Genomic DNA, 72,089 nt, shown 5'->3' on the forward strand with positions numbered 1-72,089 from the left:
GCCACATCATATTATCTCTGCCAAGTGGCACAATATCTGATTGACACATGACAATTTTTATCTTTATTTTTTTTAAATTATAAAAGAAATTAAAAATTTAAAAAAACAAAAAAACCACGTGTTGACACGTTGCACATAGTTAATATCGTTAGTGTACTACTAATAGAAATGACCTAATTGCAACGAATTTTCCAAAATAGGGACTCAATTGAATCAAATAAAAATGAGAAAACTTACTTGAGATTTCGCTACAAAAATGGGGACATATGAAATGATTTAACCTTTTAAATAATTTTTCAATGCATGAAGCATCCCATAAACGTTTAGTTAATTAGACTCACAAATAATTGACATAAACTTGCAATACTTAGAAATGACGAATGATATATAAAGAGTATACTATTCATTATGAAAAAAAGTACATGTAATTATATTTATTTGTATTATTATAATTATTTATATTTGTATTTTCATTATATCTTATAATATTAATAAATTAATAAACGTGTTTTAAAAAAAATTAAAATTCATTTTAAATCATTAACACTAAAACCATAACAAGTATTTGAATGGAAAATATTATTAAAATTTTGACTCAATGTTGCATTAAACTAAACTAAATTTAATCCAAATTTGTATCTATTTAGACAAAAATCATATGCTAAATGGTATTGCTAAATGGTAGACAAAGTGGAGTTGCGTCAAAGTTACATGATAGACAAGCTAAGTCACTATAAGCAATGGCGGAGCTTGGTTGGAGCAGGCGGGGCCACAGCCCTCCCCCAAAATTTTCAAATTTTTTAACTTTTTTATTTTTTTTAAATTATATATATTTATAATTTGTTAAATTATTTATGTTTTTAAATTTATTAAATTATTTATATATTTTTAAATTAGATAATAGTATATTAAAAAATTAATGAAAATAAAATTATGTATTTTTTAATTTTTTATAGGATATAACATTTAATGTTAATAAATAATAAAATATTAAATCAAATATAATAAAGAAAACAAATTATTAAGATAATTTTTATTTTTTATTTTTATTGTCTTTTTAGTTTTTCATATGTTGTATTTATCTCTTACCCTTACCTGATATCTGTTTGTTACGTTACCACACAAGAAAATAAAAAAATTCTCCTATTTCACTTGGTAGTGAATTAATTATCATAATTTTTGTTAGTAATTATGTCTCTCAATTATTAATTATATTATGATAAATTAATTTTTAGTCTTAAACTTATTTTTTAAATAGGTATATTGATGAAAAACAAAAAGAATAAATTCATTTTTTAGAATTGATAAAAGAAGAGTGAAGATCAAAACATGACAATACGGTTGTTAATCGCATAACAATAAAATGAAATGCGACTTTTGAATTGATATGTGCACATTAGGAAAATGGAAATAATATTTTGCAAATAATATGATTATTTATATTGAAAAAAAAAATAGCTGAAAAATTTAGTTATGATTAAATTATTTGATAAGTTTAAGAATATGAAAAAATGATGGACAATCCATTGGATAATGTAGTTTGTTTTATAGTTATACCTATACTAGAATATTATTTACTTTCATTGAATGAGTGACGACAGTAATATTAAATATGTAAATTTTAAGTATATTATTTTGGCTCCCCCAGATATTTTAGTCAAGATCTGCCACTGAGTATAAGTATTCCATTATGAAAGCATCTCGGGACCAAGAAAGTCGATAATGATCCATAATAGACATGCTTGCATCATGAACACTTCATTATTTGAAGCATCATATGATTCAACACCTTTCTCCTATAACTCTTTCAACTCTACTACAAGGGACTACATATAAATGTAAATGTCATTACCTAGCATTCGCTTTCCAAGAATTATGCTTGAAAGAATAAATTTTGTTTGCTTCAACACATCCATGGGTAGGTGTTGTTCTTGGAAGCATTCTAAGAAAAGTCTCTTAAGAAAACTTAAGGTTGGGTTCCTTTTTCAAAGAATGTCCCTCTTCCGAAGAAAGTTCCTTGGAGAATATCTCGAAAGGATAAGAATACTTCCATTTAAGATAACCTTAAAAGATCAAGAAAATTAGAAAAAAAAATATGTATATCAATTTTCATTCAAAGCAAAGGTAAGTTACAAAAGGGGGGCAATAGGTCTTATTTATACATAAATCTTATATTCTTCATATCGTGAGGAATGTGAGACTTAGAAACAACGCAAACATTAGGCTCAACCAAGATAATTTGCAGCCCTTTATCTAAGCCAACACGACCCTTGCTATCTTACACTAAAAATGATATGTTCCATTTTATGTGAAACTTTTGTTCTACATTATCTTTTATCCATGTGTTTGATTGAAAAAAAAAGGTTTTCTTAGGGTCTTGGTTATCCAAAAGAAAGCCTAGTTAAGCTCAAATGTGTCTCTATAAAAACCTACAAAGAATACAAGAGAAATACATTTATACAATTTGTACAAAACTAGGAAGAAAGAAGAAAAATCAATATTCTAGTCTCCAAGAGTAGAGTTTTCCTCTATAAGACTTCATCTTTTTCTATTTTCTTAGTCATTGTGGCTAGAGGATTTCTATTAGTTGTATAGAATGAGAACTAATGGACAAATATTATAAATATTGCTCGAAGAACCAAAGGGAGTAAAACCATCACTTGCTAAGGCCAATTATACATTTCGAGGATATGAAGAAAAACCAAGATGTTTTATATCAAAATTCTTTTGAGTCTTTGAATCCCTAAGGAATATTACTTAAAAATAAATAATAAAAGAAATAATTATATCAAAAGTCGTCTTGATAATAATCCCAACGCGGGAAAAATTTAAATTTATGAAAACATGCGCCAAAACTCATAACTTAACATTGAAGTGTTACAAGTTCTCAAGATTCGTGTTTGTAAATAAAAGCATAATAAAGTACATATGAGAAAAACCCTAGCTCTATTCCCAAAGCTAGCCCTCACTCCATCGCCTGGACATCCTTAGCACCACCTGTATCAACATCTGCTCCCGTGTAACGAATCACACGATCATCGCCATACACACACAGAAAGGGTGAGCTGAGAAAAATAAAATAACAGATATATAACACTTAAGATAAATTATACACCCATCTTATTCATTCTACAAAATTCTTGGCCAAGACCTTAACCCCAAGGCTTTATAGCCTTCAAATCACACAACTGGTTAGCCTTGGACTCGGGAATATGACGCTCACACGAACCTGCCCGCTCGTGGTCCTGCCTCTACGAACCTCCCCCCTTGTAGTCCTGCTCTACGGACCTGCCCGCCTGTAGTCCAACACATGTGATCCACCAGCCCCGTACCTCCCCGCACGTGGCATCTCTCATCGTGAGCACGGAACATACGAACCTACCTCGCTCGTATCCCCACGTGAGAGTAACTGGATATGAACCTCCCCGCTCATATCATCACATGTCAAACACCATCCATGAACCTACCTGCTCATGGCACAACATCTCCCGATCCAAGCAAAGCATCATTGTCAGTTAAAAACCACACACACAACTCGTAACCTGATGCACAGCCGCCTGGCGCATCAGCCAGCACCGCCTGGCGAAACAGGCTCAGACCGCCTGGCGGTATCTGCCTGCTGCTAGGCACCAGCGCTCTTCCAGTGCCACTGTTTTTCCAACACCGCCTAACGGAGCATTCCCTCGCCGCCAGGCACCATGCGATGCAGTGATCCTCCCTGTTGTTCCTATCGCCTGGCGACACCAGCAGGCCGCCAGGCGCCACACCAGAAGTATCTCACTGCTGATTTTGGCACACTCACTGATTTGCTCCAAAACTAGAATACTACCACAGCCATACCCCAATCAATTTAATACGTATTCTCGCCTCCTTGGCACTCCACTAGTGAACCCATTGCCTATAAATCTCCCTTCCCTAACCACTCAACAAGACATATAATTTTCTTTTCCATTTCCTCTATCCATAACCAATGACTCATCCACAATGAGACCACTCGTACAGTATCTTATAGCACATTACGTACTTGATTCACACTACAACAGTAGTACCTCGTCTATCCATTAACATTCAATCCTTTTTACACAAATCTTAACTATTACCTCAATTCATTAAGACATACCATCTCATGTTCCAATTATACACCGTTTAACTAAGCTATACGTTTCAACCCTAAACTACGCTTTAGGATCACTATTCCCTCTATCTTGAATTTAACTTTCCTACAACCACACCACACTATGCTCATACCTTCACACGTATTTGTATTCATACCACTCAGTAACAGACTTATATTTTTATTACAATTTCATCAACAAATCTCTGGTACCACTCACTCACCTAGGTTCTCCTTCCATCCTCCACTTCTCAACTCACAGACTAGACCACTACTCCAGTCATCGCCTGGCGGCAGGTCGTAAATCGCCAGGCGGCGTATCAGCTTCTGGTTCTATCTCCCTGCTGCACTCACGAATTCCCCAACTCTCTATCAATTCAGTCCAGTTTTGGCGCATAAAATTACCCCACGACTCATTACTATTTTTCCTTTCTCTATTTTATCAGCTTCGAATCCCAACTTCCATGAAACCTCCTCTATCGTGAACCCTTGACCAGATTATTAATAGAACTTCTAGGTTTACATGTAATTCACTCTATTATACTCTCACAACATAATTTACAGACAATTCAAAACCCATGAACAACAATTTTCGCAATCACATCAACACAGAATTACCTTGGGACTCTATCCATCCCAATTTTTCCAGAAACGCAATGAAACAGTGCCCTAACAACATATATCGCCTGGCGGTTCAGCTTCACCGCCAGGCAGTTCAAAAGCGAACCCAGCAACATAGTGGCTACTGATGTGTCGCCTGACGGCACCTTCATGCCCGCCAGGCAGTTTCTGGGCGAGAACCCAGAAATGTTAAGCAGATGGCATAATTAGGCACAGAAACTCATCCAATTCGATTCATTCAATCACAGTACAGTTAGCACGAACCAAAACAAATAACAACAACTCCCCTTACTTGGATTCCTTGCTAAATTCGGATTAGTATGCTTATCCCTTCACAAAAACCTTCCTAGCCTTTGCCTTCCACACCAACCTTCGTGATTTCAGCCTCACCACTCCTCTCTATCAGCCCCAATACTCTGAAAAACCCTTGCTTATGATGAACACGAACCCACAATGCTCTTTTTCCCCCCTTATGACCTTCTCTCTCACTTAATTACTCTTTTAGTGCCTTACACAAATTTTTATAAAAATTACACTAAGGCCAGTCCAATGTTTAATTATCCCTTTGTTTTCCAGCCCTTAGGTTACCTCTCCATTGGCTGCTAGGTTTCTAACCCTTTTACATTCATGCCAAAGGAAAATTGGCAAAAAGAAATTAGTTAATTCTCAACAAGGTTTGAACCCACAACCTTCTAATTACAATGCTAGTGTATAACCAAATCAACCAATCATGTTTCGTGATAACTCCTACAATTTTAGGAATTTATCATCACACCACGCATTCCATATATAATCAAACAAAAATACATACTTTAATTAACATTCAAGTGGAACACATAGGACTCAAACCCAAGTCCTCCACACAATAAAGTACTCTCAACCACTTGAGCTAGTACTTTTCCACATCATAGTTCCACACATTAATTACTTTAAATGTTTCTATTACCCGCCATAATTAAATAATTATTTAAATAACTATTTAATTTTCTCGGGTCTTACATATTGGTTATCCAAAAGAAAGCCTAGTTAAGCTCAAATGTGTCTTTATAAAAACCTACAAAGAATACAAGAGAAATACATTTATACAATTTGTACAAAACTAGGAAGAAAGAAGAAAAATCAATATTCTACTCTCCAAGAGTAGAGTTTTCCTCTATAAGACTTCATCTTTTTCTATTTTCTTAGTCATTGTGGCTAGAGGATTTCTATTAGTTGTATAGAATGAGAACTAATGGCCAAATATTATAAATATTGCTCGAAGAACCAAAGGGAGTAAAACCATCACTTGCTAAGGCCAATTATACATTTCGAGGATATGAAGAAAAACCAATATGTTTTATATCAAAATTCTTTTGAGTCTTTGAATCTCCAAGATGCCTCATCAACCCATCATTGTTATTATTCTAAAAATTCTAGACTACACTCTTATATGACTTTGAAGATGTAAACATTCCTTTTAATTAAGATCATCAAAAAGTATCGTAAAAGCTTTACTAACATTTTTTGTTGTTGTTGTTGTTGTTTTTAATTTATCAAATCATGTTCACTATCATTCATGATCCTTTTGCTTCCATCTAGATCCTTTGCATGTCTTGCATTTATCTTTATCTTCATGCTCTCCCCAATATAACATACAATGTTAGGAAAAACATGTATCTTAATATAATGAATGTCAAGCTTGTTAAGGAGCTTCTTTGCATATTCATTAAATGAAGGGATGTTTACATGTTTAAAAGCATGCAACAACTTAATGATCATATTTATTACTTTGTTGCTAATTTGAAAGAAAAACTTTAACACTTGATATAATTTCACCAAAAAAAGACAATTTTGAATACCTAATGCATTCATCATAGAGTAGTTGCTCTCCATCTTTAAACAAATCAAACAATTCTTTAGCCATAATATTTATCCTATGTTGTGATTCTAATACACATTTTTCAACCTCATCTGTATGTTCAAATGATAATATAAATGTTTCTTCGTTGGTGCACATGTCAAACAATCCAAATGCACCATTTATCATTATTTACATTGGATCTTCATTTTCTATATTTGTCACGTCATCTCCTTTTACCAATATAGGCAAGTGTTCATACACTTTTTCTTGAGTTCTTTACTTTCTAAAATCATATTTACTATAGTGACAAATGATCGTGCTCGCATTGGCGTCATGTTAAAAGACAAAATCTAAAAAGTTATTTAGTTCCACCATATATTATGATTTAACAACTTTATCCAAGATTTATCCATTTATAAATATAAACATCTCCAATCAATTAACATAATGTAAGATGGTGAAAAAAAAACTCAAATTAACATATTTACAAAATTAAAATCTAAAATGCAAACTCTAAATTATGTACTAATAAATTATTAAATATATATAATCTATTTAAAATAATACGGTATGTTTTTTACTACATATCCCATAATAGATCTTCCCATATCACAACATGTATTCTTTATTTCTAATTCTATCCTAATTTAATAAATATACGAAAATAGATAATTCTTAAAAAGTTTAACTCGTGTATTAGAAAAAATCATATTATTAATTATTTATGGACAACCTAAATTTTGATGATGGATATTTGTTGTTTATTCTAAACTCACTATATTTTACTAGCAAAAACACATACACATGCACCGTCATACATGTGTGTTCGATTTTTTAATTTTTATAAAAATTTGAGTTAAAATCAATAATATTTACTTTCAAAATATATATTTTAAAATAGTTGTTAAATAGAATAATTGTTAAAAAAGAGTTTTTATCAATAACAGTCAAAATAAAAGAGATTTAAAACAAACGGTTAAAGATAAACGAATTATAAAATAATTAATTTTTAAAATAATAAGTAAGGGTAAAATTGAAAAATAAAAAATAGACACAAAAGAGAAAATTTCTTTATATATTATTATAGGTTTCTTAAATAAAGTATTTCGAAGAATTATTTTAAGATTCAATTGATCAAATTAATTTTTTTAATATCATTTCACCCTCTCTTAATAATTTACATCTCTCTTAATAATATGTTAAATTAACAACTAGCTTTTATGTTTAATTCTAAATAAACATTTTTGGTTTAACTATGTTTTGATCTTATATTTTACACGACCTACAATTTTATCCTTATTTTTTATATTGTTTTAGTCCCTTACTTTTACACAATTTTGACCCTTTATTTTTAATAATCTAGAAACTTATTCAATTTTTAGCTCAATTATTCATTAAAACTCAACAGAAATTTGATCAATTTTACTGATTATTAAAATTTAATGAATCTAAACTACATTAAAAACTCAAAACTTAAAATTCTGGATAATTAGAAGTAAAAACATAAATTTAGAAAAACCAAAAACTTAATGAAATAAAGAAAAAATATACAATTAAACCATATTTTTTCATATACAACACACAAACACAAAATCAACCTGATAACCACGTGTTTAAGAAATAAAGATGATTAAGAGAATCATGTGAAAACATGTTACACTCACATGATAATTTTCTTTTAAATATTTGACAAACAAATTGCAAATTTCCACGTGTCATTATACCATTGTCTCCTTGGATAAGCTTGTTCTTGCTGCAAATCACAAAAGACTCCCACTTTCCCCTACCCAAAGAAGCAAAGCAATGCCTCTCCGTCTCTGAATATTTTCACTGCTATGCCGCGAAACTTCTGATCTCGGCCACCACTCTCTCTCTCTTTTTCTTTCCGATGGCCACTGTTACTTCTTCCTTCCATTTCTCTACTCTCACTCAATCTTCTCAGAGGAACTTCACCCTCTCTTCCAATTCACCAACCTTTCGCTTCCGCGTTCGTTTCTCATGCCACTATCTTGGAGTTCGAGCTTCCAGTTATGCTTCCAAAATGGTTGTTCGCTGCTCCTCTTCCTCTGTCACAGGTTTGTTTGGTTCCCCACTAAGTGAGGAAAAAAGGGTACAACTTTATACGAGTTTTGGGCATCTTTTGGTTCTCTGAGAATTGGGTTGTTTTCAATTTTTGTTCTTTTTTTCTCTAATGTTTGAAGTTGAAAATGTCTTTTAATTGCAGCGTGTGATTGTCAATTTCTTATTCTGTTTTTAAATTTGGTTTTGCAAGCTGATTTTTAAGGGTGGATTTTGTTTTTCTGAGGACAATGTTGCCATTGAAAGTGTGGTTGATGAGGTTTAGACCTAGTTTTATACTTTTTTTTTTGTAATCAGTGGATGTAATTCCTTGTGGATCTTTGTACAATTTTGACTGGGAAATTATCTGGATTGATGCCACCATGTTGTGCTTGTGATGATTTTTGTGTGTGTGTCAAACTGAAATTCTTTGCAGCTCTTTCTTGCAGAGATGAGTGTAGTTTCGATTTTCAATGTTATCATCAGGTGATTTGGTTTTTGATATGAAAATGTTATTACATAGAATTATGTTAGTGAGCATGTGATGTAGTGTCAAATGGTTCAAAAGTAGGTTCCTTTGTTGTTCTAATATTCATAGTGCCAAATGGGCGAAAGGAATAAAAGATGAAATGGAATCTTGTTATCAACAGTTGGTTATGGGTTGTTTACACTCTTGATCTGCAGACCCTCCAACTGTTTCTGAGACAAAGTTAAATTTTCTCAAGGAATATAAGCGACCAATTCCTAGTATCTACAACACGGTGCTGCAAGAGCTCATTGTTCAGCAACATTTAATGAGATACAAGAGATCATATCGCTATGACGCTGTATTTGCCCTTGGCTTTGTCACTGTATATGAGCAACTCATGGAAGGCTATCCAAGTGATGAGGACCGAGATGCCATCTTCCAAGCATACATTAAGGCACTGAAAGAAGATCCTGAACAATACAGGTTGAAATATTGAATAATTTGAACTTTTCCATTTCTGTGATTCCTGTTCCAAACCATCAACTTACTGATAAAGAATTGAGAACTAATAATGGCTATGAGCCACTGGAAACTGTTTCACTTAAACTCACAATAGCCCTAATGCTGTGTGCTAGGGGGACATTTGGGTGCTTCCAAACATGATTTTGAACCCAAAATCATGTTCTTAGCAGTTGCTACAAATTATGGGACATGATTTTGTGATTAGTGAATCATGTTTGGTGTGCTTTACTTCAAGCATGACATTGGTGTTTTTGCACCCAAAATCATGTTTTAGGCTGTTGATGGCCATACTATTGCTTAAATATTATTGAAGAGAAATTTGGCACAATCAGATGACTCTTCTTGAATAATAAATTCTGATGTATTATCTGCTGTTTGCAATTTGACTGCAATTAGAAGGTATAGTACTAACTGACACCCAGGGCACGGATAATTAATATCCTCGATTATTGCTGTGAAATGAAAAATAAAGTTCTGAATTTAATCTGCATGTTTAGAAGTAGAAGAATGAATTACTTTTCCTAAGACCTATTGAAGGAAAAAAGTTAGGTGAAATACAAGGACCATTGTCTCTGCTCTGTAAAAAATTGTTATATCAATTTCGTTGAATTTTTATTGTAAATATTATCTTCTATATTTCCCTCTACAGAGTTGATGCAAAGAAATTGGAAGAATGGGCTAGAGCTCAAAACCCAACCTCACTAGTTGAGTTCTCATCCAGAGAAGGAGAAGTTGAGGGAATATTAAAGGATATTGCAGAAAGAGCAGGAGGAAAGGGGGATTTCAGTTACAGTCGTTTCTTTGCAATAGGCCTATTTCGCCTTCTTGAGTTAGCAAATGCTATGGAACCAACAATTTTGGAAAAGGTTACCCAATTCATTTAAGGCATCATATATTGATTTTAAAAATTCATGTTAGGTATCATTATGCACTTTGACATCTCAGTTATGCTGACATCTTAAATGACATCTATCATTTGCCATCACATGAAAAAGTATTATTAAAAAAAAAAAATATAATGAGTCATGAGGGGATAAGACCAAATCCTTGATAAAAAGATACAAGACAAGCTTCAAAATAAACTAAACACCCTATACATAGGAAGTTGGTACCTATTAAAAAAATCCAAACTAATGCTAGGAAGCATAAAAGAATACCATTTAAATTGTTCCCTATTTAGCAAGTCCAAATTTATCAATTTATCAGCATAATGGTTCGCATCCCTAAAATTATGTGAAGCTTTAAAATTCCATATCACAACAAATCTTCAAACATTTTCTCCATCTACCTTCAAGAATCTAAGGAACAATCCTTTGTGAAGAGAAGGCTTTGCAAACTAAAACAAAATAACACTCTAGCCAAAGACATCTAAATCCAACACTCCAAAGCATACTTTACTACATAAATGGCCCCCCTAAGTTCAACATAGAAAGTGTTTTGAACTCCCTAAAAAGAAGAAAAGTTGTTAATATTCCCCCTGTTGTCTCGAAAAATACCAGCACAAACAGCCAAACTAGGACGACAACCCTTTGCCGCATCATTTGTGTTAACTTTAACCCAAGTAGCCATCGACACTCCCAAATAACTTGGACCAAAGAAGAAACTTTTCTTGACCGTATTGATACCAAAATTTTTTACACAAATCAGCAATGGTCTTATGCATTGATTTAGTAGAAAATATACCAGCTAACCTCACAAAATTAGAAATGATCTGAAGAGCAGAAGTTATATGAATAGGCTTTTGAAGTCTAGCATGGTTTCTCATTCTTCAAATCATCTAGACTCCACCAATAACAACAAGAAGCTTTATTTGAGAAATGAGAAGACTACATTTACCTTTTAGAAAAGAAATAAGTAATCATAGAAGAACCAAAAGTGAGATAAGAAAAAATTTGTTTCAACCCAGACCAAATTTTAACAGAAGTTGAGCATTGAAAGAATAGATGAAAAATAATCATATATTGATTTGATTTACATATATGTTTTTAACAATTTGAAGTTTAGATTGCCAAGTCTATTTCTCATTCATACCAGTCTATAAAACGAAAAATTCAAGACTATCAAACATTTTTAGACATCTCTTTTCAGGGCTGTTTGTGTTAGATGAGATAATAGTCTTGATATGATCTCATTTCTTCCAAGTTCAGGCCTCATTGATGGGTTTACTCCCATATTTTTCTTTAATCTATATAACATACTGATTTCATTATTTTTCTTCTGCTGGAAAAATTGTACGACATGTGAAGAGAAAAACTCCATCTTTTGTAATAAGCATTTAGGACTTTAACATTATTGTTTGCAATAGAAATCGAATTGTATATCAGCAGAATAAATGACTACTCAACGATTTAAGGAGATTTGACAGTGTATCTACGTACTGTGGATCAGAATAGTTGTTTCTATTATTATTATTATTTAATAAGTACAGGTGCATCATATATATATATATATATATGTGTGTGTGTGTGTGTGTGTGTGTGTGTATGTGTGTGTCCGTGTACCTATGTGTGTGTGTGTGTCCGTGTACCTATGTATGTGTGTGCACAGATAAAACTAACAATTTCAGCATAGGAGATGATATGATAATGGAATACTTGAGGATGCATATAATACTATGCTTATGAGTAAAACTATCTACTTTCTACGGCTTAATTACTTTCTATATAGGATTATTTGTGAATCAATCTCTGGTGTTAATCCAACAGCTTTGTGCGGTTTTGAATGTCAACAAAAGAAGTGTGGATCGGGACTTGGATGTGTATGGGAACTTGCTTTCTAAGTTGGTTTTGAATGTCAACAAAAGAAGTGTGGATCGGGACTTGGATGTGTATGTGTGTGTCCGTGTACCTATGTGTGTGTGTGTATGTCCGTGTACCTATGTATGTGTGTGCACAGATAAAACTAACAATTTCAGCATAGGAGATGATATGATAATGGAATACTTGAGGATGCATATAATACTATGCTTATGAGTAAAACTATCTACTTTCTACGGCTTAATTACTTTCTATATAGGATTATTTGTGAATCAATCTCTGGTGTTAATCCAACAGCTTTGTGCGGTTTTGAATGTCAACAAAAGAAGTGTGGATCGGGACTTGGATGTGTATCGGAACTTGCTTTCTAAGTTGGTTCAAGCTAAAGAGTTGCTAAAGGAATATGTTGACAGGTAAAATATTAGATCTCGGCATTTTGCAATGGTATTTAGTGAACTTAGTGAGCTTAGTAAGTTATCATCTTGCAATGCTATTTAGTGAAAACTCCCTTCTCAGGATCTACGAATATCAGTTGTAAATCTACTAATTCTTCGGTAGTTTAGCCCATTAAGCTCATGAACACATTATTCCAAATTTTCAATTTTTCTAGAAAATGACATTACAAACATCAGAGCAACGTACTAAACACTTTGGTATTAACTTTAGTCAAATTTGAGGAGGTTTGCCCCAGCCTATTTATGAAGCTTTTTAGACAAAGATTCAACATTCCATTCCAAATTTCGTATTTAGAAAAGATATGATTACAAACTTTCTAGTTATACACTGAGAACATTCGTATCAAGGTGTCTTTCTAACTTTTGTTGAGTATATGGGTAAAATATGTTTCTGGTTTCTTTATAACTTCCAAAGATCAATTTTAGTTTCTCTAAAAAGTTCTATATTTTTGGTTTCCCTAGTTTTGAAATACACCACTTTTAGTGCTCTTGCTACAATCTGAACCGGTTTTTATCCTATAGCAAGCATTATCTAATCCATTTGAAAGATAAAAATGATACATTTTATAATCAGAGTGATTGAAAACGGAAGACTTTTTGAGAGACAAAAACTGAAATGCAAAAGTTTTAGAAAGTCCAAAAACACATTTGAAGTTGTAGGAAGACCAAGAGCACATTTTACGCTAAATATTTTGTAGAAGTTATTTTACCACTGATAACAATTAGATCCCATTTGCTCCATAATGCTTGCAGTACCCTGTGTTTGATACCCATATCCTTGACCTGAAGTATTGTTCCAGTAGATGTTATATTTACCTTGTTTTGTTTTCCTCAGCAAGATCTTGACTCTTTGACATAATCTTTTGCTTCAGGGAGAAGAAGAAAAGAGAAGAAAGGGCTGAACCACAAAAGACTAATGAGGCCATTACACAACAACAATTTTCTAGCCTTTAGTTATGAGGTTTGCTCTGAAATGTAAGAATTGGTATTCTTGACTTGCTCTTTTTCTTTTGTTGGTCTTGTGCATTGGGTGAATCGGAGTGGGGCAATTCTATCATCATGGTTTTGTATACTATACTTGATCTATCTTCTTCCATGGTGATCCAGCTAAATCCTACTTTCTGCTCAACCACAATTTACCTGTCCAACACAGTCTTGTGTAATCTTTTCTTACATGTATTTTTTTTTTCTACCACACGGTCGCAGATGTATTTTGTAGTTCAAATACACACCCGGGAAAGCATATGATCTGGTAATTGAAATTGAAATTCTTCATATTTCAGAATCTTACCTTGTGTTTGGATGGAGCATTTCAACAATGCTCAGAAATTGAAATGCTTTGCATTTGAATTGCTTGCAATTAAATTTCCTTCATTTTCTAAATAACTTGTTTGGATAAAAAAATTAAAATACCTTAAATTTCAATTTCTTGTTTGGAAAAAACAATTAAATTTGGGAACGGGTTTGACGACTCAGATGGACCGAGCTGACCCACCCAACTACCCAACCAAATTGGTCTGACCCGACGACGCAGACGGGCCAGGCCGGCTGGAAAACCTAGACAGGCTGGGTCGACCCGATGATCTAGACAAGCTTGACGGCCTATACCTGCCGGTCATGCCTGTCAAGTTCATCAACCTGGCCTGACACGACCTAGCCTAACTCGGCCCGTCTGGTCATTGGCCCGGCTTGGCCCCACTAGGTCATCAAATCGACTAAACCCATCTGGGTTGTCGGGCCCGTTTGTGTCATCGGACTCAACCCAACCTGGTTTGTCTGGGTCGTTGGGCCAGCTCGACACATCTTAGTCGTCAGGCTCGCTCGGACGGTGTGGGTTGTCAAGCTTGACCGACCTGTTTGAGTTGTCAAGCTCGCCCGACCCGTATGTGACATCAGGTTACCCGATCCGTCTAGGTCATTGGGCTCGCCCGACCCGTCTGGGTTGTTGGGCCTGCTTGACCCGTTTGTGTCGTCAAGTTGGTATGATTGTATGGCCAGCCCAGCTTGTCATGGTTGTGAGGTTGAGTGAGAAGAATTTCAAATTCCACCTTTTTTTAGGGTATTTGAATTTCTTCTAATTTAGCTAATTGAAATACTTCAAAAAAATGCATGCATTTTAAATGCTTTTTAATTTCTCTATCCAAACAAAGTATTTCATTACAAAGAATTTCAAATTCTTCAAATAAATGAATCACCCTCTTGAATTGCCTCATCCAAACACACCCTTACATTTTTTGGAGTCAATGTCTAGTTCACATCTCGAATATTTCAGACAAACACGCATTTTAGATTCGTCTTTTCCTTGCAATTTATTGGACTCTGTTTACACTTAACCGAAAAGTGTAAAGACCAAAGTATATTGGATAGGAAAATGATATTTTAATCCACTTTTTTTGACTCACTTTTAACCCATCATTCTCATCACCCTTAGATCATTTATTTTAATATTTTGTAGTGATGTGATGTGATGATCTAAGGATAAGAGTGATATGTTAAAAATGAGTAAAAAAAATGGATTAAAGTATCATTATCCTATTAGATAGGCAAATAACATATTTTTCCCTCAACTTTACAAGTGAATATGGATTTAATTGAATTTTGACACCGATATTTGAGCATTTTAATTAGAATTTGCAATGATACTAAGTCATTACTCTAACTCCTCATACTCTTCCGAGTAGCCACCAAAGCTGCGTATAAGTTAACCCCGAAAAGAGAGGGATATTTTTCTTTCACCTCCATACTTTCTTCGTGCCCCTCTGTAAGCAAAGTGAAAGGACAAATGTGTCATCATCTTCTTCCCTGCACCCGTTCCTCCTATACCATCGCACCTCCATATTTTTTTTCCACCTGGTACCCATTTCTCCCACCTCCACCGGCGCTCTTTTCCATCTCCACTGGCAAAACCATCTTCCTCCACCTCCAACCAAGCCCCTTCCTCCATCGGCGCCTATAGTGCAAAGATTGACCAATACTAAGCATGGAAAGCTCTCATCTCTTAAAAAAGCATAGTCTTCTTTTCTTTCCCTGAATCCCGTGTAAGCAAAGCGTTAATATTAGTAATGTATATATTTGGCCATTTCACCTTAAGGTGAGGAGTGATAGGAGTGTGTGCTACCATTTTATCATTTTCAGCAGTACCGGTGCAGGGGAAAATGTGATAATATAGATTTGCATTATGAATTGAATAATTGGTAATGTAAATTTGTATTATGGATTACATAATCTGGAATTTAGAATCCGGATTAACTATTCAAATTTGTACTTATTGTACTATCTTAAATGTAATTTTGTATTATGAATTGCAAAATTCAAAATGTAATTTACATTTCAAATTGTTTTTTAGATTTGCATTACAGATGGTATAATCCAAATTTGCATTTTAAATTGTCTTTCAAATATGTATTATGAATTGTTAAATTCGAAATGTAAATTACATTACAGATTATACAATCATATATATTTATAGATTGCACAATCTAAAACTATAATTAGAGTAGAAGTTAAATAAATACAGGGGTGTATGAAATTTGTTTTAGAAGATATTGATATTTAGGTTAAACATATTTTTAGTTTATAAACTTTGACGCAAAATTAAAATTCGTTTTTTTATGGAACTTTGATACATTTTAATACCTAAATTTAAAAAATGAATGAATATATTTCTTTTAATCAATGATATTAATTTTTTTTATTTCAGTTAAAAAGATTATATCTATTCATTTTTAATATTTGAAGACAAAAATGTATCAAAATTTTATATATGGACGAATTCTAATTTTGGATCAATGTTTAGATACTAAAATTATATTTAACCTTTTATTTCTCTTCTAACAAACAAATTTTTCCCCAATGTGGACATGTCGGTTTACTCCCCTCAACAACTTTAATTCGTTCTTTTATGGAACTTTGATACATTTTAATACCTAAATTTAAAAAATGAATGAATATATTTCTTTTAACCAATGATATTAATTTTTTTTTATTTCAGTTAAAAAGATTATATCTATTCATTTTTAATATTTGAAGACAAAAATGTATCAAAATTTTATATATGAACGAATTCCAATTTTGGATCAATGTTTAGATACTAAAATTATATTTAACCTTTTATTTCTCTTCACAAACAAATTTTTCCCCAATGTGGACATGCCGGTTTACTCCCCTCAACAACTTTTTTCTTCAATCCTTTCATAATCTCACGCCAAAATTAGCCCTTACACATCGAGTCTACATGAAATTATGTATTACAACTGCAATTGCTGTATCCCATCATCCCAATGCATTTATCATGTTTACGGTCATAATAATTCTAGAAATGAGAATAGTGGTTTTCACATTGATAGAAGCCACAAATATTTAGAAGGGGTTAACTACGACTAATTAGTATAGGAAATTTCAGCTGCATAACACTATAATTGTCTTAATAATGAGGGACCTAACTAAGACGAGAAGGGTCAATATCATCTGGGATTTTAAATGTATCAGCTGCACCAAATTTCCGAAATTCCTCTGATGGAGAGGCTTCTTCATCACTGTCATCTTCCTCAACTTCTGGGCGTGGTGATAAAGGATCATACATACTTTTAGACTTGCAATTACCCGTGGATAGCATGTTAACCTGCCCAAGGTGAGAAATCTCAACCACAACTGTATCATCATCCACCGGAAGGGGTTGCTTCCAAGGCTCCCCATCAATCCTCATGAATGTATGATCCGCAGCACCTTTCCGAAACTCAAAACGGATTCTGTGTGCCTAATGAACAAGGAAAATGACAGATAAAAACTGCTATTTAACTTTTATTTCAGCCATCTTATAAATTGTAAATTTGATATAGATAAATTAATGTGACAGTCTCAGTAACAAACTGCAAAAGTATACCCATCATTTTATCATATCAAACATATACCTGAGCAAGACGCGTTCCATGTCCTTTTGGAGCATACAAAACAAGCCCATGCCACGCATTTCTAAAACCCACAATTTCTAGGAGGCCATCATCAACAAATGGTGGTGTCAAATCTCTCTGTATTCAATCAAGAAACCTTAGTTTTCTAAGAGAAAAAAAAAAAAAAAAACTAGCGTGAGATTATACATATTCACCAGTAGTACTTAATCTCAAAACTAGCAGGTAACAAATATTTTGCAAAGTAAATAAAAACTGCAGCATTAGCATATGGGAATTACGTCACTCTGCTTCCTCCTGTTAGGTGTACCCCATGGATTCAGTCCACCAGAAAAGCTGGGCAAGTTAAGACATACAATTGACCGGATACTGTACATTCAATGAAAGGATCGTATTAGGCGTTATTCAGCAAGTAAACATAGGCAGCACCCAACAGACAACAAAAGAGGGTGAAGTAAAAGTAAATTTCTATAATTTATCTTATCTGGTCGTTTATTAAACATCTATATACAATAAGTTTCCAATGTGAGTCAAAAAACTATAGCAACCACCATCAAAGCAATTTTGTTCTGAAAATTATTATGAACTGTAATTGATTGTCTCTTGAAAGTTTGATCTTTGGCTACTTGAAAATGCTATTCTTTAAATAACCTTATTTTTGTGATCTTAGCGTTTAAATGTTTCCCTTAAACATATATGGTTGAATATATAAAATGATTTACCTTGGAGGTATGTTTAGGTCTTGCCATTCACCATGCCTTTTCATGAATTTTACTTTAGCTAGTTGTGCTATGTTCCTGCATTAGAAATCAGATTAGATTAGCTTTATGTGGTAGGTACAGACGCATGCTTATTAAACTAGCATACAAAACACAATGTTTAAATTGCTAGAAATGCTCTGAATTTCCTTTATGAAACACTGTTACAATCCATCCTGTATATGAATTTTACAAATTAAACAAGAAAAGACAATCTAAAAGAACCCTAATATTATGAGTGCTGTGCTGATCACGTTTTGTTTCGACATATATCATTGTCAATGGTACGCTCTGATAAATGGACCGAGTTATAAACAAGACTCAACAGACATAAGCAAACCAAATATAGGATACCATTAAGTTTTGTTTTCTTTTACTTGTTATCTAATTTGCCACAACCAAATAAAGTTGGACTAAAAATAGTAGAGCGCTATTATTCTGATATCTCGCCTATATTTAGTTCAAACGCTTGCTAGTTCCAATCGCTGGTTAGTGACTGCCATGACCAGCATTACCGCCACACCAAATACAAACTTCTAAAAAGTTGGAAGGCTACCTTGTAAATGTGGTCATTTGGGAAAAAAATGTCAACTAGAGAATCTACAATAATACACTTGAACTATGTAAGAAAATAAAACTATTTTATTGCTAACAATCACATACATTACATTATCAGCATCTCTATTCATAACAAGTAAACCCTCTAAAATAAAGAAATAAAAACTTGTTGAAATGAATATGAAGAGGACTCTAGATATATTTTGTTTTAATCAATATAAAGATACTACATACAGATATTTTTATCCTAATAATTAGCTATTTAAAACACTTCTCCAAGTTGGTTAATAATATCGATCCTTCTCAACTTGTCTACAAGATCTTGAAATCTATAATGAGAGAACCCCTTAGTGAAAATGTTTGCTATTAGAAGCCAACATGGGTTGTAACCACAAGGTCTATGTCAAGATTATCTTTGATGCGGTGCATGTTGATTTCAATATGTTTGGTCCTATCATGTCTTATCATATTATAGACTTTACTTATGGCTGACTTGTTATCAAAGTAGAATTGCCTACAGATGTCAATCTCCACTTTAAGGTATATGATTTTCATTTATAGTCCTTCATATATACCTTGAGCAAGGCCTCAAAATAAACTTTTGCACTAGGACGAGATACAACATCCTGTTTTTTGTTCACATAGACCAGCAATATAGCGAGTTTACCTGTAAGAGTGTTTTTATGAATAAAGTATGATTTCCTTGACTTTACTTGTATTTAAGGAAACAATTGCTTTTGTAGATCTCCACAACATGCATTTGGAGATTGCTTAAAACCATACAAGGTTTTCTCAGAGGAATCTCCATATACAATTCTTCTAAAGCTCTACAAAGAAAAATGTTTTTCCATCCAACTACTATAAACCCCAACCAAAATGAGTTGCCAAAGCAAGAACAAAGAACACACTCAAGCAAGAACAAAAGCAGCAAAGACAGAGCAGAACAAAGAGCGAGCGTGAATGATTTGAAGGTAGCAACGGCTATGGTTGTTACTGTTGTGATGCTGACAACAGTGAAGCTAGCACGATGGTAGGGAACCCAATTGATCAAAGTTACAAATGTGTCTATTTTATTGATGAAAAAGCTTGAATAAATCTTATTCCATTTCATTGTCTTAAATGGTCAAAGCAATGCACTTAAATATTACCAAGTACATACTTGGATAAAGATCTTGGAAATCTAGAAATACTCAGCACAATTAAAAGTTAAGACCTATAAAAAAGGATATAAAAAATTGCTATAGAATGAAGATGGCTTAAAAATATATGGTCAAAGCATCAGGGTTCCAAGTTAAGTGGTGATAAGTAGATGCATATTTCACAAATGCATACAATGACAGGTTTTAAGGAACTGACCTATCAGCAGGGTGCATAAGAGGAGTAAGAAACCATCCTTGTGAGCATCCAAGCTTAGCATAAGTAGTCTAACGAGTGCATTCAAATCAACACCAGAATATCAGTTTTTAAAAATTTCTGAACAAGAGTACATATCTCTTCCAAATTTATCTAGGCTTTCCTTTCAAGAGTGAGAAAGTCAAAGAAATACTGTCATTAACCAACTGCGCATTGTTTTAGCATATAATTATAGCACTGAAGGAACAATTGCATACCTGATTAATCAACTGGTTTTTGAATTTTTCAGGATTCTTCTTTCGTTCTGAATGAAATGCATAAGACACTTGAGCATCCATTCCTACAGTCAACAGTGGGTGATAATTTAACAACCACTAAAGTAGGGTGGACAGATAGATAAAACTCCTCCAATATAATCAACCATCTAAACATTCCAAGAAAAGATAAAAGTAATCTGGCTATAAACAAGAAAAATAGCAATGAAGTTGACAATCAATGAATTTAATTTAATAGGCAGATTTGCATAACATAATATATAAGTACATATTAACATTTACCTTGCAGTTCAAGTTTTCTGTGTATATTTATTTATACATTTGCTAAAACCTAATCTATAAGAGATCAATGGATTGGAAAAAAGGCTAAGTTAACGCAACAAAGTGTCAATCAACTAACAATATTCTTCCACAAGTGGAAAATAGATTTTTAAAGTACATACACCACAACGTGAAGTTAAGCAACAGAAGAGCTCAGGAGTAACTAACTATTCTTACTTACCCAGACTGAAGTAATTCCAAAATCCCCCACGAAATGTGTGGCAACCTTCCTGAAAAGCAGTTAGCAACATCCTTTAAAAGGTCAAAATTAAAATTGGGTCACACAAAAATTCTTTGACAAGAACCGTCATTCCTCAGTTTCAATAACTTAACTCAATAGTAAAACAAAATAAGAAACCCAATAAAATCACCAGAAGATTTTATTATACTTGCGTGCAGAGTCCCCCAAATAACATGGTCCTAATCTCTATTTAATTGGACCCAAATGGAATAATGTTGAAAATAATGCGTAAAAAAGGTGTGCTTCTAGCATTTCTCACTAGAAAAAAAAAAAAGCATATAAAACTTTCATTGCAAAACACAAAAAATAAATGAAGGCATTTTTCTCTTTGAACTGACCAAATTGCACCGTGAATCAGATTTCTCAGAAGATTGTGAAATAGTATTTAGTGACTCATGCAATGTCTTACCATATTAAGTTCATCTGCTTCAGACACACGATGGAAGGCATGCAAAGAATGTGGTAGCTCAAGCGGTGGAATTGGATCACAGGAACCTTCTTTAGGAGCTCTCATTCTCATGAGAATGTGCCAGCTGAAGGTTAGGAAAGTGAAGAAAAAGTTATCAGAAAACAGCATTTTGTAGAATGTATGCAGAAACTGAATAAAAAATGTGTTAAACATTCATCTAATTGCTCTGGATTAAGGGGCATGAGGACTGAACTTGTGAGGTATAAAAGAAAATCCAGACATATTACAGAGTACAGCAGCCCAAGAGGAATAACAGCTCAAAGTCTAAGAAAATCACATTGCAGTGTCGTCAACACAGCTAACCCGTGAAATGAATCAATCAAAACAAAAATCACTAGTTTTCAATTAGGATTTATTACAAAATCAACATGTCTACATCTCTATACACAGTTAAGCCATTCGCAACTATACTGTCATTTAGCCCTGCAAACAATCAAACCAGGAATCATAACCTGGTCACATAAATTTATTGATCCAATATCAACTATAAGGACATACGAGTATTGTACTAAGAAAAATGACATTAATCTAAATGTCATCCATCTAGGTATAAGAATAATAAAATAATCTCAAAAATGAAATAATAGACCCAGACAACATTACTTGTCTATCTTTATTTCCTTTGCCTTCATCACTTGATTTAAAAAGGACTCAACTGATGCTTGATCTGTTGTCGGGTTCTTCTTCCCCTGTAAAGCATAAAAAATGTGTTTATTGTCAATGACTGTTAAAAACTTCCTACTTCTAGCATAAATAGAAAAACATTAAAGGAGCCAGAAACCTTTACATATACAGGAAACAAAATGGTTATTATATTAGGAAAAAAAACGTAAGAAGTTCAGGAATAAACCAACATAATAATAATATGCTCCCTATAAAAGTAATCAATCAAAGAATTTACACAATAAAAACTCTCGATATAAAACTGTAGATCTAATACTATGAAGTTCATGACAGAGACAAAACAGGTAAAATATTCTTCATGCACTTTAAAGTTTCACTATATGTTGTTCCTACCCAACCAAACGCAAAAGGCAGATTATTCCCTGTGCCCAATGGCACTGTGGCAATAGGTGGAGGGTGAGATAATTTGAGATCACAAACAACTCCAAGAAGCCAGCCGGCTGTCCCATCACCCCCTGCAACCTATAGCCAAGATACATATCAGAAACTCAAACAAAGATCACACAAGCATTAAATTTCCTCACAAACAAAATAAAAAATCACTACCCATTAAATATTTTTCTCTTCAAAACTCACAATTAACTTCAATTTCTTCATGATCGTTTTAGCAAACTGATCACCCTGTAGATTAAGGCTTTCCAAATTAGCATACACCGTTCTGAGAACCTTATCAGGTGCCTGCTCCCCCAAATCAAAAACCTGAAAAATTACAACTTCATGAATTTAATTACCTGACTTCTCTAAAACGAGCTACTCAATTCAAAAGGTAAAGTAACTTTTATTAGTTGTTGATAAGAATATCAACATCCATAATAAATCATATGTGATAGAACACCAAAGGTTGATTTTGTAGTTTACCACTGAGATAAGATAGATTGTGTCACCCAAAAGTCACTCGAATTAAAACAACTTGATAAACTGGAAGGATCAGACCCTTCTGAAGCGTGTACTTGGATTCACTTTAATTCTTCCATAGTTGATTCCAATTCCAATTCCATGTTGAAAGTCAAAGCAACAAATACTTGCTTCCACTTTTTCAATTTTTGGATGTGATTTTAGATACCAGAATCAATTCTGGTCTCCAGACTAGAATTAAAAGGGTAAATTAAAGCATGTCAACACCAGAAAGTCAATTATTAATATAAGTTGTTTTGACGTGAGAATCAATGGGCAATATTCCACGCACATACGAGAATATTTCACTTGAATTTTCTTCATTGAAAATCTCCATCATCAAAATCCCATACCCATTTAATCTATTATTTAAAATTTCTTTCTTAAGTTCCCAGCCTAAAATCTTACTGGAAAAAAAATGTCACAGAAAGAGATCCAAACTCATGCACATACTCAATAGATCCCAAACACGTCAGAATAGAACATCCACAGTTAATTTTCTGGATACGATATTCAATATGAGGTTAATTATCAACCTGTTTTGGATTAAGTAAATTGCGATAGGTTTGGAGGAGATCTCCTCCGAGTTGACCGCCACTCTTGGAGTTGACAAAAACGAGGACGGGACAATCAGGCTCGTGGCCCTCATTTTGAACGGGAGAGCCCGGTACGAGAATGTGGTCGGGAATTATGAAGTTTCTGATGAAGGAAGAAGAAGCCATTGCCTGGTGTGATGCCATGTCACGTGCAGCAGCACAGAGAGACGAACAAATTGAGGCGAAAGTCACGTGACGTTGCTGCTATGTTCCTCCGATTATCTTCGGATTCAGTTTGGGAATTTGATAGGGCGAATTGTGAGAATTGGAATTGGGAGTGCGAACAGAAGAGAAAAGAGGAATGCAAAGCAAAAAGTTGAGTTGACCTGAACTGTGTGCAAACGCAATGACAGCGTTGGAAAGGAACTACGAGGTTTCTTGTTTACGTGTTTGTTTGGTTGTTTGTGATACCAGTGGGGTACACGGGTAAAAGAGACTGAAGTAGATAGATAGATATATAGAAGTGAAAGCCTTTTCCATTGGATACTCAAAAAGCACAATATTATTTTTCTCATATATTATTTTTTTTTTTTTGTCCTTTTCTTTTGTTATTTTGATATTGTTGCATAAATTTTTAGTTCTTGATCATTGAAAAAGTCTTACTGTTTTATTGTTGTTATCAGAATATAAATAGTCACTTATCATTTTGGCATGACATCTTATATATTGCATCATCATTGAGAATAAGAAGAAGAAAATGACATAAAGACCAAAATAATAAATTGAATATATTATAGAATTGATTTATATATTTAATATAAAACTACTTTTCAAATTAATATTTACTATTTTTATGATGTCATCAACTACTATATATAATATCTCTAATAAGAATATATATATATATATATATATATATATATATATATATATATATATATATATATATATATATATGCCTTTGCTAAAGCCCTATACAATTAATAGCACTATTTCCTGCGAAAGGAAATCAGGATTCTTAAATATTTAAAATGGCAATGCAAGCTTAACAAGATAAATACAAAATAGGTAAAGTGCATTAAACAATTCTATGATTAAACGTAAGCAGAGAAAATCAAATATGGTTGTTGAGGCTCTTTTAAGAAATCACACCTTGCTTACTATGATTGGAACAAAATTTTTTAAGTTTGATGATATAGAGAATTTTATTAAAATGATGACAACTTATCTTAGTTTTTTCAAGGGTTCTTTAAAGTGTCACAAAATTTATTTTCAACAAGATTAAAAGGTAAAATGTTTTATGTACATAAAGGATCTTTAAGGGAGAAACTCATAAAAGTTTGTGAGGGTAGATTAAAGAATATGATAGGGCTTTGAAAACTTTAGAGATTTTGAATGATAATTTCTTTTGGTCACATTTGAGAAGGGGTAATGTTAGTTTGACATAATTTTTTTTATACACATTTAACATTTACTATTTTAATTTTCAATATTTTTTTTATAAGTTGTCATGTGGTTCTTTTTATATAAAAAAAAAATATTTCCCTTTGAGAAAGGAAAAACATGTTCAAATTTTCCTTTTTGTGAAAAGTGGATCACTTGTTTAAATGCCAAATTTAAAGTTCAACTCTATACTTTTAGGTTATTTCTTTCTGCACCCATCGAATTTCTTTCTGCGCCCATCAACCGGATTTTGCTTTCCGGAATACACTAATCAATTCTAAAAATACTTTTTGGAAGACACTCTTCCCACCCCTATTCTAGATGAAACTTTGCGAAAGCACCCATTTTATTCTATACCATTAGGTTGTTGATGTGTATCGTATTATAAAATTTCTTCTTCAAGGAGGTTGGGTAACTCTATTACTTTCAAGGAGTATTATGTATAATAGATATTAAAAATTCTTGAGTCACTTTTAAAATACATTTATGAAAAAATATGAAATTAAAATCTTACTTTGTATTGCTTATCATTTCTAAATTGATAGTCAACATAAAGGTAAATCTAATTTTATCTCAACTATTTAAATGTCCAATTACTAGGAACCTAAAAAATAGTAAAAATGTTTTCATATAATAGACCGGTCAACACCACTAAATACCATTGGCGTAAAAAAATCAGGTATTGGGCAATAAACAACACTCATGTGAAATACACTTATCTCACAAACAACATATAAAGTCAACATTTTTGCAAATATAGGCCCAATGAAAATATGTAGGTCTTCAAGTGCTTGAGGTGGTTTGAATGAAGTGTATTAATTTGGTTTGTAATATTGATAGGATAAGACTCATATGATAATAACATTTACAATCTTCTTTTGTTGTTTGAAATGACTTATTTGTACTATTTCTTCAATACCATTACTTGTATATAGTTTAAGTGTGTAAAAGGGTTGCAACACCCTAAATGCTCACTTTATAATATTTATTATTCATTGCTTATAAAAAAATGTGACATTTGAAAGTATCATGTCAAAAATTAAGTTTGTTATGTGTCAAAATTTGGATCATTTTACCTTAAAAGGTGTATGTGTCAAAATTTGGGTCATCTTCTACTTAAAAGGTGTGTAGTGTCAAAATCAAAAAGATTCTAATGTAAAAGATGACTTTAACTTTGCATGTGTCATATTATTTTTTTTTTTCTCTCAAATCAAACACCTTTATTTCTATTTTATTTCCCAATTATTTTATTTACTTTGTTTATCGATAGAATATTCGAAATATTTCGACTCATACATATTTATTCACTTATATTTATGAGGACAAAGTTTGCATAATAGAGAAAAAATATGCATATTGAACCTTTCCTCATATATTTTATGAATCTCTAAAACTTACTTAGAGTCTCTTAAACTTAAAAATAGGATGCCAAAAAATCCAAAAAAAAAGTTACAACAGCCTCATAAACCTATTTTATAATATTATTGAAATTTTATATTATGCTAATACCACACGCTTATGCAGAAAGAGGTATTGGTGCTTTAAGATCTCAGATAGTTATAGTACATACCTCTTTAATTTAAGTGTGATTTCCTGATTTTTCAGCGTTAGCTTAATTCATTTTTTTTTATACTATTTTTTTCCCTTCAATCGAACTAATCCATAAAAGAAAAGGTTGCTTAATAACTTTAAACTAACTCTAAATATTTGTAATGCATTTTTAAAATCTAGGCATCATTGTAGTAGGTATCTCTTGAAAACATTATTAAAATAATTGCAAGTTACTTCCATTCTCTCACCCCACTTAGGACCTTATTATATGTGCTATCTTTGCTTGAGCCAGAAGCTTAACTACCTCGTCCAGAAGAAACAAATCGTGTTACATATGCGTGCATGAAACATTATGTTTGGAACAAATTAACAAAACAAAAAATGAAAGATTCAAAGTTGGTTGCAGTTTTGGAAAGTATTGGCCAATGATAAAACACCGTATCCATACAATGAACTTAATAAAGTTAACATCAAAGTGATGGTAGGTCAGTGATTCAGGGAAGCAATCGCCATCAACACCTTCATTTTCTGCTATCTGTATGTGATCTTCAATGTCTATGATTAAACCAAATAATTAGGGCAAATTTTATACAAGAAAAAAATATTCCGAATACCATGTTGTTTGTCCAATTCAGCACAACACAACTTAATGCATGTTTTTGTTTAAGTTCACGTTTGAAGCTTTAATCGGTTCCGAATGGGGATTTTTTTTTTATTTCAAATGATTTTAATTTAAACATAGATTATGAATTTATGTTCAATTTGATTTGGTATCAGACGACATGTATTTAGTATCTATGTTTCAAATTCTCATGCCCAAAATATTTTTATATATTTAACAAATAATTTAGGGTGTCAAAATTTTATTTATAAATGTATATAAATTTGAGAATAACATAACAAAATTAAAATTAATATTCTTATTTATATACAAATTTTTATATATATCAAAAGTTTAGGCAGAACAATTCCGTGAATAACAATGAAGATGTGTCGCTAGCTATCTATTTTAATGCATCAAAATTAATATAAATATAGGTATAACATTATTATTATTATTATATAAAGAGAATTCGGATTTTTTTGCAGTATATGATTTATTTTTTCAATTTTATCTTTTTTAAAATTAAAATAATTGTCTTACAAATTTTATTCTTCAAGTGAATTTTTTTTAATTTAACTATTTTTTTATTTGACTTTTTTCCTTAGTATATAGTTTTAAACTAAAATATCTATTATAAAAAATTATTACCTATAAAATAAATAAAAACTATCTATAATAAAATTGTAAAAATAAATTTATATTTAATTTTATAGTTATAATTTTTTATTTTTTATTATCATAAAAAGATAAAAACACTAAGACATGTGTTTTTAATAATGTATTTATTTTATAAATTATCTTTTAACTTAAAAATGTTCATGTTTAATTTTTTATGTGAGTTATTTAATATATGGTTATGTAAGATCATAACAATATTAACATACAACAAGGTTAGCTATTTTTTAAAATATTATTACTGTTATTTTAGAATGTCTAAATTTATTTACATTAATATTTTATTGAGTAATTTTATTTGAATCATATTTAAAGATTTTTTTATCTAAGTTTAAATTTTAAACAATTATTCTCAAATATTTTGTTCAAATTTTTTAAAAATTAAAATACAAAAATATTTCTGAATATTCATAAAAATCCGTAGGTATGAAAAAAAATCTATAAATTTTCAACCGTTAACAAGATTGATTCTTTTAGACGGGACGGATACAATGTAATTAGTTTTAGAGTAACATTACAAATTTGGTTTCCAACAAAAACACTTGGTCCACTGAGAGATTTTTAACCAATATTTTGTGGGTGTTAAAATTTTGGTTGAATTAATTTTTTGCTCATATTTTTTTCTAAAAATGTTAAGTTGGTCTTCTAGTTATTTTAGTCTTAATTTAGTTTCGATTTTTTTAAAATTAGTACAATTTGATCCTTTTCATTAAATTCTTTAAAGCGAATCAAGAATTTTTTATCAAAATTGACACCAAGATTATGTCACCAACAAAGTAAATTATTTTTATTCACAACCTCAATTTTGATGAAAAACTTTGATGTGTTTCAAAAAATTTAACAAAAAAACAAATTGTATCAATTATTCAAAAATCGGGATCAAATTGAAACTAAAAATAACTCGATGACTAACTTGATATTTTTGAACGAAAATAATAATTAAACCCAAAATAACTTTTATATAAAAAAAAATCACTGTATTTAATTTTTTATTATAATAAAAAATAATAAAATTATTATTATTGTCATTCTTATAATTATAAAATTAAATATAAATATTTTTTTTATTTTACTATAATTAATCTTCATTTATTATGATTAAGTTTAAAAAACCAATCAAATTGAAAAAGAGTAATAGTTAAATTAAACAAAGGATCACTTAAGAGATTAATAAAATAATTATTTCAATTTTAAAAAATTATTTAAAAGATAAAAATTAAAAAAAGAAAAGTTTTATTTTATATAAATATAGATATATAAAAATTTGTAAAAATACATTTTTAAAAGAAATGTTTCAAATTATATATTAAATTATATAAATAAAAAAATTTGGAAGGCATGACCTTCTATATATATGAAGGTCCGTCATTGACTTGGTCAAAGATTATTGTAAGTTGTAGGTATCTTTTTTATTTACTTTTATTAATGTAAACTATTCTATTATTTTATCTTTAAATTTTATAACTATTTTTTCCGTTCAATTAACTGTTATTATAATAAAATTATAAAAATAACTTTTTTTAACTATATTTTATGGATATTTTGTGTAATTTAATAATATTTTTTGTTTTAATAATTATGATAATTTCTTTTTATATTTCATTATTGTAATAAAAAAGTGGATGCACATGTTTTCACTAACAAAAAAGAACTTTTATAATGTTACTCAAGACATTAGGAATTTAAAGAAATTGACCTAAAATATGACTGATGACATTATTGTAATTAAAATTACAAAAATGATGTTGGTCCACATTATATTAAATTTGATGTCGAATCGATGTCAATTGACATCAATGTGTCCTAAAATTGACGTCAAAAGGTTTTATGATGTTGACCACACTCTCGTTCGATGTCAAACTCGTTTTAAAAAACATAAAAGAAATAGTGTGAGACCGTTTGGACAAAATCTCTTCGGTTTTCTTTCTTTTTTGCACAAAAGTTTTCCCAACAATCGATTTTCATCTTCAATCCACCTCACTTCATGTTAACGTTGTGGTGGTCGTTTGGGCTCAATCTTTCATTCCTTCCAAATATATTTCACAAAGGTTGGTGTCTTCTCATCTTCTTTCCCACTTTTAGGGTTTTGTAAAATAGGTAGAGTGTTTTAAGATTACAAATTGATCTCATATATTAGAGTTGTGGTGGTGAGAAACTTCAAAAGATCATAACTTTTGCAATGAACTTCAGATGAAGACACTCAAAAAATGAAAGTTGTTGAAAATGGGTGATGAATGTGTTGGCCAATACCCAAAGGAGGTTAAGGTTATGAAATTTTCAAAAATCCATTGTTTGAGGTTTTTTTGTCTTATTTTTCACCATTTTTTCATAATTTACAACTTTATTTGTGATATTCAAAGTATTTAGAAGGTTATGACTTTTTTTTGTATATCTTGTATTGTATATTGATTTCCTATGGGTTTAGTGTAGGAAAATATTGATGAAAAAAACAAAAAAAAAAACTCACAAATTGACTTTTGTTGTCCACTAGTGTAAAACATATACATTAGATCGGTTCTGGAGCACATATTAAATCGATTTTGTAACCGATCTAATATACAACGATGCAATATGTCTAAGAGATATTAGATCGGTTTTAAAACAACCTATCTAATACTTTAAACTGGAAAGGAAAAACAGATGTGTACTCACACTCTTTGTCTCAACTTGAATGCCTGAAATTCAATAGGTATACACAACAATTAAAGATAAATGAGCAATACAAATTACACAAAAAATAGAAAACAACTCCACAAAAATTCAGATTTCCATTCCCAAATCAAAATGAACACCGAAGAGAAAATAATTCCAAAAAATTAAACATTCATCTGAGCATCTCTATATGGTTTCAATAGACCATTAGCCTACCCCTAATCATCCTTGGAATAAACCCAAATCAAGAAAAAACAAAACAGATAAATAGAGGGGAGGAGAGTTAGAGTACAGGAGGCGCGAGCAGTGGCACAGAGAGAAGAGAAGAGAGCTTGGAGCTTGGGCGGCAATGGCAGCATTAGGGCCCGTGGGTGGAGAAAACATTGGTGAGAAAAGGTTATGACCAGTGGTGAGTGGTGGAGGCACGAGAGAGAAGAGAACCGATTAAAATTAGATCAGTTATATGTGAATATTAGATTAACTATATAAAAAATCGATTAAAATTCATATATTATATCGATTAAAAATTCAATCGATTTTATATGCTTTCCAGTATTTACAAATTTATCACTGTGTTTTTTTTAAATCGATTTTCACATAATTGATTTAATATCCTATTTTAGAATGTGGTGCTTGCAACATACGTGAATTAACATCTGCTATAAATTGAATAAATGTTGATTGATTTCTGTTTAGAAACAACAAACAAATTTAATGTCACCCTCTATGATATCAAAACTTCAAAAGACGTGAAAAATCTATACTGCGAGGCGTTAAAACATCTTTTGTATTAGTATTTATATATATATATATATATATATATATATATATATATATATATATAATTATAACCAAGTCAGGTACAAATTTGACTAAACGTTAAAACTAAATTTATCCTAATTCATTCTATAAACAACCCCCAAAGAAAAAGAATGGAGAAGTTTGTACGATGTGAACTAGAATATGATAATATTTAAAGAAAGAAAGGAGAAAAACATTGAACCAAATAACATTTGACTTACATTATAGAGTGTTAGATAGAGGGTTGATGAAAATTTGCACCTGATTTCAAAGCATTTTGAATGCAGAAAAAGCCAGCATTAAGCAACCAACACCTTACTTGCTGGGAACAACAAAATAAATTCGTGGACAAGAAAATGACACCTGTAACTCATGCTATTTGTACATTTACTCCTTTTAAGGTCCCCTACCATGGAAATTTTGGCTACTCATCCAAAAACTTGTGGAGAAGAAGGTGACACATCACAATCCATTTCAGTAACACAAAACAAAACTATAAACTTTTCAGAATTGACGAAAGTACAAAAATCAAATAGTAGCTCATTATAAGTAAGGAATGTTTTATTTAACACAGGGAATTCATTAATTCTCTTCATCATTTACACTTTCTGATATAAAATTTGCTAATTAAGAATAATTAAAACAAATATTTTAATTAAATTATATCCTTAAATTAATTTTAAAATAAATAAATTGGTTGTAATATGTGCTATGCAGAAGAGCGCAACAAAATATATATATATATATATATATATATCATATTTCTAGAGATGGATGTGATAAAATTTATTTAAATTATGATAGATTGAATAATAAAATTTATTAGTCCAAAAATTGATCAAATTCGATCTGATAAAATTCTAATTCAATTAATCTAAAGATATTTTGTAAATACATTTCAAATCTATGTATACAAATAATATTTAAAGAATTTAAGGTAATTTTTAAATCCATTTTGTATTGATAAATACTGATAATTCATTTAATATTATGGATTTAATTTTATTCACTGATAATTTAAAATTTGACATAATTCTTAACATTATATAACATCAGTATCAGTAGTCTGAAAAAGTAGTATTGTAGTTATCTATAACATATATAAAGAGGATTCTTTTTTTGTGTCCATATTTTATAATATCAATTCTACCCTTTATAATATAATTATTTATTAAATTTTTAAAAATTAATGTTTATTTTTACCTATCTTCTATAAAATTGTTTATTGTTTATTGTTTTTTTTTATTCATCAACAATTAATTTCTCTATTCATTTCACTTTATTTTATATATATTAATTTAATAACATTACACTATTATTACATACTAACATATTATCATTTATATTTAAAAAATGCATATACATGGGCACAATAGCGTCTGTGTGTATACTAGTATTAGACAATGATAATTATGTTATATATATATATATATATATATATATATATATATATATATATATATATTTCCCTTTCTTCACGATAATGATAAGGCAAATTATATTGTTCCAAATTGCATTTGAAAAATGTGTAATGTATTGCACAATATAAGGCCAAATTGGACTAATAATGATTTTAAAATTTTTGTTTAGGAAATAAATTATTAGGAGTTGAAAAACAGACGAGTGGGTGTGGGAAGATTTATGACCAAAGAACACCATTTTTCTGACCCAAAACAACTAACGTCACGAATACGTCAGAATCAAAAAGAAAGAAAAATGAAAAGTAATCTTCACCAAACAGTAACTTTTACAGCATATTTATGTTCCTTTTAGTTTCTTTTCCTTCATGTTCATCAAGCCTAAAGCCTGCGGTTCAAGAGACTCAATAAACCCTAAAACTTAGGCAAAAGCATGGTGCAACTAGACATGTCAAAGTGAGCCAATCCGGCTCACACGGATTGGCTCACCACGAGCCGGGTTCAAAATGAGTGAACCCAACCCGGCTCACTTTCTGGTGAGCCAGAAATTTTGTAACCCGGCTCAACCCACCACGGTTTGGTGGGTTAAGTGGGTTGGCTCACCAACTCACCTAAAAAGATTATTTATTTATTTTTTTTATTATTCAAATATTTAAATAAATTTTTAAGTAACCAATGAGATGACAATCATAGTAAAATAAAGAATCAATGTTTTGATCATGCTCACCACCAATATATGAAGAATTATTTCCAAGAAAGTATCCATTAGTCTAAGAAAGCATGACTAATATTACAAATTTTCTGTCATGATATTCAACAAAATATAAATAAAAAAAACTATATATTTTTTTCATGCTAATTTAGAAAAAATTGTTTATAAGACGGTTACTTGAGTAATTTACTATAAAGATTATAGTTAAAGATTAAAGTATCAACATATATATAACTTGATAATCAAATTAATTAAACATTCAAATAATTCAAATATAATTAAACAACATTCTAGCATTCAAAAATATGAAATTGTGAACAAATATAATTGGAGTAGTAAATAATTTAAAAAAAATTAAAAGAAAATTAAAAAAAAATTAAAAAAAAATAAAAAAAAAATTGTAAAAAAATGTTGGTGGGTTAAGTGGGCCAACCCACCTTCAACCCGGCTCGAACCCGTTTAACCCGTGGGTTAAGTGAGCCGGGTTGAGTTCAACCCACTTTTGAAAAAGTTGAATTTTTCTCAACCCAACCCGGCTCGAACCCGTGGTGAGCCAGGTTGACTCACGGGTTGAAACCCATTTTGACATCTCTATGTGCAACCGTGTCTGACACGACTTTAGTATACATTTTTAAGTTGAAATAATATATAGATCACACGACTTTAATTTATTTTCAAGTCGTATTATGATAACACGAATTTTGTTTAATTTTTGTAGAAGTGTGTTAATGTAATATGACTTCGGTTTAACTTGCTTTAAATTAAAATCATCTTACTTTGAATTTTTATAAATATTTTAAATTAAAATCGTGTTAATTTGACTTTTTTATATAATGAAATTGTGTTAATTTATCACAACTTATCTATTTTTGTAATTTTTTCAAATCTATCAATTTCGATAATTTAAAAAAAAAATTGCACTAGAATGGTGCTTTTGCCTAAAACGTGTGAAACAAAGTGGAAAAAAAAAATTACAATTGAACATGATCATTGGACTAAGTTTACCTTTCAGAAATACAATCCTCTGACGTGGAAAATTGTTACTAAGTTAACGATAACAGCACCATAGACACTAAGAAGAAAACGTGATAAATTTGATATTAGTGACTTTTTGAAACCATTCTCTTCCCTTCACACCCTTGTAGAAGTTTGATGCATAAACAACTTTAGTCAAACGAAACCCACAGGGAAGCAGTGTAGTGAAAGACAAAGAGTGGAGCATATTTTCTGCAAATGTTGTTAAGGAGATTTAACAACCGTACCGTCCATCATTCTACACAATACGTAAAACCTATAAGGTCAAGCAAAAAACTTCAAAAATCGTTTTCAACCTGCTTCTCTTCTCTTCACTGCTTTTACGATGGAAAAAGTCAGCTCCCTTTCATGTCCTTTTCAGTTTTGAATTTCGTTAACCCTGTTCTGTCCTACAATGTCACGTGCCTTGCTTCATGTGCCGTGTCACATACGTAGACCGTACATGGATGCAAGTATATTCTACGTATGTCAAGTTGAACTAGTAAAGTGAACTTCTTAACCATTCTTATCATAATTAAATGCTTATGATATATGATAATCTCTTATACTTATCTAAGACATTGTTTTTGTTTAGATATCAAACACATGACGTATATAAATCCTGAATGCAATTTACTGTATGTACAATACACGTATATTATAACACACATAACGCATTGATGAGTATCTTGGCTGAGCCTGAGAGAGACATGTGTCACATGGTCGGCGCCAAATCCTTTTGACTTTGAACATCTAACACTGCTTTCCTCTGCTATAAAAGCATTGTCGTCTCATCCATCACCACAAGCAACAGAACTTCACTTTTGTGTCTTTTTGTGGTAAGAAACCCTTTTGGCTTATTGGAACCTTCTTGCACCGTACTGCACTTTTCATCCATATACTTTGAAAATGGGAAGAGCACCTTGCTGTGACAAGAATGGACTCAAGAAGGGTCCATGGACACCAGAAGAAGACCTTAAACTCATCAACTACATTCAGAATCATGGACCAGGCAATTGGAGATCCCTACCTAAAACTGCTGGTTTGTTATTTCCTTCTCCCTCCCTCTTCATTAGCATTTACTAATAACACATTGTTTTGTTACAGAAAAGATTAGAAGATATCATTTTTGTTTCCAAAAGATGTAAATGTTGTTATATATTTCAAATTGTCCTAACAAAATATTGCTTGGGTTGACCTTGAGTTTGAGACACACCACTTTTGTTTATACCCTAACATGTTTTCGACATATACACGGCTTTCTTGTTCTATCTACTCAGTTATTATTTACCAATCTCAATCATTTAGAAGTCGAAGTTTAAGACAGTTTAAATATTTTTTCCTCTATTATCGTGATTGTAATTCTTATCGTCAGATTTGAGATCGGAACATCAAAACAACTAACGTATACATTTGACCATGTTACCTGATTACAGGTCTACAAAGGTGTGGCAAGAGTTGCCGCCTTCGATGGACAAATTACCTTAGACCTGATATTAAGAGAGGAAGATTCTCCTTAGAGGAAGAAGATACGATTATTCAGTTGCACAGTATCATGGGAAACAAGTAAGAACTCTATCACCATTTTCCTTCATATTTATCATGATCTGTCTAATAAAAAACCTAAGCTTCAATTTTGGATTTTCTTATATGGTATAGTTTCTGATCAATATATAACATGGTTAATTTCTGGTTTATTTAGATGGTCATCTATAGCAGCTAGGTTGCCAGGAAGAACAGACAACGAAATAAAGAACTATTGGAACACACACATAAGAAAGAGGCTTCTTCGTATGGGAATTGATCCAGTTACACATGCCCCACGCCTTGACCTACTTGACATGTCCTCTATTTTAAGGTCAGTGTTGAACCCCTCCCTTAACATGCAAGGCTTCTTAGGAGGAGCTCAAGTTTTGATGAACCAAGGGTTGTTAAACCTTGCTGCTACACTCTCTCTTATAGAGAATCAAAATTTGGCTTCACACAATTATGTACAAAACCAAGTTGCTCAACCACTGGACATAACTCAGCTTCAAAGTGTGGCCATGGAAAACTTTAGCTGCTCAAATTCTCCTTCGGGTGATGAGAACCTTGTTTTGCAACAAAACCAAGTTGATTTGTTAGGTAATTATAACCATGTTTTGGTGCATTCCCTGAAAAATGAAGAGCAGAAGAAGGGGTATGACTCGGCTATGCCTACGCCCGAGTCAAGTTCAAACCAGTTGAATTCATCATCCAACTATTTGAGAAGTGGCACGGAGGAAGAGAAGAACGATTTTTGTAACAGTGACTTGTTCGAATTCGATATTCCAGAGGGTTTAGACATTGCTGATATCTTTTGTACTGTACCACAGTGTTAATCTGTTAGAAGTTATCTGAAGAAGTGGCTTGTGTTGCCCCTTTTGGATGCATTGTTGCATGTATATATACATTCCAGTATTTTGCAGTTGAATTTTGTTGTTCATACATTGGATGTTCATGTTCCTTGGTTTGTATTCATACGTGAAATTTTGACTTTTGAGAATATTGTTGGAGTTTTGTGAGTTTCACCTTCTGTTGAATAGTGTATGTGATTTTGTAAATAATTCAACACTCTCTGATCTTTTTCAGAAAATTTCATGAAGTTATACTTCCTTTGAATTTAAATATACATTTCTTTTTCAGCTTTTCTCTTTTATAAAATTTTTATTTGTGTGGTATTGAATATTTTCATCAGAATGTTTTTAAATGACTTTAATCTGGGAAATTCTGTATGAATTATTTCAATATATTTGGAGAAGAATTTTAGAGTTTAATTTTAAAAATTACTATTGTACAATTTTAAATGGGAAAAGTTATATAGTTTGTCCCAATAATTTTAGGGATAATTTTACAAAATTGCAAGATGCTAAATTTTCAAAGAAAATACTACTTATGAAGTTTTGATTTATTTTGTAGATACCTTTCTATTTAAAAAATAGTTCAGTTTAAGAAATGGTCAATTAAAAAAATAAGTAAATTTAAACATACGGTCACTTAAAAAATAATACTAATAAAATAATTATATTATCTTTAAAAAATAATATTTAAATTGAAAAATCGAAAAGAAATATGAACATAAAAAAGAGAATTCTCAACATGCGTGTTTATTTTTTATAATAATAAAATACAATAAAGCTATTATTGGTGTTATTATTACAATTATAGAATTAAAAATAAATATTTTTTATAATTTAATTATAAATAATTTTTATTTGTTTTGTAGTTAATTTTTTAATTAAAAAAATGTTAAAAGATAAAAAAAATATTCAAATAAAAAAAACTTGTTAAAATTTAAATAAACAATCACTAAAATGATAAAAATTAGTAAAATAATTATTTTAATTTTAAAAAAAAATTATATAAAAAATAAATTTGGAAAACAAATAATTCCATCCATACATGTAAAAACGAGGAATAGCATAATAAAAAGAAAGGAATGACAATTACAAGAAAAAGACCCTACTCTCTAATCTACACCTGTAAACTATTGCCCTTGAGTCATGGAGGCTCCTCTGGTGTTTCACTAGATTCCTCCTCGGGAGCACATGCCTCAGGTTATAAACAAAAGAGTGAGTGTCTAATAGATATAATTTTTACTTAAAATTTGAATTAGTTTTTCTTCAAAATTTTAAAGTCTTTCAATTTCGTAAACGCATAGATTTAGTCCTTTTAATCAAATTTTGTTAAATTTATTTGACATTTTAAACACATTTTATTATAGTATTTTAATTTGTTTACATTGTTTGACCCATATTTGATTCAATGTTGTTTCGGGGTAGGGACCAAGAGCCTACTAAAAGAATCTCTTCACTTCGCGTTATCTTTCTCCTCTCCAGTAACTTCAGCGAAATCCGCTCCTTAGCTCGATCGGTTGGGATGACGATCGGGGTACCTGTCTAAAGTACTCCGATGCTTAAGTCAGGAAGGGCCGGTCGGTATATCAGAATATCAGCTGTAATAAATGCGAAATTAAGATCCTTACCAACCTACCTTTGGGCCCTATTTATAGCCTTCGACATGGGCCTGTAATTAGGGTTTCTTAATCACGGCCCAATGACCCTAATTAAGATTATTGACTCATTTAACCGATAATTATGGGCTTAAGTTATTTAACCGTGCGACCGATGGCCGCTTGGCTGGGTTATTGACGTTATGCTTTCGACAAGCTAACAATGTGTTTTACCGATCAGCCGACGGATGCTCTCATAAGGTCCATTGCTGTTGTTTTGCCGACGAACCGATGGGCCATCGAGGTTAGAGGGTCCATCGCTGTTGTTTTACCGATGAACCGATGGGCCCTCCAGGTTAGGAGGTCCATCGCTGCTTCTTTACCGACGGACCGATGGATACGAAAATGATTAAGTCATGACTTATATGTTCAACCGTTTGACCGATGGTCTTGTATTTTATCCGTTTCACCGATGGTCTTATTCTTTAACGATGCTACGTGGCTGTGTTCGTTTATCCGTAAGACCGGTGGTCCCCTTAAGATTATCTTGGGCAGGTTGACCGACGGGACATTCAGTACAAATGTTAACTAAGAAACGCATTTAAAACGTCAAATAAATTTAACAAAATTTGATTTAAATGACTAAATTTATATATTTCTAGATATAATAAACTAAATTGGTTTAAGATTTATGAGAAAGACTCATATCAATTTTTACTAAAAGTTGAAAGACCGAAAACATATTTAAACTTATATTTAACTATTAGATAGGTTTTGGAAAAATCGATCTTGTACTTTATCTGAAAAGTCCAAAACAGTATTCTTAAAGGCCTACGAAAGGTCTATTAGATCAACAAACAGCATTTGTTGACGAGAAAATGTTTGTTTTAGAAATGCGTGCAGGGCTTGTTTTGTTGCTCCAAAATGACACGGAACGCGTATTGCTCAAGTATATGTTTGATATGATAAAGTGATGAGTATACTTTTGCTTTTGCAGTTTGTTACTGAGACTGCAACAACAATTAAATCCATATTACTTTGTAAAGTTTGTGTGAAAATATGTTACGTCACTATCCAATATACCTTGATCTTACATTTTTCGGTTAAGTGTAAACCCATAGTCCAATAAGTTGCAAGGAAATAAAGAATCTAAAACGCGTGTTTGTCTAAAATACGCGAGATGTTAACTGGGCATTGACTCAAAAAAATGTGAGATTCTGATGTATGAAGAATTTCAATTTAAATTACCAGATAATATGCTTTCCCGGATGTGTATTTGAACTACAATATACATGGTAGAAAAGAAAAAAATACATGTAAGAGTGATGTAGGCAGAACTAGGAATAAAACTATTCAAAGAACTACAAATCTATAGAAATTCCCATGAATGAATAGAATCTGTAAGATATATTAAATTCAGGAAGAATTACAATATATTATTCAAAATTGACGTGCCTCCACTCTATATAAAGTTGGCTTATTTATAGGAATATAGAAATATAATGCCATAAATAAAAATGCTAATGGAATAATCAAAAATTAATTCTAATCATTGATCGCTTGTGATGCAGCTTTTTTATTAATATGCAGTTTCCTTATTAATCTTCCTGTATCAAAGAGAAGATTACACAATACACAAGACTGTGTTAAACAGGTAAATTGTGGTTGAGCAGAAAGTAGGATTTAGCTGGATCACCATGGAAGAAGATAGATCAAGTATAGTATACAAAACCATGATGATAGAATTGCCCCACTCCGATTCACCCAATGCACAAGACCAACAAAAAAAAGAGCAAGTCAAGAATACCATTTCTTACATTTCAGAGGAAACCCCATAACTAAAGGCTAGAAAATTGTTGTTGTGTAATGGCCTAATTAGTCTTTTGTGGTTCAGCCCTTTCTTCTCTTTTCTTCTTCTCCCTGAAGCAAAAGATTATGTCAAAGAGTCAGGATCTTGCTGAGGAAAACAAAACAAGGTAAATATAACATCTACTGGAACAATACTTCAGGTAAAGGATATGGGTATCAAACACAGGGTACTGCAAGCACTATGGAGCAAATGGGATCTAATTGTTATCAGTGGTAAAATAACTTGCTACAAAATATTTAGAGTAAAATGTGCTCTTGGTCTCTTCCTACAACTTCAAATGTGTTTCTGGACTTTCTAAAACTTTTGCAATTCAGTTTTTGTCTCTCAAAAAGTCTTCCGTTTTCAATCACTCTGATTATAAAATGTATCATTTTTTATCTTTCAAATGGATTAGAGAATGCTTGCTATAGGATAAAAACCGGTTCAGATTGTAGCAAGAGCACTAAAAGTAGTGTATTTCAAAATTAGGGAAACAGAAAATCTAGAACTTTTTAGAGAAACTAAAATTGATCTTTGGAAGTTATAAAGAAACTAGAAACATATTTTACCCATATACTCAACAAAAAGTTAGAAAGACACCTTGATACGAATGGTCTCAGTGTATAACTAGAAAGTTTGTAATCATATCTTTTCTAAATACGAAATTTGGAATGGAATGTTGAATCTGTGTCTAAAAAGCTTCATAAATAGGCTGGGGCAAACCTCCTCAAATTTGACTAAAGTTAATACCAAAGTTTTTAGTACGTTGCTCTGATGTTTGTGATGTCATTTTCTAGAAAAATTGAAAATTTGGAATAATGTGTTCATGAGCTTAATGGGCTAAACTGCCAAAGAATTAGTAGATTTACAACTGCAGACTAAAAGGTTTAGAATGGAAAAAAAAAACCACTGATATTCGTAGATCCTGAGAAGGGAGTTTTCACTAAATAGCATTGCAAGATGATAACTCACTAAGTTCACTAAATACCATTGCAAAATGCCGAGATCTAATATTTTACCTGTCAACATATTCCTTTAGCAACTCTTTAGCTTGAACCAACTTAGAAAGCAAGTTACGATACACATCCGAGTCCCGATCCACACTTCTTTTGTTGACATTCAAAACCGCACAAAGCTGTTGGATTAACACCAGAGATTGATTCATAAATAATCCTATATAGAAAGTAATTAAGCCGTAGAAAGTAGATAGTTTTACTCATAAGCATGGTATTATATGCATCTCAACTATTCCATTGTCATATCATCTCCTATACGGAAATTGTTGGTTTTATCTGTGATTTGGTGCCTATAATTTGTGTATGACTCATATTCTACAGTCAGACAAAGACATGGATGGCAATGTGAATCTGTACTATATATATATATATATATATATATATATATACATAGGTACACGGACACACACACACATATATATATATATATGATGCATCGCTACTTAGTAAATAATAACATAAACAACTATTCTGATCCAGAGTATGTAGATACACTTTCAAACCTCCTTAAATCGTTGAGTGTACACACATTTATTCTGCTGATATAGAATTCAATCTCTATTGCACACAATAATGTTAAAGTCCTAAATGCTTATTACAAAAGATGGAGTGTTTCTCTTCACATGTCGTACAATTATTTCAGCAGAAGAAAAATAATGAAATCAATATCACAGGTCGTACATTTTTACCTTGCCCATCACTGATTTGGGCGTTAAAGTCTCTGCAGGTACACACCGCAATGCTAGCAACAACTCCATCTCAGTATGACAGATGCAATCAAATGAGCACACCTACGGTCAACACAACCGAAAAGATATGGACAGCAAAATTCTTACTTCCCTCCTCCCTTCTTTATGTATCCCTTGTTGGCTGATGATTCAGCCATTGGGTTTTACTGTTAGTTTCTTTTTGTTTCTGACTGTTAAGGTTCTTTCTTTAACGAAAAAAGGTAGGATATTTCGATGTTTGAAAGAGAAAACTTTTAGCTAATGTGAGTATAGTGTGTAATATGCACCTCCATAAATTAGATAAAAAAATTGAAAATGAGTAATTAAAAGAATAAAAAGAGGGCACGCACATAATTGGAGAGACTAAAGAGGGCACGAGCTAACATATTTACCTGTTTGATGTTTAAGCCAATGAAAGAAAACACCAACTTCTCTCCTTGTTATAATCAATACCCATCCAACCCACCTTGCCGCAACAGCGGGCGCCTGCATAATGGCCTTCACCAGTGACATGAAAGGTGTAAATCACCAAATACACTATAGCCTAGGAAATAACATATCCTGCAAGAATAGACTCCTCAAGCTCTAATACTACTAATTTCAAGTCCCACCTTCCTAAATCGTGTGACCGAAGTTCTCCGTGAAAATTTTCAAGGGGAATGTCACTCAGACGACATCAGTCTCCAGTTTAATAAGCAACTGATAGTCATAAAAGCGCTGTCATGAGATGTACAATCGATCTTCCAGTAGAATACAAGGTCCCTTTTGTATAAATGATCGAGGTCTCTGCAGAGGTGCTTTGATTTCAACGACCATCATAATGAGATTATTGTTCATTTCCTAGAATGATTTGTGTATCATTCTTGCTCACACTCCTGCTATAACCGGGATCCTTAAGGACCTTTTTATCACTCATCATATCCCTTACAACACGTGCATCATCCCATCTTCCCAAAGAAGAGTACGTGTTGGCAAGAAGCACATATGAAGCAGAATTTTGGGGGTCCAGTCGATAGAGTTCCTCAGCAGCTCTTTTTGCTAAGGTTAAGTTAGCATGAATACGGCATGAACTTAACACAACCTCCCATACAACTGCATCATCTTTACATGGCATGGTATCTAGAAAGACTTCTACTTCATGAAATCTCCCTGCTCGGCTCAGACAATCTATGATGCAAGTGTAATGATCCAACTTTGGCACCACTCCAAATTTTGGCAGCATGACATTGAATATTTCAAGTCCTTCATCAACCAAAGACGAGTGGCTACAAGCAGTTAAAACAGCAACAAAAGTAATATCATCAGGTTTCTCACCAGATGAAATCATGTCATTATAAAGGCATAGAGCACTGCGACCATTTCCATTCTGTGCATAACCGTGTATCATTTCATTCCATGTAACGGTATTTTTACTAGGCATCACATCAAAAAAATATTTGGCCCCATGCACATCACCACATTTACAATACATTTCTATTAGAGAACTCCCCACAAATATGTCATCTAGAAAACCATCTTTTATTATCTGAGCATGAAAAAGTTGACCTTGAAACAAGGAAGAAAGTTTTGCACAAGAGCTCACTATGGTAGCAAAAGAAAACTCAGATGGGAAGAAGCCAAGTTGTCGCATCTGTTTGAAGAAAGACAAGGCATCTTGTTCAAGAGCATTGATTGAGAACCCTGCTAGCATTGAGTTCCAACATACAATATCTAGTTCAGGCAGTTTACTGAACACATGCTCACACAACTCCATTTTCCCACACTTGGAGTACAAATTAATAAGGCTACTGGCAACGTAGACATCATCATAAAATCCAAATTTTTGAGATGCAGCATGAACCTCTTTTCCAACCGCAAGAAGACCCAGTTCAGCACATGAACTGAGAATAATGGCCAAAGTAGTCCGATCAGGATGTTGGCATTGAAACTGCATTTTTCTAAACAATTCAATTGCCTCTCTGTGGTCCGCAATCTGATTATAGACTGAGAGTATAGCATTCCATGAAGCCAAATTTGGGCATGGCATGCAATCAAATATTAGACGCCCGGTTCTAACATCCCCAGACTTGACACACGCTGTCAGCATATTAATATAAGTAACATCATCTGGTTCATATCCATCACACTGCATTCTCTGAAGATATTCTGCCGCTTTCTCACTGTTACATCTATTCCCATACCCAGCAATCATTATATTCCAAGAAACATTACTGTGCTCATTCAAATTAACAAAAACCGTCTCAGCACTGTCCATATCCCCAATTTTTGCATACATATCAAGCAAAGAGTTGCATAAATGGAGGTCTCTCTCAAATCCCAGTTTAATTGACAGTGTGTGCATTTGTTTTCCTTGTGCATTACACAAGAGACCATGACAGATACCGATGTCCCTTTCTCCTTTCGCACACACACCCAATATGCTGGACAAGGAAACAGAATCAACGGGAACACCTTTTCTCAACATGAGTCTAAACAATTCCAAAGCTTCCTTGAATTGATCTGTCTGAGCTAATCCCCTTATCATGGTGGTGAAAGTAACCTCATTAGGCTCAGGAATGTCCCTAAAAACACAAAGCGCATCCACATTAAGCCCACACTTAGCATACATGCACAAAAGAGCATTAACAACATATATATTACTTTCAAGACCGACCTTGACCACAAACCCATGATTTCTCCTGCCACAGTCCACATCCAACAAAGTACCACAAGCACTAAAAACGGTAGCGAACGTTATGTGGGAGGGTTTAATTCCATCCAGCATCATCGAATTGTAGGTATCCAGTGCCTGGCGTTCATAACCACACCTGACCATGGTGCTGATTAAGGTGTTCAGTGAGACGGTGTTCCTCTGAGGCATTTCCAAGAACAGACGACAAGCGTGTTGCAAGTTGCGGGTTTTGCAATAAGCAGCCAAAATGGCGTTCCAGGAAAAGATGTTTTTGTGTGGTATATTGTTGAACACGATGTGGGCAGAGGCAATTTCATCACACTTTGAATAGAGTTCGATGAAGTGGTTGGAGAGAAAGGTGTCAGAGAAAAGACGGAGACGGAAAAGTTGGGCGTGAAGAACCTTGCCGGCTAAAAGATCTTTTTTGGTGACGCAGAGTTGCACTAGATTTGCCAAATTCAAACTCTTGCTTTTGTCCATCAAAATCTCTCCTGTGGTTGCAAAATTACCAAACCTCAAAGGAAGAGCATCCTTGTGCTGCAATAAATATAAATCTATGCTCCTGCTTCTTTTCCTGTCAACAAAAAAGTTAATAAAACAAAAAATTGTTACATTTTTATAATTCAAACCTCAGAATTAGACAAAAAAAAATTCTTCAGTTTCATTTCAAATGACATTTTCTTTGATTAGAAGAGAGATAATTGTTTCATCTATATCCATATTTATTTTTCAATTTCACCTTTTAAATGCTTTTTTTTTCAATTTTACTCTTGTCACAACCTAATTCGTGACGGGATCACGAACCCGAAAAAGATAAAGAATTTTAATTTTAAAATAAAATAATGGATAGAGTTGTCACCATAGTTTATTATGGAAAGCAAGGTATATGAATTTCAGATTTTGAGTCTAGGACGTGTAGGGAACATATTAGCACCCTACAGTGCCCGTCCGAAGGCTACCTTTAACTAAATATATAAAAAAAGAGGTGGATTTCAAAATGCTTAATTTTTCCAAAAATAATAAGAAATTAACACTATAAAGAAACAAAAAAGAATTATTTTTAGGGCCCAACAAAGACAAATCCTCGCTCCTACATATCATTAATGAAGAATTAAGATTACGTAATTCTTTTTATGCAACTATTATACCCCAAATCTAATGCCACCCTTATACCATAAAAAATCATCATGCAAATAAGAAATCCAATACCTCTGCATCATAGTATACTAGCGGGATTGCACGGGTAACAACAAAAGCCAAAAGAGATATATGTTCCAGTATAGTCCAACCACTCAACCATGTAAGTTACATATGAATACTTCAACAGTATTAACTACATGATATAAGATAAGTGACCTCTGACATAAAGAGGGCATGGACTAGAAGCTACTTTCACCATCCTAGTAAAAATGGTACTAATATTCATAGGATAAGTCCATGAATTCAATGCTCTCTGTAACAATCAATCAACCCTCGGCCACCTCAAGACCACCCTTATTTTTCTTTTAAGAACCCATGATCCCTTTTAGTGGACTCCCTAACCGTTTTAAAAACAGAATTAGCCCTTAACACTTAAACCACTAACATAGGTTGCACACGCTTGGTTCCAATTCAGACCAAACCACCAAGTTTCAACCAAATTTCTCATTTTTCATGCATCCACCACCATTTTCACAACATCACAACCTTCATTATATTTCAAAACCAAAGAATGCATTGAATCAAGTCCAAATCAAAATCGCAGGCTCACAATCTCAAGACTCTAAATACTAGAACATAGCAAACTTGAATCATCACTAAATTGTCTTTAAAAGATATGTTGTTCATGTCATATCATTTAATGACTCCAAACCTAACATGTGATTAAACCTGTATGCACCATGTTTATGATGAGGCCCTACGTTCACAATTTGAAAAGGGGCATTGAACATTTATTTTTTGAAATGGCTCAAGACTTAACCTGATTTTAAAGTAAACTCAAATGATACAAAGATGTAATAATGAAATTGTGTTATGAGCCACATAATACACAAACCCACTAAACGCAAATTCCATGGACCAAGTTGGATGAAGGATTTTTATTTTTAGAAAATGTTTTCTTGAATGTTATAGCCCGACCTTGGGCCCTGTTAAGATATCATTAATATCTTATCTCTATCTTATTTTATGTTTCTATTGTTATTACTCTTCATATGTATTTTGGACTTAGTCCATATTTTCTTTATTATAAATACAGCTCCTATGTATATTTTCTACACAAAAGAGATTAATCCCAAACCTAGTTTCACTATATTTAATACCAATTGTACTGCACTCGTGCCCAGTATTTATATCACATTGTCTACAGTGATATTAGGAAAATGAATGAAGAAAGTTGTTTTATGTTTTTGTCTTCTCTTATGTGTAGCTCTACCTAGGGTAATAGAAGTTGTGCCTAACAAATTAGTGCTTTCATTTGCCCACCTCAATGCCTCCCAAACCCTCAACCAACGATTCAGCTGATTCACTCAAAGCCCTCCATGACCTCCTGACTACCATGCAAGCCCACATGGAGGCTCAAGATCAATGCGACCAGTTCCTCCAACAAACCATGGAATCACGGCACGACACTTTCCAGGCAGCCTTGGAGACACTAAAAAAACTCGGGTTTCATCTTTATCCCTTCCACCCACCCCCACACCATCTCCTCCCCCACCCCCCACCCCCCCCCCCCCCCCCCCCCCCCATAGTCACACTTGCTCCTTCTAGTTGGTATAAATGGATTTATCACAACTCACAATTTACCACGTGGGAGTCCTTTACTATAGCTCTTGAAACACGCTTTGGGCCATCTTCCTATGAAAATACCAAGCTGAAATTTTCAAACGTCGCCAATATGGGACTGTTTCAGACTATCAAGCCAACTTAGAAAAAAATTGTAATCATATTTTGGGGTTACCACTAGATGTGATTCTCGATTGCTTTCTCTCTGGTCCAATTCCTGAAATTCGCCGACAATTAGCCATTCAAAAACCTACTTCAATCTCCTAATCAATTGGATTAGCCAAACTCATTGAAAGAAATATCAAGATACTAAACACCGCCTTTCAAAGTCCCAAGTCCACCCTACGAATGTATCCCACCCCACTACTACCAATTCCATACCTCAACCCCACCCAATTCCCCCCCACGCCTCACCTACCACCTTGCCTATTAAGCGATTAACAGGCTCTCAGCTCCCAGGGCCTCTATTACAATTGTGATGAAAAATTTATTCCCAGCCATAAGTGTACTCACTCACGTTTTCTTCTCTTTTGATTACCAATGAAGAGCCCCAAGTTGAACCATCACAAACACATTCACCTGAACATGAACCACCAGATTCATCTGACCCCTTTCCACTTCTAATTATCACCTCAAGCCCTCACATGCCAACACTCCCCTCAAACCCTTCGTTTTCAAGGTACCCTTCACAACCTTCATGTGACTGTCTTAATTGATACAAAACCATAGCCCAAAACTTTCGAACAAGAAAAACAAACCAAGTAGCAAAGATGTGGGCTTGGCTCCTGCATATACCACCAATTAACAAAACAATGTCCAATATTCCCACATCTTCAAAACATCAGTCAACAATTATAAGCTAATTCTCAACAATCAATCATTGTCGTCTAGTTATCAAACATAAAGGATTATATAACCCTTTCAACAATTAATTCGACAATTTCAATTCACAGTTTCATCAACTCCAACCAGTTTTCATCTCACATCAACGACAAACCGAAGAAAAATCAACAATTCACGTGCTCGATTTAACACAAGCGCAATGTCAAGTTCACATTCCAATCAAATTAGCTTTAACATATTACGCTAAAAGATGAACAAATAAGTCTCGCCAATTAAATTCAATACACAATCGGTGAATCCAAAAATAAGAAAAACAGAGAAACAGAGGAGAATCGGTTGAACCTCTTCGACGTCTGTAGCGTCTGGCAGTTTAGTGTTCAGCAAGGTTCCAACGGTGGTTGGCGAGGAGATAAGGAAACGGGTCTCGACGATGCAACGCTGTGAGAAGATGCGAGCTCCAAGGACGACGAACTTGTGGCAAGTTCGAGCATAGGCGGAGCGGCGAGGAACGGCCAACTGCGGTCAAGAACCGGTAACGACGGTGGTGGCCCAGGGGAGGAGAGGAGGATAAGAGCGATTCCGCACTCGCGAGAATGCTGCGAAGAAGATTAAATTCAAAGTAGGGGTTTTAGATTGATTGTGCGTATGTTAGGGGTGGTAGTCTCTCGTGTCCTCCTCTGTGAAAGGTGAGTGGAGTTTTTTTTTTCGTGAGTCTGAAAGTTAGTTAGGGTGAAAAAAGGTGCCACATACATAGTAAAGTTAGAATAGGACTTTTAAAAAAAAATGAAATAGTAGTATAAACAGAAAAATAGGGTGTTGGAAGGTGAAAATCGGGTTTTGGGCTACAAGCAAAAACAAAAACTTTAGAGTAATTTAACTAAAGTTGGACCGAATAGATAGACCCAAAATTACCTGTTCTATTATTTTTAATTTTTAATTAATTTAACTAATTATTATTATTGTTTTTTTACAAATTTTTTTCATCTACTTTTTTTTTCTTGGAAAACATATTTTATTCATTGAGTATTGACAGATTTTTAATGATTATTTCTTTAAATTTCACCACTTTTTTATTTGACAATTAATTTAAATTTAAACATATAAAATAATTAAAATTTATTTTATTACAAAATTATTTAAATATAATATTTAAATATTTTTACTATAATAAAAACAAAATGTAAAACACCTAATTCACAATAAAAGAAAAAGAACAGTTCACCAATTGACTTGATTTTTCAAATTTATAATTTATAATAAAAAGAAATAGATATGTACTCTTAATTAATATGAAGTTTTTTTTTCTTTTTTGTTTTGATACATTCAAATAAAACATTTAATTGAATTTATTTCCTACGTTTAACGAAAACAATGTTACAATTATTATTGTATTAAAAAAGCACAATAATAGCTTTTTAGACTATATATATTTAAGACATAAATTTATTTTGTTCTGGTTAAATTTATTTAAACTTTAAAATAAATTATAAATACAAATATAATAAAACTATTATTATTTAATTATTAAAGTAAATTTAAATAACTTTTACAATTTTAATTTTTGTAATGTTTATATTTCAGATAGTTTTTTTATAATAATAATTATTTTAATTTAAAAAATAAGTAAATTTAAAAAAATAGTTAAATTAAAAAAATAGTTATATTTAAAAAATAAAATTAATAAAATATAATTTATAATGACAAATGTATTAGACCTGTCAAAAATAAAATTAAGTTAAAAATATAATAAGAAAGATTTTGGTACACTTTTTTTAGTTTCTCAAAATCCCTAATTTTTCAATTGTTTTTTTTTTTGACTTAAATTGTCATTTGGTCCTAATTTTGGTTAATTTTTTCAGTTTGATCCTAGTTTAGGATATGTTTTCAATTTGCTCCTAACTTTCGTAAATTTCATTCAATTAGATCATTTTCATTAACTTCGTCTAAATAGTTAACGAAACAGTATCCAACGTGATTCATTTTTGTGAAGTGAAGTATTGTTGAATGACGCGACCGTTATTTTACTATGCTTGTCTCCTCAGTGGAGCACTCTAAGAGATCTTCATTAAGGTCATCCAGAGAAAAAACGATCAAGTGTGAATAGTCTCCATTTTCTAGAGACTTTCTTTTTAAACCGTGTTCCATTGGGCCACAAATTTGGAGAAACCAACCTAGAAACAAGAAAAGTGTTGAGACTTTATCAAAAAATCAATCTTTTTTCACTTTAATAGCTTTTATCAATCATAAATGCCAATTAATGTGAATTAAGACTTTCAACTTAAATGGCTAACACCAAAAATTATTTATTTGCACCCAAAAAGATCAAAATTTTCCCTTTCTTTCTCCAACCTTGTAAATTCGCAAGACTCGTTCTTGAATTTTGGTAAGTTGAAACTCATCCCGCACCATGAAAAGCTATTAAAAAAAATTAACAAGCTATAGTTTAGAAGCAAACATGAAACTAGAGACTTCAAAATCCAAAGCAATTTCCTTCTTTTCCCTATCCCGACTAACCCTATTAGTAGAAATCAACACACAAGATAAGAAAACAGTAGAAACAGTGACTCGAGACAGAGGTGGTTTGATTTCATGAGAAGAAGTGGCGAGTAAGCAGATGAACAAGCATTCAACAGAATGCAACAATCTTTCATACAGAACAACAATCTTTGATGGAGGTGAATGCACAGTCTTCTTAGATATCCAATTGATTGAAATTCCCAATTCTTTATGAATTCATAAACCCAATTCGACAAATTTGTAACCTTAAACTTATTTGATTAAAATTAAAAAGGGTAGCACAGTAAAATAACGGTCACGTCATTCAATAATGCTCCACATCATAAAAATAAATCACGCTGGACACTATTTCATTAACTATTTAGACGAAGTTAAGAAAGATTTAATTGAATGAAATTTACGAAAGTTATGATCAAATTAAAAACAAATCTTAAACTAGGACTAAATTGGAAAAAGTTAACCAAAACTAGGAACTAATAATTATTTAAGCCTTTTTCTTTTAGAAGTAATCCATGCCTTGTTTCTCATCTTCTATTCTCAAGCAGTCCCTCCATTTTCTTTCTCATATCCAAGAAGTCCATGCATCTTTCTCCCCCAAGTAGTCCCTCATTTTTTTCTTTATCGTTGTCGTCGTCAACCTTTCCCAAACTCAGATTCATGTTTAGACCGTTTGTTGACAACATTGTCTCCCAAATAGTTGGAGCCTTTGTCGTGCCGTTTGCCCTGTTTGCCCTTTTTGTCATGTCGTTTGTCGTCTCCCAAATAGTAAAAGCCCTTTTTGTCATGTCGCACTGTTGATTCTACCATTTTCGCTCTGCACTACGAGAACAAATTGGAGTGGTTGTCGCACTGGTGCCACTGTTTGTAAGACCCGGGAAAATTAATTAATTAAATAATTAATTAATTAATAAATGCGGGAGGAGAGCGTCTTTATGACATTAATTGTTGTATAATGTGACATGAAAAAGTACTAGCTCATGTGGTTGAGAGTACTTTGATTGTGTGAGAGGACTTGGGTTCGAGTCCTATCTATGCCAATTTTGTGTGATTGTTTTTGTTATTGATTTTTAAGGATATGTATGAGTATGTGATTAGTATTGTAAGATATTGTTGATTTGTGAGTGTCACCAAATGGGAGTTGGCATAGTGGTTGTGTTTTAGCCTTATGAGTGGAAGATCATGGGTTCAAACCTTGATGGGCAAAGAATAAGCTTTATTTTTGTTAACTAATAGTTGTGGTATGAATGTGAAGGGGTAAAGAAAAGCCTATAAAAGCCCAAACTCGTTTTATTTTTAATACCCACCTTAAAGGCACCTATAAAAGCCAAAAATTAGGTAAAGGGAAGGGTTTTGGCAGTGCTGGGAATTTGATTTTGAGAGGAGCACAAGTTGAGAAAGTGAACTGAGTTTGAGGGCAAGGGCTGAAGCAAGAGGAGATTGTTGAATCAAGGGATCCTATCTGCACAATTTTGATCACACACTCCAGGTTAGGGGAGCTTTTCTTTGTGCGTGTGAATTTCGTAATATGTATATGGTTCTGTGTCATGGATTTCACAATTGATCTATGTTTGGCATGAAATTCGTGTATTATGTGTAGTGATTGAGAGGTTGATTGGTTTGAGGTTGTGTGCATAACCATGTGATACATTATATGATTAGAATGAGGGTTTTGGGTGTTGTTATTTTTGGGTCATGGCCAATATGCGGGTTCAGAAGATTCAAATGTGTTGCACTGCATATATAGGGCTTGGTTGATGATACAAGTTGTTTGAACATGTTTGGTTGCAATTTGGGATTGGTTTGGGTATATTTTGAGTATTTGTGTGCGTGTACAGAGGCAAAACCCTGCAAGTCTCGCCCAAGCGAGTCCATCTCGCCTAAGCGAGAATTGCAAAGCTACTCTTCTGATTTAAAGGTCTTGTAGCTCGTCTAGGCGAGCTATGTTATTGTTGAGCGAGTGACACTCTCGCTTAGGCGAGACTGGCTCGCCTAAGCGAGATAGCAAGGAGGTGTGCTCATGTTGAGCGTGATTTCTCGTCCAGGCGAGGTTTTATGGGTTTTGAGCGAACCAGAGTCTCGCTCAGGCGAGATGACCTCGCCTCAGCGAGATGACCTCGCCTCAGCGAGATGTCTTGGTCATGTTTGGTGCTTCGCATGTATTTTAGCCCAGGCGAGGTGGGAATGGGTGTTTGGGCGAACGTGTGACTCGCCCAGGCGAGATGGCGTGTTTGGTTGCTGAGTTAAATTCGCCCAGGCGAGGTGGACTAGCCTAAGCGAGATTGAGGGTCTAGCGTGGGCGAGGGGTCCCTAGCCTAAGCGAGTTTATGCTAATTACTATGTTTTTATGTGCTTGTGAGTGGTTTGGTTGTTATACCATGGCTAGATTGTATATGCATGTGTTGTGGTGTGTTGGGCTTGAAGGACTAAGTCCATTAGGGGTTTGGGATGTGCTTGGTGGTTGGACACATGATGGGCATGGAACTGGTTGAGTTTTCGTCGGCTACTATTGGGCGAGGAGTCCTTAATATGGTGATTGCATGTGTCGGGCGCACGATGGGCAAGGAACTGTGATGTTCCCGTCGGCTACTATTGGGCGAGGAGTCCATAGTATGGTGATTGTGTGCGTGTCAGGGTCCAAGTGTGAGACTTGGATGTTTTTACTACAAACGAGGAGTCTGTAGGGCAGGACTATGAGCGGGATAGGCTCATAGGGTTGGACCACGAATGAGTCAGTTTCGTGGAAGCACAGGGAAGTCCAAGACCTAGTTCATGCATATGACTCATGAAGGACTATGAGGTCATGATTGGGTGATTATGAAATATGAAATTAGTTATGCTATTTTGGGTTGGGAAACATATTTATACTCATGTTTCTTTATATATATATATGTTGTGCATAGCTCATCCTTTCTGTGTGTGTGTGGCGATGATCGGGTAACTTGTTATCCGGGAGCAGATGATGTGACAGGTGGGCCAGGAGATGTTTAGACTCGGAGCGAGGGCTAGCATGAGATATTATGTAGATACATATGTATTATGTTTATTATTTTATCCTTGTGAAGATTATGTAAACTTGGCAAGAGCCATTAACTTTATTTCAGTTTTATGAATTATGGACTCCTGGTTTTTATAACTCGTATATTTAAAGTTTTAAATTTTTCATGTTTTTGGGAAATGAGGTATTATTAAATGCAGTGCAATTATTTTACTTTGATTTATTTTATTAAATTCGTAATATCCTGACGGGATGTTACACTGTTTGCATAGGTTTTCCCTCTTTCCTCCACTTAGTTGCTTGCACTTATATGTAATTGCAGTTCTATGTATGCTTTTTCCAAAACCTTTTATGCTAAAGAAGCTTCATAATGAGGTACTGTTTTTTCCTTCCATGTGTGTGATTTTATTTCTTGAAAATTGAGGATGTTGTTCACTAAATTTTTTGTTTGGTAATCAATACACCACAACAACCAAAGAACACATAGAAAGTAATTTGGAAGGGCTCGCCGTAGATTATGTCTGGTTGTACCCATGGTTTCACTAATGAAGAAGCTGAAGAGCTCAAGTAGTTGAGGTCCTTTATGTTTCTTGTTTGGCTTTATATATTGGATTTTTAACCATTCTTGTTTTTGTCATTAATTGAGAGAGATGGTTCTTATCTGAGAAATATTGGGGAGGATACAAATGAATATATTTTTTGTTTTCTCTGTTACCGATATTACCAATGAATTGAAATAAAGTTATGCCTTCTATTCATTTTGAGATGAGAAATAAGAACATTATAGTTTGGGACTAATAATATATACTAGTTAGTTGTGCTGTTGGAGGAACTTTCCTGTTAGAGAGTAGGGATTCTATACTATATTTCATGAATTATATATGTTGATTTGGAGTACTTTAAGAAAATAAAGTTTTTTATGATCATATTATTATGATATGAGCCACAATATTGATTTTTTTTTTTTTGTAATTTAGGATGTTTTCCCTTTGTGGAAAGATAAGGAGATCCTTATTTTAGGAGACGAGATCACACGTTTTATGTCCTCTAACACTAGATGAGGCAACCTTAGTTCAGCGAGCCTTAGATTTTGGTAGGGAAACTCATATCTGTATTTCAGATCTGTATTGCAACTGGTGAAATTTATGGTGGTGAACACAGACATGCACAATTGAGATTTGTATATCCACGAATTGTGAGTTTTCATTGGATTATATTTTTTCCTACCAATTTTTTGTTTATTTTTTTGGATATTCAAATGGTTCAGAATAATACTAATGGGTTGTTATGGATTATGGAAAATTTTCCTTGCACATTCTGTCACTGGTTGAAATTTGGTCTAGCTCTCAAACCTGTAGGCCATATCTAAATTGCATGTTCTCTTTTTTATCCTCTTTTCTTCCCTTTAAAATTGTTCTTCATGGAAGCATTTGACTTTTCTGCTTCGCAATTTTAGGTAAAAAAGGAGACATTGCTAACCTAGGTGAAAAAGGAAACATTGTCAACACTTTCTTGCTTTATGTAGAAATTTGGTAAACATGATTGTCTTAATTAACAATGATGAATGTTGGACCTTTAGTTTTCCCTTCAAATCTTTATTGTGTGTCTCGGCTTGGAATTATAACTAGTTTTTAAATTTGGGAGAGGGAAAGTTAACTTAAGAGAAAGTGAATTTAACAAGTTTGGCGGAAAAAAAAAAGTCTTTCTGGAACCAATATTGTAATGATATGTTGCATTAACTTGTTTAAGATTTATTGTCCTTTAGTTTTATCAATAAAATGAAACGCTTTTAATGGAATTTCTCATTATACCTTTTTTTATTGCTTTGCAAATTATTTTGGCAGTGGACTTTAGCCATCAAAAAGAACTCGGGAAAGAAGTCATTGTTGTTTTAGTTGTTGTGATCTTCTTGATCCTATTGGCATATGGGAGAAATTGAAATCTCCTTAGATGGTTGGTTCATAATGAAATATGTACAATGTTTAGTCTTTTTTTTAGAATGTATGAATAAATTTTAAAGTTATATACATACATACATACATATATATATATATATATATATATATATATATATATATATATAATTTGATAGAGTAAGTCTCTTTTGGATAATGTTTCTTGGATAAAGTAAGTCAATGAAATTCTTTTACTTGAGAATTGTATATTGTTATATTCAGGTAATACTATTATGAATGGAGAAAAATTGAAATAAAAATTAAAAGTATAATCACTTATTATGTCAGGTCTAGGAGTACTTGTCATGGTAAGTTGGATTTATTATGATAGGTATTCAGTGACAATGGCGGAACTTGGACAAAACATTCAGGGGTGCCAAATTAGATTTTTTTTAAATTCTTTATATCTAACTATAAGAACTTTAGAAAGTTGTTTTAAATTGTCTTGGATTCACATGAAATTTCTCAGGTTTAATTCACGTAGATGCATTTTTTATCTCCATCACAAGTCTTCTTTTTGAAAAAGAAAGAATCAATTCTTTTACTTTTTATTATAATTTTTCTAATATAAATTTATTACTACTCACCCATTTAGAAAAAAGATAAATTTATCACCTTTAAGTGATACACATAGTGATACACGAGAAGAAAACATATTGCTTTAAAAAAAGTAGAAAACAAATTTATTCAAAAAAAAAATTAATCAGTCCAAAATGTTTCTTAACTTCTTAAGTCCACTCTGATGTAATTTTATTTTAAAAATAATGTGAGATTGATAGTGAAAATTAAAATAAAAAGGAAAATGGAAGAAAAAATGGAGATATATAAGAAAGAAACGAAAAAAAAAACTATGCATGAAGTTTTTTAAAAAAAAATTAAAAAGTTAATATAAATAATATAATAATATATAAAAATAATTTTAAAATAAATATTAAAAATTGAATAAAAAAATGGAAGAGTCGTGGCTCCCCTTGGTCATATCTAAAGTCCCTGTCATAGTAAGTTGACTTACTATGTTAGGTATTCTAATATTTGTTATAGTAAGTCAATGTATTATGACAGGTGTGTTATAAGATGTTACATCTTTATTGTCTTTAAAAATATCTTTTACTCAAAAACTTCTTTAGCATATTTTTATTCCATTAAATTTACATGTTTTATACATTAAATTAAATTTTCACATCTTGCTTATCACAACATTATTTCATTCAAATCAAACTTGTCTAAACTTTGTGTGTTCCACCAAATCCCTATGGATACACATTTGTTGTACTACAAAATTACGTAGTATACTTGCTGAAAAAATAGATTGCATTGAAGCTCCAAAATTGACTAGGAATACATGTTGGTTAGAAGTCATCATATACTATATTAAACTTACAAACTCATACAGTATCGCAGACTAGGTGGTGAGATTCGAAGAAGGTTCTTATACCCTTGTTTGACGATGTCATACTTACTATGTTTAGAGGAATTTGATTCAATTTTATTAGACCAAGGGATTAGGACCTTTGCTATAATCCACTTTTACGAGGGTTGTTGCAATTTTTAGGATTGTTACAATATATATACTTCTATATAACAAGGATTCTCCTTTTTGAGATCCTCTTATATTTTCCAATTTATAATTTAAATAAAAATTATTTTAAATTAAAATAATTATTCTATTAATTATATCATTTTAAGTCGTTGTTTTTCTACATGTAATCATGTTTTAAATTTAACCATTTTTAGTTAAAAAATTATCTACAAAAAAATAAAATGTATTTATAGTAAAATTATAAAATTATGGTATAATTACTAATTTGGTACCCAACTTTTTGGTTAAGTTCAATTTAGTACTCATACTTTTGGTTTGTTCAATTTAGTACCCTAATTATCTAAAAAGATTCAATTTGGTCATCTCCGTTAAGTTGAAGTTAACACCGTATCCGTACAGGAGCCGTGAAATTTTTAATTTTTTTTTTTAGTTTTAATTTTTTTCAAAAAATTTAAAAATTGCCACATGTCAATTTACCATCGTGCCACGTAACAGCTTACAATCATGACATGTGGCAGTGGTAATAGTTGTATTCAATTTAGTCCTCTATTTAAATTTTTTGTTCAATTTAGTACCCCAATTTTTTAAAATGATCCAATTTCGTCCTTTCCAATTTGAGACCAAATTAGTAACTAAGTTTAATTATAACTTATATATACATGTTAAAATAATTGTTTTGAATTTATACATCAAATCACTACACCTAAATATTCAAATTATTTTATTTTTTGTAAGTGTAAAAAATTTCATGTGTAAAAAATTACAGAGGTAAAAAATGTAAAAAATAAAATAATTTAAGTATTTAGGTGAAATGATTTGATGTATATATTAGAAAAAGTTATTGTAACATGTATATATAAGTTGTAATTAAGCTGATTTACTAATTTAGTCTCAAATTGGAGAGGACGAAATTCATTTTAAAAAGTTGAGGTACTAAATTGAACAAAAAATTTAAATAAAGACTAAATTGAATACAACTATTACTATTGTCACGTGTCATGATTGTAAGTTGTCATGTAGCACGATGGTAAACTGACATGTGACAGTTTTTAAATTTTAAAAAAAAATTAAAATTAAAAAAAAATAATGTTGTTTTAAAAAATAAAAAAAAATTCACGGTTTGACATATGTCCTGTACGAACATGGTGTTAACTCCAACTTAACATAGATGACCAAATTGAATGTTTTTAGATAATTGGGATACTAAATTGAGCAAACTAAAAGTATGGGTACCAAATTGAACTTAACCAAAAAGTTAGAGTATCAAATGAGTAATTATACCTAAAATTAATTATATCTAATTTTATAATTATAATAATAACAATAATAATAATTTTATTATTTATTTATTTATTATCATAAAGAAAAATGAACAAACATATGCATAATGCATGTGTTTTGACTAATCACTTATAATACATTTTTAAATAAATATTTTTAAAATATTTAATTATCGCATCTAATAATATCTAATATTTTTTTTAATTAAATGATTATTATACATTTTTTTATTTAAAATATTAATTTAATCTTATTTATTTATTTTCTTAGTTATTATAATTTTCCCCCTCCTGATACTTGACTCGGAAAATTTGTATTATATTTTAAGACTTTTAAATTAAAAAGTAAACATAATGATTTGGATAAAATAAACATTATTTTGGAGGTGAAAAAAATGTGAAATTTTTTTTTATTAATTTAAAATATTTTATTTTTATGCATAAGGTTATATGTAAAACCCTAAAAAAAAACATTTTAGAATAGATTGTGATTTAAAAATAATGAGACTCGATTATTTTAATATTAAAAGATTTTAGTATAAATAATTTTGTTATAAACGAGTTTCATTATTTAAAAACACATAATCTCTCTAGAAACCACTTTTTTAGAGTTCTCTGACTTCTCTCTAAAAGTTCTCACCTTTTGTTCATCTATTTGAAGATCGGAGACCGCAAGGGTGATCCTCTTGACGAGCTCTTCCTTTCTATCCGATTAGTTTCTCCAACCATGTAAGTTGAACTTCTGCTAGTTTTCTTGTGGGTCTTCTCTATTCTGGCTTGCATGTGACCCTGCTTTGGTTGCATGTGACTATTTAATCATCAATATGAGTCTTTGTTGGTCAATGATCATAACGGTAGGTCCTGATCGTTCTTGTGTTATTCCTAAATATAGACATATTGTCCTATGGAGCAGAAGGTGTTTTGGTGTTCCTTTAGTATGTTGAGTTGTTTGGGCTGATTGAGCCGCTTTCTCAGGTATAGAAAGCTAGTATTATTTTGCTTTGTAGAGTTTTTCTAAATTAATGATTGCATGTTGATGAATTTGATCTGTGATGAGTATGATTGTTTTGCTTGTATGGTTTGATATATACTTCTCGTAACTAAATCCACAGGTTGTAGAAATATTCAGTGGTTACTTGTGGAATTCACTGTTTGAATTATCTCAAAGTTGAATCCACTAGTTGTGGAAATATCCAATGGTTACCGCTGGTGTGAATTCTGCATCCTAGAGCTAAATCCATAGGTTGTGGAAAAATTCCTAGGTCACTTGTGGAATCCTCTGTTTGTTTCTTCACCTTTAATATGAACTGTCATCTTCCCTCTATCATGTGTGACATTTATGTTTTTCTTTGTGTTTAAGAAGTTTTACTAGTTGTTCTTGAACATTTATGTTATAGAGTGCTTATTACATGAAATTATGAAATATGATATGTGAATATGATGAATGAGTTGTGTATGATTGGTGGGTATGTTTTATGGAGAAGTGATGAGGTTTTAAGTATGAAAGAATCAATGGAATGAGATGGTTAAAGTTCGATTGCATCTTTGTTTTGAAGTGTTGGATTCTGAGGAAATGTGATGATGGTAAGAGAGTGAAAGTGGATCTTAATGGAATGGAATGAGAAAGTTGATTTGAATTGTTTGTTGCATAAGGGTTGTGCTTCTAAGGAAGAAGTGCAGTCCTCACTAGTAGGTTGTTATGCATTGGCTAGGGATATGTGTTGGTCAGAAGCTATCATATACTCTACTAGGCTTACAAACTCATATAGAGTGTTGTGGCCTACGTGGTGAAAGTTGAAGGAGGTTCTTATGGCGGGATTAGGGGTGGGCCATTAATCTGGTGATGCCATAAGTAACTTACCCTGTCTAGAGGAAATTGATTCATGTTGGTTAGACCAAGTGGAGTCAGGACCTTTGCCGCAATCCACTTTTCGTTAGGCCAAGTGGAGCCAGGGCCTTTGCCATAATCCACTTTTATGACAGGTGCACAACTTTTATGTCTGAGTCAATGCATATCCGGATAATTGAGTTTAGAAAGTCTACAATTATATGTTTGGTATTTCTTTTTATGAAAGCTTGAAATATGCTATTTTATAATGTAACAAGTTTAAATGTTATATGATTATTTCTTTTATAAACTAGCTTACTGGTGCACTCTATGTCTCTTGTTGTTTGTATTTCTTTTACGATGATCACCTATTCGGTGGGAGCAGATGAGGTTACAGGTTTAGAGGCACCTTTGGAGGATGAGGAACCATCTGTTAGGCTAGTGAAAGGTTTCTGGGAGTTGTAGTAAGTGGTTAACGTGTGTATATAGAACTTGGTTGGTTTTAGTTGGTTTGTATAAATGATATATTTTTATAGTTTTATCTTCTGTAAGACTATATTAATATATTTTATACAATGGATGATCTATTTTGAACACTATGATGAAACATCCTAGTTTATTAATTTTTAAGTTGCTGAAATTGGGATGTTACATTATAAGAAAACTTTTAAATGTTAAAAGAAATTAAAGGAGTTTTTAAACACATTTAATAATGCATTGAAAATAATAATTACAAAATATATTTTATATTATAAATTTTGTAATAAAATTTTAAAATGTTAAAATTGATCAAGTTTAAAACTTAAACTTTAAAATATCATTTGTGCATGAAAGTATTTTAGCACCGATTTTTTTTAACAATTGTGTTTTGGGTCAACAACCGAAACATATCAAGACGAGATAAAAAATGTGACATTTTGGCCTCAGTTATAAAGTAAAGCCAAAAAGTTCACATTATGTTTTGGTTTAGGTACTAACTGAAACCTAATACTTTTTTTATTTAAAATAAAATATTTAATTTAAAGATATTAGAATTCATTTATTATTAGAACTGAAGTCCAATACTCTTTAATTTTGTTCAAAATCAAAAAGGATATTTGGCTTCAGTTATGACCATAACTGATACCAAATATCCTCAAAATTAAATAATTTTAAATTAAAAATAGTATTAGGCCTAGATTATTACCAAAGACTTAAAATTATGCTTTGGTTCAAGTGCTAACCAAAGCCTAATACCTTTTTTATTTTAAAAAAGTTAATTTAAAGGGTAATAGAATTCATTTATTATTAGAACTGAAGCCCAATACCCTTTAAATTTTTTTTTAATCAGAAAGGGTATTTGACTTCGGTTATGACCATAACTGATACCAAATATCCTTAAAATTAAACAATTTTAAATTAAAAGTAGTATTAGACTTCGATTATTACCAAAATCAAAGTTGAATACCTTTTTTTATGTGATTTTTTTAATATTTTTTTATTTTTGTGTCTTCATACATTTTAAACCTGCATAGATTGAGACATAACTAACACAAAACACATTATATTTTGTCAAACCCATAATCTGAATACAACTATAAGTTTTGTCTTACAACAAGTAAATATCCTAAATACTTTTGTACATTTGTATTATATATTTTACACAAACTATCTTATCATACTTTATGGACTTATCAGGATTGGTGCAATACTCTTGAATTTTTGCACAAAAGACAATAATTTCAATTAATACATAAAAAGACAAAGTTGCAAAGTATTTGATTCAATGCAAATATTACATTTTCCCAACTAGTTGTAATACGAGCATGATCAATGGTTTTAATCCATTGCATTACATAATAATTGCACTCATATGAGCCAGTTTGTTTATTACACTATAATATATCAACACAATTATAAATAATTGAGGAAGACAAGGAACCAAACAATTATAAATATATGGACCAAAGTTCCAAACCTGAAGGAACAACCATGTAAGTGTTTTTGCTTTAGTAGTTGATTTTCCTGACAACATGTTATGTCTAAAAATTGAACTATGAAAAAAATGAATGTTTTAGGATACATTTATATAACAAAGAAAATTCATAATATAACATCTCAAAATTTATACCACAATATTTTCAGTATGCAAAAAAAAAATGGTTAAATAGTTATTATAATTTTTCAGTTATAAATAAAAAAAAATATATATATATATATATATATAAATGACTGTACATAATATTTAAATATGTGTACGTAATATTTAAATATATATATATATATATATATATATATATATATATATATATATATTATTTAATATCGTAATGTTATAATTGTTATAAATCAAAATATATGTACGTAATATTTAAATATATTTGAATATAAGTACGTAATATTTAACGTGTATATATATATATATATATATATATATATTATATCAAATAAACATTATATAATAATATATTACGTTTACAAGTATAATATAAGTTTATCTTAGAATAAATGGTGCAAGTACAACGTTCAAAAAGAGATAGAGTTTCAATTAATAATATTCCATTCTTGTGCTGCAAATCTAAGAAAAGATTACATGAATTTAATGTGTGAATCTTCAAGCCTCTATATATAGAGATGGTTCACTGAAAGCTAGACGAAGCAAAGCAAGAAGAGAAAAGAAAAGAGAGATCCGAGAGTTAGAGAGGCACATAAGAAAAAGGGAAACGAAACAATGAGACTCAAAGGAGAAATAAGAGTTGAATCGTGCATTTATTCAGACCTTTTTCAATCTCTAAGGTAAGGGAAGGGGACATTTATCATTCTATCTTTTGACTTTTAATTTTTCTTATCTCCTCATAATTATTTTTTTATATTTACCTTTAAGTGAGGTGTCCCTAACCTCATTCTAATTTATATTTAGTTTTCGTCCCTATTTATTTATTTTTATTCACCTCCAGTTATGCATTGGTCCTATTTATTCAATTTATATTTATTCTTAATTACTTATTTATATTTATCTCCAGTTCCGTATTGGTCCTTTCTATTTATTTATATTTAATTTAACTATTCATTGATCCTATCTATTTATTTGTATAATTATGTGGTTTAATATTGAAATAAAATTTATGATAAATAAAGATTTGATTATTGTAGTTAGAGGTATAACCTTGAGGATTTAAACGAGTTAGTATTACTCAAGTGAGATGTTCTTGAGTTACTTTGTTGGCCATGAGCTCATTTATCCTGACTAGTCACTACAAAATTAATCAATATCTTTATAAAGTATGATAAAATCTAGTTTTATGGATTTGGGAGAATTTTCATTTCATTTTATCTTATTATGATATGTTGTATATTTTTTTTGTGATCTTTGTCTCACTTCCTATTTTATGATTGTGTGTGAAAAACAAAATTTTATAACATTATCATAGATGGTTGATCCCTTCTTCGCCGACATTGTGGTTGTTTTTCCGGGAGAAATGCATGGCAAACCAATGCAGTGAATAATTCTATGACATTTCAGGGAACGAGAAACTCTACCATTACTTTCCTCTATGCTCTGAATGCACCGATTGTCATCGAAGGACAAATCAGAGTTACCTTCTATTTACCCCCAACAGTCCAAGTGAACCCTATCCATAACATTTTCCCTCCACCTGTTTGAAAACTAGTATATGAGGGGGAAACTGTAAATAAATAACACTCCTTTCTCTTATAGTGTAGGAAATATAAGATGTACTAAACGGTGTAGATATAAGATGCATACAGTATTGTAAATATATATATATATATATATATATATATATATATATATATATATGTGTGTGTGTGTGTGTGTGTATGTGTGTGAATATTTTAAGTATAATTAGATATCATCGTATAATTTTGCCTTTAAAGTTTATAAGTATATTGTAGGAAATAATAATAATAATTAAATAAATAGAATTTTTTTTTATTGTCACACATAACATTGAGGTTCTTACCAATCTATTACTTGTCTAAGATGGTTAGGGGGAGACTTGTCCAAGGAGCAAAACCACACATCAATGTTCTTCTTCAAGAAAACCACAAATAATTGCCAATGACGCTCAAATTGAAAATAAATTCATTGTTATACCTTAAAATGATGAATTATATTGACAAGTTAACAAAGTACACTTATGTGGCAATATAAAGGACAAAATATATTTGTTTTCCTCGTTCAAAGCATTTGGTGATGTATGCTTAGATGTCATCAAATTTATTGCCTTCATGAGTGAGTTGGGTCTATGAACCCATATACATCATTCAACCCCGTATTGTTAGTGACACCACATATATACCTAAACATAACATTTATTTGATATAAGTGAATAGATAAATCAATTAAATATAAACAATGGTTCAAAAGCTTACATCATCAACAACTAAATAACAGTAATATCCAGTTCTTTTGTCCATGACACAAGTTCTAACACATCTTGTTTATGCAAGTACAATGGGATGTCAATGTCTCACCCAAATACATTAGAATCCCATGGAATCGGCATCGACTCATCGCTTATGATGTCAACAAGATGGTGTAATGCACCAAAAGGATCATCCAAAGATAGAGGAATATTCTTGGATTTAGAACTTTCATATCGATTTAACTACTGTAATTTCCCATTGAAACAATAGACATAAGGACAGACATCTAAATTTCACTTCATCATCACTTCTACTTTCATTACATTGCGCAAATTGTATAAATTCTTCTACTCCTCTCTCATATTTTGCATTGATGCGTGATGAATGAATCCAATCTCGATCTATACATACACACACACACACACACACACACACACACACATATATATATATATATATATATATATGTGTGTGTGTGTGTGTGTGTGTGTGTGTGTGAACAATTTCAGTGAACTTTAAATGAATTATCACCTCACTTTTTTATTCAAGGTGTGATCTTATCCCATTCAAGAAGATAAACTCTTTTTAGTTTATTGGTACACATCAATTTTAAGCAACATATCTTAAATTTCACAAAAATGTACTATCATTTCACATTGGTTTTCAAGTTACACAAAAGGAAAGTGATTATCAACCATAGTCAAATATACACCCAAAGATCAAACAAAATATAGTTGACAAATGTTCATGAATTTGAAGACATGTATATTAAAATATATATGCACTAATAACCATGAAATTAATCTTCTTAAATTGAGTGACTGCGACATGGTACCAGCAGCGGGGAAGAGGGGATTAGAAGGAAGGGAAAAGATGGGATGGAAGGGTATTGGTAGCGTTGAAGCAACAATAACGGTTTTAGTTTGGGGTTGACGATGATAACAGTGAAATGGGGGACGATGCAGTACGAAACGAAAAGTTACATGGAAGAGAAGGAGGACAATGACGGATGGAGTGCGGAGGAAGGGAGAAAACAAATGGAAGGTGATAATGGTGTAACATATGGATGTTTCGAAAATGACGTTCGCAATGATGAACGATTCAATGGAGGATGAGACAACAATGATGTTTTCGTAAAAGTTTTGCCTTTGATTTTTTAAATAATCGAGGCCTATATACTACTATAGGGCTTTTTTGTATTTCTAGGTCATTTTGACCATGAATTTGTAAAATAGGGTCCGTTGAAATATTTTTTTCAAAATTGGGTTAAGTCGTCATGGGGAGGACAACATAAAAGGTGAAGTCATCCTCCCCCCAGTCGGTTTCATTTTTTTTTTGAAAAAGCGATGTCGTTAGGGTGGAGGTCGGTTTCTACACATCTGAGAGTGAAGTCGTTGTCCGCTATATAACGACTTCACTTTTAGTTTTTTTTTTAATGTAGCAGTTTTATTTTATTTTTTCAAAATTTTCACTTTTCAATTTTTTTAACCTTGTAGTTTTTAGGTTAAATCATTCCATAGGTCTCACATTTTTGTAGCGAAATCTCAAGTAGGTCCCCCCATTTTTATTTGACTCAATTGAGTCCCTATTTTTGAAAATTCGTTGTAATTGGTTCCTTTCCGTTAGTTGACTAGTAACGGTGCTAATTATGTGCCACGTGTCAGCACGTGTTTTTTTTTTAATTTTTTATAATTTTTTTATAATTTTTAATTTTTTTTATAATTTTTTTAAAAAAATTTAAATTTGCCACGTGTCAATCTGACATTGTGCCACATGGCAGAGACAATGTGATATGGCAGTGCCACGTGTCAATATTGGATGTGAAAAGTCTCAATGTAGTCCCTGTATTTGTTATTTTGTCTCAATTTGGTCCAAATTTTTTTAAAACTGAATCAATTTTTTCCCTATATCAGATTTAATTTTATATAAATTTACAATGGTATTTTTATTATAATTGATATTTTTAACAAAATTAAGTTTATTTAAATGTATATTTTGCATTGAACTTTATTTAAATATTGTTTCAAATATTTATATATCAATAATTTATAGACAAATGTTAGAATTGTTATAATTCTTTTTAAAAAAAAATTTATATTTGAATTTATAAAGTTTTTATTTTTAAAACAACTCTAACATTTATCTATAAATTATGGATATATAAATATTTAAAATAAAATTTAAATAAATATTAGTTCAAAATATACATTTAAATAAATTTAATTTTGTTAAAAATATCAACTATAATAAAAATATCATTGTAAAATTTATATAAAATTTAAATTTGGTACAGGATGAAATTGATTTAATTTTAACAAAATTGGGATCAAATTGAGACAAAATAACAAATATAGGGACTACATTAAGACTTTTCACATCCAATATTGACACGTGGCACTGCCACTGCCACATCATTGTCTCTGTCACGTGGCATAATGTCAGATTGACACGTGGCAATTTTAATTTTTTTTTTAAATTATAAATAAAAATTAAAAAAAATTAAAAAAAATTTAAAAAAAAAGTCAAAAAAAACATGTGCTGACACGTGGCACATAATTAGCACCGTTACTGGTCAACTAACGGAAAGGAACCAATTGCAACGAATTTTCAAAAATAGGGACTCAATTGAGTCAAATAAAAATGGGGGGACCTACTTGAGATTTCGCTACAAAAATGGGGACCTATGGAATGATTTAACCTAGTTTTTATATATATTTTTCTTACAAAATTTTTTTAACAGTAGAGATTATATTTATTTTTTTGGTAATTATTTTTGATTGGTACAATAAATTAATTTAATAAAATACATTAGATAATAGAAATAACATAATAAAAATTACGTAATAAAAATTACATAATAAAAATTACATAATAAAAATGAACTGAAAAATTGGATAAAGCAATAAATTACTGACGATAGGGACAATTGCCCCTATGATGTCCTTCATTTCTATAATATGAACATTTACTTCGTTTGTTGGGATTTAGTTCATCCATCTCATTATGGATTCTATTAGTTGGTGGTCTTTCCCTTACCCTACGACACATGTTTGGGTTTGGAATGAAGTTTGGTCTGGTGTATATGGACCAATATTCTTTATTCCTAACTGGATGAAATTGTATTTCATATGTTATGTTGATGTTGTAGAGGCTATAAACTGGATGGATGTATGAGGTTAGGTCTATATGCGAGAAAGAGCAAACAATTATGACGTGATGACCAGGTAGTCAAAGAGCTTGAAAATGACCACAATCACACCAATCATTTAATTTAACTGTAAAAGACATTGGTAGGCGGATCATGTGGAGAAAACATCTCTTGAACTTGAAATTCATTATTTTCTCTTGAGTATCGACGCACTTGACACATTCCCGCTTGTTGTTGATTTTTTCTAATAATAGCATTAATTTCCTCGGGATATTGGTGGCCTGCTTGTAACATGGAGTCTGACTTAACCCTTCTCTCAACAAACCATGTTGTGGTGCTTTCAAATGTTGCCTTAATTAGAGCATAAATTGGTAATGAACAAGCTCTTTTTAAAACAGAATTCATACATTCAACCAGGTTTGTTGTCATGTGTCTGAATCTACTACCCTCATCGTAGGCCTGAGTCCACTTTTGTAGTGGTATCTTGTTGATCCAAGATGCCACTTCGGGTGAATGGGATCTTAATGCCGCCAATTTAGCATCCAATATGGGTTGTTTCACCTCGTAAGCTGTAAAAATGCAATTATATTACTTAGTTTAATTATTAAATACCATTTTCGATGAATAGGTAATATGGTGAATGAAAGAAAATTTTTATTACCCATATTCTTCAACCGCCTTTCAACTCATGATTCTTGAATTTTTTGTTGAAATTTGAAGCAATATGACGTATGCAGTATATTGATTGCAGTCCATCTGCTTCCCATTGTACTTCTTCAGATTGTAGGGCATCCAATATGTCTTTCCCCCTGTATGTTATCAAGCATAGGTTTGATTGTGGTGTAACGTGCTCCCTTAAGAGTTGAAAAAACCAGATTAAGGCCTCCTTTGTTTCTCCTTCCACTATCGCGAAGGCCAAAAGGAATATATTAAGGCCTCCTTTGTTTCTCCTTCCACTATCGCGAAGGCCAAAAGGAATATATTACATGACCCATCTTGAGCTAGTGTTATTAGCAATGTCCCTTGATACCTTCCTGTGAGAAGTGTGCCACCTACTTGGACAACTGCTTACAATAATTAAAGCCTTGGATGCATGGTCTAAAAGACCAAAATACGCGTTCCATAATATAGCAAGAAAGGTCAGGTGGGCCACTTACAACTACAGGATGTCTAGTGCATTGAATTATTGTGTCGGGATTACTTTCTTGTACAACTTGATACCACCTGGGAAGTTCATTGTAAGAATCTTCCCAATCTTCAAACTCCTTACCAGTGCATTGAATTATTTTGTTAATTTTCTCTTTGAAATCTGATTTCTTGTCACGTTTAGCATGGCACAAAATGGATGCCTACCTCAGGATATGTCACTACTCTGGCTTCAGCACGAACATATCACTCACGACTTATGGAAAAGGAGGGAACGAGTTCTTAGACCGAGAAGAGCTGGAGTTTGGATACTAAACAACCAAGACATAATTGATCCACGTGTGATAAATTTAATTCAACAGGCTAGATTCGGACACACCTTGTATATTCCAGACATGGATGTGAACCACTTCCTCATTATTTCCTTATTAGAAAGGTGGAGATTAGAAACTCACACATTCCATTTCCCCCATGGAGAGGCCATTGTAACACTAGAGGATGTAGTCGTCCTCCTTGGCCTACCGATAGACGGAAATGTGGTCACTGGTCCCACTTTGGTTGAAGACATATTCTCCACTTTCCATGAATATCTAAGGGTCATTCCACCACCAATAGTGGTAAGAGGGAACTCAATTAGAGTATCTTTGTTAAATAATACTTTCCAACAACTTCCACAAAATGCAAACAATAATGTTATTGCTCAATAAGCGAGAGCGTACATTCTAACATTGATTGGAAGCATTTTAATGCCAGATACGTCTGCAGCTAGGGTACATGTCATGTATCTACTTAAGCTAGCTGACTTGAATGTAGTCGGGAATTATAGTTGGGGGTCTGCAATTTTGGCCTATCTATATCGTGGCCTAGATCATGGCATTCACCTAAGTCAAGAAAATATTAGTGGATGCATGATTTTGTTACAATGTTGGGCTTGGGGGAGGATTACTTTTATAACTCCACAACTTCAGCCTTTAAGTGATGAGAAGGTGGCTAACTTTTAAATTAATTTTTTTTCTTGTAATTTAACTAACTTGAAATTGGTACACTTTTTTTTAGGTGGATGAACCTAACACATTAGACAAATCCAGCTTCAATTTCAGTTAGTGAATTTCGGTTGAGGTTTGATCAAATACGTACAAGACAAATAATAGTTAAGGTAATTGAAAGATTTTTATTTTTAACATTTAAAACTAATGTCTACAATTTTGTTTCAGTTCTTGTGGAGGCCTTACATTCAAAACGAAGTTAGTCGATTGATTGTGGTTGACATCCCTTCAGTGTCCAGAGCAACAGTTCCTATAATTTTCTTCACGACAATAGAAATCCATTAGGCGGATAGGGTCATGCATTAATTTGGTTTAAGACAAAACATTTCGCCTGAACTGGTTAACCTGGATCAAGTTCACAAGGATGACTTGAGGGGGAGAAACGACAGAGATTGGGTAGCGCATCATCACTAGTGAATTGCAATTTAGAATGATAAAAAAAATCAGATCATTCAAGGTACACCGTTCAGTGGAAACAACCATTTGCGTGATCAAACACCGTACACGCAGTGGTACATAAACCACATTATCCGCTATATATCTCCATCGACAGAATCTTCTGACGATGAGGTTAGTTTTACTACAATGTTGTACATATGTTTATCATGTATAATTATTCATGGCAATAACCCTGCTATTTATTTTACAGTATGATATGTCACAAGAACCTTTACAGCCTACTTCACAACCCTACACTGGCCATGTTGGGTCTTCTCCAGATTTTATACATCATCCCAACCAATTTTTGGGACAGTCGCCTATGGTCAGGGTCAAATGTTTGGACATTTACATCCTCAATTTGGCAACCCATCAAACACCTCATTCCAACACGTCCCTTCCTCATATGGTTTCTTCCTGCATCAGTCAAGTTATGGTGTTGGTCCATCACATATGTTTGGCACCACAACCATGACACCATCTGCCAATTATCAGGATCTTCATCATCAATGCCATTCTATCATCCGCCAATGCCTTCCCAATCGCCACAAATAACGGTTCACCATGCCCAAAATCCCCAAAGTCATCAAGATGAAGATGATGATGGTGATGATGATGATCAACCACAACAACAACAACCACCAAGACGACCCAACAGACCCAGAAGACGACCAACATGTGGAACTGGAAGACATAGATGACTGTCTTATTAATTTCTATTAACTTAATTATTGTATTTTAATTTTTAATCAATGTTAAAATATATTAATGTGTATTTTTTTATTTCAATTTATTATTTTTTTTTACCACTTATTGTTCCAAAAAAAAACCTAAAAGTGAAGTTATCAACTATGAAGACGACTTCACTGTGGACATGACCAGAAACCGGACTCGTCCATGATGACTTTGTTTTTTTTTTAAAAAAATATGAAACTGATTGGATGGAGGATGACTTCTCCTTAAATGTCGTCCTCCATCCTAACGACTTGACCCTATTCTACAAAAAAAAAAAAAAAAACCACTTTTTACAAATTCGAGTTAAAATGGAACCACAAATACAAAACCCTACTAACTAGAGCCTATAAATTCACAAAATATTCAAAATTATTACTATATTTTTATATGTTTCAGTTTTCTGAAAACTAAAGCATACAAATGAAAAATTCACTAGTGTGATTTTACTGTAGAAAATATTTATAAATGTGTAATTTTTTTTCTTAAACATCAATTTAATGATTTTACAATATATCTAACCATTTTTTTATTTTTTAGTGTATTTTTTAAAAA

The 72,089-nt window shown here is 32.0% G+C and overlaps 4 protein-coding genes across 12 annotated transcripts; 2 read left to right on the forward strand and 2 right to left on the reverse strand.

The window, feature by feature from the left end:
- The first annotated feature begins 8,332 nt into the window (after nucleotides 1-8,332).
- LOC114169906 (protein THYLAKOID FORMATION1, chloroplastic-like) lies at nucleotides 8,333-14,123 on the forward strand. Of its 2 annotated transcripts, XM_028055294.1 has the most exons (5): nucleotides 8,334-8,650; nucleotides 9,318-9,585; nucleotides 10,274-10,490; nucleotides 12,678-12,793; nucleotides 13,708-14,123. In XM_028055294.1, exons 1-5 carry the CDS (start codon nucleotides 8,464-8,466, stop codon nucleotides 13,787-13,789), a joined length of 870 nt encoding a protein of 289 aa, XP_027911095.1. In that variant the 5' UTR covers nucleotides 8,334-8,463; the 3' UTR covers nucleotides 13,790-14,123. The 2 variants fall into 2 exon arrangements, with proteins under 2 accessions (XP_027911094.1, XP_027911095.1); XM_028055293.1 differs by lacking the exons at nucleotides 12,678-12,793; nucleotides 13,708-14,123 and adding an exon at nucleotides 12,330-12,637 and having other exon boundaries at nucleotides 8,333-8,650.
- Nucleotides 14,124-16,991: 2,868 nt separating this feature from the next.
- On the reverse strand, nucleotides 16,992-24,310 carry LOC114170082 (diacylglycerol kinase 5-like). The gene is made up of 12 exons (XM_028055562.1): nucleotides 23,832-24,310; nucleotides 22,978-23,100; nucleotides 22,735-22,863; nucleotides 22,321-22,406; nucleotides 21,658-21,781; nucleotides 21,189-21,237; nucleotides 20,669-20,751; nucleotides 20,415-20,482; nucleotides 18,465-18,539; nucleotides 18,024-18,111; nucleotides 17,746-17,862; nucleotides 16,992-17,591 (listed from the first exon to the last, which is right to left on the reverse strand). The coding sequence occupies exons 1-12, from the start codon at nucleotides 24,033-24,035 to the stop codon at nucleotides 17,274-17,276; spliced, it is 1,464 nt and encodes a 487-aa protein (XP_027911363.1). The 5' UTR covers nucleotides 24,036-24,310; the 3' UTR covers nucleotides 16,992-17,273.
- An 11,238-nt stretch (nucleotides 24,311-35,548) lies between these two features.
- Nucleotides 35,549-37,132, forward strand: LOC114168642 (transcription factor MYB41-like). Its single transcript, XM_028053534.1, has 3 exons — nucleotides 35,549-35,743; nucleotides 36,138-36,267; nucleotides 36,404-37,132. Exons 1-3 carry the CDS (start codon nucleotides 35,611-35,613, stop codon nucleotides 37,059-37,061), a joined length of 921 nt encoding a protein of 306 aa, XP_027909335.1. The 5' UTR covers nucleotides 35,549-35,610; the 3' UTR covers nucleotides 37,062-37,132.
- A 3,068-nt stretch (nucleotides 37,133-40,200) lies between these two features.
- On the reverse strand, nucleotides 40,201-49,275 carry LOC114168641 (pentatricopeptide repeat-containing protein At4g20770). 8 transcript variants are annotated; one of them, XM_028053530.1, is made up of 6 exons: nucleotides 48,884-49,275; nucleotides 42,876-45,509; nucleotides 42,657-42,762; nucleotides 42,226-42,327; nucleotides 41,540-41,655; nucleotides 40,201-40,591 (listed from the first exon to the last, which is right to left on the reverse strand). In XM_028053530.1, the coding sequence occupies exon 2, from the start codon at nucleotides 45,413-45,415 to the stop codon at nucleotides 43,091-43,093; it is 2,325 nt and encodes a 774-aa protein (XP_027909331.1). In that variant the 5' UTR covers nucleotides 45,416-45,509; nucleotides 48,884-49,275; the 3' UTR covers nucleotides 40,201-40,591; nucleotides 41,540-41,655; nucleotides 42,226-42,327; nucleotides 42,657-42,762; nucleotides 42,876-43,090. The 8 variants fall into 8 exon arrangements, with proteins under 8 accessions (XP_027909331.1, XP_027909333.1, XP_027909327.1 ...); XM_028053532.1 differs by lacking the exon at nucleotides 42,226-42,327; XM_028053526.1 differs by having other exon boundaries at nucleotides 42,226-42,762.
- Between the last annotated feature and the right edge of the window lie 22,814 nt (nucleotides 49,276-72,089).

The sequence above is a fragment of the Vigna unguiculata genome, chromosome 11, assembly GCF_004118075.2.
Source record: "Vigna unguiculata cultivar IT97K-499-35 chromosome 11, ASM411807v1, whole genome shotgun sequence".
Classification (NCBI taxonomy): Eukaryota; Viridiplantae; Streptophyta; class Magnoliopsida; order Fabales; family Fabaceae; genus Vigna; species Vigna unguiculata.

What these genes read in the sequence shown, in the direction of transcription:
- LOC114168641 (XM_028053532.1), bottom strand. Translation starts at nt 45,415, where the DNA reads ATGGACAAAAGCAAGAGTTTGAATTTGGCAAATCTAGTGCAACTCTGC.
- LOC114169906 (XM_028055293.1), top strand. Translation starts at nt 8,464, where the DNA reads ATGGCCACTGTTACTTCTTCCTTCCATTTCTCTACTCTCACTCAATCT. An exon ending in CTCCTCTTCCTCTGTCACAG is followed by an intron (nt 8,651 to 9,317) that starts GTTTGTTTGGTT and finishes CTTGATCTGCAG; the next exon opens with ACCCTCCAACTGTTTCTGAG. An exon ending in AACCAACAATTTTGGAAAAG is followed by an intron (nt 10,491 to 12,329) that starts GTTACCCAATTC and finishes TTAATCCAACAG; the next exon opens with CTTTGTGCGGTTTTGAATGT.
- LOC114170082 (XM_028055562.1), bottom strand. Translation starts at nt 24,035, where the DNA reads ATGGCATCACACCAGGCAATGGCTTCTTCTTCCTTCATCAGAAACTTC. An exon ending in AAAACCAGTTGATTAATCAG is followed by an intron (nt 20,483 to 20,668) that starts GTATGCAATTGT and finishes TGCACTCGTTAG; the next exon opens with ACTACTTATGCTAAGCTTGG. An exon ending in ATGGAACGCGTCTTGCTCAG is followed by an intron (nt 17,592 to 17,745) that starts GTATATGTTTGA and finishes CTTGTTCATTAG; the next exon opens with GCACACAGAATCCGTTTTGA.
- LOC114168642 (XM_028053534.1), top strand. Translation starts at nt 35,611, where the DNA reads ATGGGAAGAGCACCTTGCTGTGACAAGAATGGACTCAAGAAGGGTCCA. An exon ending in ATCCCTACCTAAAACTGCTG is followed by an intron (nt 35,744 to 36,137) that starts GTTTGTTATTTC and finishes ACCTGATTACAG; the next exon opens with GTCTACAAAGGTGTGGCAAG. An exon ending in CACAGTATCATGGGAAACAA is followed by an intron (nt 36,268 to 36,403) that starts GTAAGAACTCTA and finishes TGGTTTATTTAG; the next exon opens with ATGGTCATCTATAGCAGCTA.